Source organism: Phoenix dactylifera, unplaced genomic scaffold, assembly GCF_009389715.1.
Source record: "Phoenix dactylifera cultivar Barhee BC4 unplaced genomic scaffold, palm_55x_up_171113_PBpolish2nd_filt_p 000064F, whole genome shotgun sequence".
In the NCBI taxonomy this organism is placed as follows: Eukaryota; Viridiplantae; Streptophyta; class Magnoliopsida; order Arecales; family Arecaceae; genus Phoenix; species Phoenix dactylifera.
Window position 1 is genome coordinate 523,056 of NW_024067673.1, and position 72,089 is coordinate 595,144.

At 42.1% G+C, this 72,089-nt stretch overlaps 2 protein-coding genes across 11 annotated transcripts; one reads left to right on the forward strand and one right to left on the reverse strand.

The window, feature by feature from the left end:
* The first annotated feature begins 25,670 nt into the window (after nucleotides 1–25,670).
* Nucleotides 25,671–49,779, forward strand: LOC113461419 (VQ motif-containing protein 9-like). Of its 9 annotated transcripts, none has more exons than XM_039116140.1 (4): nucleotides 25,671–27,026; nucleotides 48,007–48,146; nucleotides 48,442–48,506; nucleotides 48,591–49,779. In XM_039116140.1, exon 1 carries the CDS (start codon nucleotides 26,152–26,154, stop codon nucleotides 26,968–26,970), a length of 819 nt encoding a protein of 272 aa, XP_038972068.1. In that variant the 5' UTR covers nucleotides 25,671–26,151; the 3' UTR covers nucleotides 26,971–27,026; nucleotides 48,007–48,146; nucleotides 48,442–48,506; nucleotides 48,591–49,779. The 9 variants fall into 9 exon arrangements, with proteins under 9 accessions (XP_038972068.1, XP_038972071.1, XP_038972066.1 ...); XM_039116143.1 differs by having other exon boundaries at nucleotides 48,669–49,779; XM_039116138.1 differs by having other exon boundaries at nucleotides 48,442–49,779.
* Nucleotides 49,780–68,743: 18,964 nt separating this feature from the next.
* Nucleotides 68,744–71,979, reverse strand: LOC103698019 (14-3-3 protein 6-like). Of its 2 annotated transcripts, XR_602639.4 has the most exons (5): nucleotides 71,439–71,979; nucleotides 71,092–71,214; nucleotides 69,318–69,434; nucleotides 69,013–69,215; nucleotides 68,744–68,914 (listed from the first exon to the last, which is right to left on the reverse strand). XR_602639.4 is itself a non-coding variant. In XM_017840797.3 (4 exons), exons 1-4 carry the CDS (start codon nucleotides 71,928–71,930, stop codon nucleotides 69,159–69,161), a joined length of 789 nt encoding a protein of 262 aa, XP_017696286.1. In that variant the 5' UTR covers nucleotides 71,931–71,979; the 3' UTR covers nucleotides 68,755–69,158. The 2 variants fall into 2 exon arrangements, 1 of the variants encoding a protein (XP_017696286.1); XM_017840797.3 differs by having other exon boundaries at nucleotides 68,755–69,215.
* Between the last annotated feature and the right edge of the window lie 110 nt (nucleotides 71,980–72,089).

A 72,089-nucleotide genomic window follows, 5' to 3' on the forward strand; every position in this document is an offset into this window, starting at 1 on the left:
GCTGCAATCTGTAGATCTAGTCTTCCTATGATGCTGGGCAAGGAGTACAATATGTCGTTGAGTATGTCTCCTTGTGTAAGTGTGAAACCCTCTATGATCCTTTCAATTCTTTGAAGGCCTTGTTCAATTTTTCCTCTCAAAAGAGCTGCTTCCCTAGCAAGATAAGACATATCACTCTGGTCAGTAGCTGTAATCTTCTCAGAGATAAGTGTAACCTCATTAGAGATGATCTTTATGTCCCTCTCAATCAGAGTAATTCTCTCAGACAACTGGGTATTCTCAACCCGGCTTCTAGCATTTGCTTCATCCATAATGAAGCTAGCCAACATCCGTAGTTGATCTTCCTCTAACCTAAGAGTGGATGTAGCTGGCTGGTCTGTGGAGGTAGGGGGTGGAATGGATGCAGCTGGAGCGGGTGAGGAGGATCTGTGTGAGCTTTCCGGCTGAGCTCCACTAGGTTCTCCTTCAGTCAGTGGGTGCTTCCCAAAGTCTCTCTTCTCCCATTTTCCTTCTATTTTTTTAAAACCCATTCTGCATGGTAACTTTCCATTGTAGACATCAGTGTTGTACAAAAGTTTTTTGGGTTCCCCATTAGATATTTCAACCTCAAACTCCCTAAATATCAATGTAAGTGCCATTCCATAGGGTAAGTTAGCCTTGGCCTTACTGGCCGCTTCACTCATATATAGCATCATCATCTTGGGCAAATTTAGAGGTATACCCTCAATTACACAATGCATTACTATAATATCTCTTTCAGTAATAAAGTCAAATCTACCAGTTTTAGAAAATAGGATTCTACCAATAATGTGATGCAGCAGCCTTATTTCCATTGACAGTTGATTGGTAGATATCACCTCTAATGGATTCACCTCGTCTCTTCCTAGGATTGCCTTCAGAGCAGATTCCTTTTCCCCATGCACTATTGGGGCTGGACCATCAGTGGGCATCTTCCAAACTCGGGAGATTAGGTGCTCATCTACTAATATTTGTTTTCCCTTCACTGTGCATACAAAGCCTCCTGAGCCTCTTTTCAGGAAACTACAAAAATCTCTGACTAGATCCGGGTAGGTTGGTAGATCCAAAGAGCAAAGATACCCCACCCAAGATCCTTAAGCTTTGAACATATTTGGAATCCCTCTTGCTCTAAAAACTCAAAATCAATCCTTCTAGCGGTCGTCACTACTTTGCCCGCACAAGATCTTGGTGACGGAGCGAAAGATGGGACTAGAGATGAGGGTGTTGCGGCAACCCTAGGTTTTTCACGGAACGGAGCATCATTCCTATGCTTGGTTCTTCTTTCCTCAGTCGGTGCCTTAGCGGATCTCTTCTTCCTCACGGCGAGTTGTTTTCTTGGACCCATTTCCATGAAATTTAGGAAGAATCAAGAGGACAACTAAGATGGATTTTAGGGTTTTTGCAATGATGAGCTCCGAAGGGTTTGTGGACTAGAGGAGAAGGAGTTGAGAAAAGAAGATGCTTCGAGTCGTTCCGCCTTTATGAATAGGTCGTCCCGATCTCGAGTCGACTTATGCTTTTACCGTGAGTCGGCTCTACCCCGAGTTGACTCGAATAAGTCCCCGAGTCGGCTCGAGCACAGTCTCACCCATAATTTTTCAAAATTAAATTTGACCCCTAGGATCAACAATTTTGATGAGGGAGGTTCAATTTGGATCATTTGAGCATCGTTTAGAATCTCATGAGGAATCTTAGAGATAAGAGAGGTGCCTTATGAACCATTGAACTTTTTCCTAAGCAAAGAGGTCACATACTCCTAATTCTCTTCTAAGCATACAAAATCTATATTCACTTAGAGATTTTGTAAATAAATCTGCTAGTTGTTTCTCAGTGCTGAGATGATTTAGCTTATCCTTGGAATCTAGCAATTAGTTGTGTATACATGTATGTATATATGTATGTATGTATGTATGTATAAATAGCTCTTGAGAGCAAGGTGAAATTTTTGTACATCAAAATAGCTCGGAAATCTCTCTACGTTTACAGCCAGCCAACCACATCTCTTAGCAGTGAGAACAGCAGAAAAGCGATGGGGAAAAATTTTCCTAGTGGGACTTTTTCTTTAAATCTCGATCGGGCATGATGAGGCCAAACTCAGAAGCAGCATTGCAGCTAGAGTTGGGCACTGGGCCGGGCCGCCCACGGCCCAGCACGGCCCGGCACGAAGCGGGCCGTGCCTGGCACGGCCCGCTAGCTACAGTACCGGGCCGTGCCTAGCACGGCCCATGTAAGGGGGCCGTGCTGGGTCACGGGTTTCTGGCCCGCGGGCCGAGCCCGGCACGGCCCGCTTCGGGCCTGGGCCGGCACGGCCCTCTCTTGGCCCGCGGGCCTGGCCCGGTCCGGGCCTGGGCCGGGCCAGGCACGGCCCGTCTCCATAAAAATTAATGCTTCATAAATTTTTTTAATAAATTAATAAATATTGAAAACTAAGGATTTATTAATATAAAGCCACCTTAATGGTGGGGGGTTTGGCATAGACCCCTACCAGTTTTTATTAATTTAAATCAAAATGGTACATGAAGGGAGGTTTGGACCTTGGTCTGACCTCCAGAATACAATAAGAAAGGGCCGAGGTTTGGACCTTGGTCTGACCTCCAGAATACAATAAAAATGTACTATTATAAAAAATTAAGAAATCTTACTAATCATCAGTGATTTAGTGAATCAGTATTCACTCTTCAGTAGTGTTTGTATCATCATCATCAAAGGATGTTGTATTATGTCCACCTTTATCTTGAAGTCTTGCCTCAGCATCCAACCAATCTTTGAAGCAGAGAAGCATCTCCACCGTTTCGTCCGTCATCCTACTTCTCTTTTCGTCAAGAACACGCCGACCTGCACTAAAAGCGGATTCCGATGCTACCGTGGACATCGGCACAGCTAAAATATCGCATGCAATTGCAGACATAACAGGATATTAATTTTTAACACTCTTCCACCAAGTTAATACATCTAGATTGTCTATTTGATTTTCATCATATGCAGACTGAAGATCATTTCGTAAATAAAATTCTAGTTCACTACTTAAAGATGAAGAAGATGAAGATAAACTTGAAGCATGTGTGTGTTTTCTCTGTGCAATGAATGAAAAAATAGATGACGAACGAGAACTACTAGAAGAAGAAATAGAGGTTTGTACGGAAAATCTGGATCCACGAATTTTTTCATCATATATAGCATAAATATCATAAAGAAGTTGTTTTACCTCATTTTTAGCAGGTTCAGGATCTTGATTCATATTTTCACAGTATGCATCAAGTAAAATTAGCACGCCATTTAATTTAACTATAGGATCAAATACAGCAGCTAAGTTATGCATAGGACATATCTTGTCCCAATACTCATTCCATTTAGATTCCATTAGGTCAATAATAGGCATTAAAACATCATCATATCTATGTTCTGCAAATTTTTGACTAATTATATATGCTTGTTGTAAAAATGAACATGAAGTTGGATAATAAATACCAGAAAGAACATTGGTAGCATTATAAAAACTAAGCAAAAAATCTTCCAAAATTTTTCCTTTATTCCAATCAGTTTCAGTCAATGTAAAGCCTAATCCACGATCATTAATATATGCACTTAATAAGTTTTTATATGGGTATGCATCATGTATCATGCTATATGTTGAGTTCCAACGAGTAATTACATCAAGTTTAAATTTTTTAAAACGTTTACCATGATTTATACATAGTTTCTTAAATTCTTGAAGTCTTGATCTTGAAGCATGAATAAAAGAAACTGCATTTCTAATTTTTGAAATCACATCTTGAATCATGCCCATGCCAGCTTGAACAGAAAGATTTAAGATATGACATGCACATCTAATATGCAATAAATTTCCATCTAACATGGGATGCAATGAGTCTTTTAATAATGCAACAGCAGAATTATTATTAGATGCATTATCAAAAGTAATAGACATAATTTTATCATTAATATTATATGAACATGCAGTTTGATAAATGACATTTGAAATTTGTTGCCCAGAATGTGGAAAATCAAAAGCACGAAAAGCAAGAATACGTTTATTTAATTGCCAATCATTATCAATATAATGAGCAGTAATGGCAATAAAACAATTACTACCTACAGATGCTGACCAAATATCAGAAGTTAATGAAATTTTTACATTTAAAGTAGAAAGTGTTTCAATTAAACTTTGTCTCATTGCTAAAAAGTTAGTCATAGCTACTCTTCTAAATGTACGCCTACTATTTTTTTTGTAAGTAGGTTGTAGGTTTAATTGAACATATTCTTCAAAATTAAAAGATTCACATAAACTAAAAGGTAATTCATCCTTAACTATCCATTTTACAAGTGCTTTTCTTTGATTTTCATGATTATATGCAAAATTACCTACAAGTAATCCTCCTTATATATTAAGGGTACTTTGAGTTTGAGCATGAGAATCATGCATCCTATGACTCTCTTGATGTCTTTTTAAATGCCCTGTTCCCCCACTACTACTACAACTATAAAGTTTGGCACATTTTTTACATTTAGCTTTCCAGACTCCATCAACCATAACTCTATCAAATTCATTCCATACAGCACTAGTCCTCTTACGAGAAGAGGTTTGATCTTCACTCGGTTCACTAGTTCTAGAGGAACTAGGAACATGGGGTTGGGGATTAGTTTCTTCTCCCTCAGAAACAGAAGGAATGCCAAACTGACTTTCCTCAAAAGATGACATATCTAAATTGATGAATTCAAAAAATAAAAACTAACCACAAGGAGAAATTGAGTAGAGGGTCGGAGGGCAGAGGCAGAGCCGAGATTCTGAGCTTCCTCTTGTGCTCTCAACAGGAGTGACCTTCTCTTCCTCTTGCTTGGTTTTGGGCGTCGGAGTTTGGTAAGTTTCTCACCCAAGCAAACTGTCAAGAAACACGGTTTCTTGCCCTTCTCTGGATTGTCTCTTAATGTAGTTTATAGATAGGCTATATTTTATTTATTTGTGTTAACCTTTAGAAAACTTATATCATTTTTTTTTTTGAATAAACCACTCAATGAACAAGAACTTTATTTGAACAGCCAATGTTACAGCTCCTAAGACCTTTCTCTATTAAATCTAGAACCATCCAAGCACTACCCATAATTATTTTTTAATAAATTTTTAAAGTAATTTATACTTATTAATTTTTTTCATCATTAAAAAAAAACTTCTCTTAGTATGTGTTGGGAATTGTGTCCCAAAGCCAATTTTTTAATTATAAAAAATTGGATTATGTATATATTTTATTAAAATAAATAAAAATTTATTCTAGCATTTTTCTATTCATCACAAATGATACATATTCAAATTGAACTCCAGTGTATTGTGATGAAGTTCTTAGGACTAATTTAGTGGATAAAAGAGATTTTATCATTTTGTCCTTAAACCAGTTCGCGACCAAATGATGAGCTGTCAATTGGATGATAGCTATGTCAAGCATAGGTCGTTGTATGCCATTTAGTTGGTTGTCCTTTTAAACCAAGGAGTGTGGAGACACTATATGGCATACAGGTGAGATGTAGTAATACATCGTCACGGAACAGTGACTCACCTACGAAGCATTCCACTGTCGGAAGTTAGCTCACGAAGCGTATGGGCATAAGTACCCCTTAGACCTGAGACTATCAGGTGACTTGCAAGCAACTCACAGTACTTAGGCACTGGACGACCTGAATTTCTAATTCATGGATCAGAAAGATGTTGGGTGCAGTCAAGTACGCGTGAAGTCTGTGTATGAGTCAAGATGGGATTGACCACTCCAGATTATAGGAGTTGATGTCTCGTTGTATTTTAATTCAGTAAAACCTTGGCCAGGGTAAACCAAGTGATAGGTCACTTGATTTGATTAATTGAAATACACTATGGATGACCGGACCTGGAGTTCAACAGTCCACTCTGAGGTCATCTTGAGCATCGATGGTTATAGGGATGAATTATGCAATAACCATACGTTTAGGTTCTTGAATGTTGCTTTTCATATTCGATTTATCCGGACGTCGGGTATCATCGCTAGATGGTCACCTCGATTAGTGTATGGAGTAGTCCATATACTATTGGCTTAGTGTTTGAACCTATTGGAGTCACACACATCAGTCAAGCTAAGTAGGAAGGTCTTGACCCAATTTAATTAAGAATTAAATTATAGGTCATTTAGAATTTGGTTCTGTCTATGTTCAGCTAGCACTGAACATGAGGTACATGTTAAATTTCATGGATGAACAACTAATTAAGTCTGTATTTCGGGTCAATCAAGTTTCAATCAATGTAATTGAACTTGATCAGGACTCAATTGTTGAGATTGGGTTTGATTGGATCTTAATTAGTGTAATTGAGTTCGATCACAATTTAATTGGAATTTAATTTTGTATTTGGTCTGATCTAAGTTGGACTTGGATCGAGCCGAAACTGGACCCAATTGAATCTCCCATGAGTCGGACTCATGTGGAATTTTTTCGGGTCAAAAATCATTCAAATGGGGTGTCAATTTGGTTTAGAACCAAATAGGTTTGCTTTATTACAAAATGGGCTAACCCATTTCCTATTTGGCTAATCCCCATATCCCACTTAAATGGTTGACGGCTGACCTGTTTTAAAATCCTGTGGACCATCCATGGACCGTTAACAACCATGGACCCTTAAGAGTTTTTCTCATGAACCGCGATGGGAGAAACACCTATGAGCAAAATAGAGCCTTCTCCACCAATTCTTCAAAGCCATGCCGCACCACCATCTAGCCTCTGGCCGCTCTGCCGTCTGGAACAGAATGTCCGGTTTTGAACCGACTACATTTCAGTTAAATTTGATTTCTGAAATCCGGTTGTTATCGGATGAATTGGACAATTTTCTCTTACGAATCTTACATTTAACTCGATAACGGCAGCTCATAACTCCTCTTAAATCCTCACTGCGTTGGCCTATAGATAGACCAACGTTTTCCTCTTGAAATAGAGAACGAATCAGATAGGAAAAAAGAGAGTGAATCTGTCTATGAAATCTTTGGAAGAAACTTCACAGACAGAGGCTTCGGTTGGAGTTTTCTAAAGGAGAAGAGGAAGAGAGAAGAAGTGGTGCTTCTCTCCCAATCTTCTCTCTAGTGGCAAGCATCCAGATCCGGCTTGCTGGTCTCCTTTCTTCTCCTCTGCGATCGGTCCAGAATCGAAGCTCTCGGGTTGGAAACGGGAGAGAAGGAAGAAGAAGAAGGAGAAGAAAAGAAAAGTGTTTTCTTCTAGGGTCCTTTTTGCAAAAAGTATTTTTTGCAAAATACAGACATCGTCCAACCTTCCTGCGAAGCTCGATGTGCGCGCGAAGTAAAGAGCCTGCATATCCAGGCCTCGTAAAGCAACGTTCAAAGATCTAGATCCAGTCTACCTCGATAATCTTCCGCTGCAGGATCGAGGTATGGTTTACATATTAGTATGTTTAAGGTTTATAATTGTTATAAAAAAAATTAAAACTAATTTTCATGCCTGGCGTCCGATTTTATTGGACAACTCGAGAAATTTTTTCTTCAACTGGTATCAGAGCCAGGTTGGCCGATGGAATTGGCCTATAACATCTAGATTATAGCCTCCCATTAAGGTGAATGATAATGGGTCCAATATTACAGTTGAACATGCAGGACGCTTCCGTCTGGTGTTCCACTGAACTTTGGAATTATCCTTCATTATATGATAGCTTTTTGAGCTATCTAATTGTGATTAGGTTGGCCGAGCCTTCCTCGGGCTTGATCATACATTAGGTAGTGTCATCAAGTTAGTTCATTAATGGTTGGACCTAACCAAGATTTTCAGTGAAGGCCTCCGCCTACTGATTACCACCTGGGGCAAAATAGATTACCAGAAATTGTTTAGAAAAACAATTGGTAATGTACCTACTCTTAGATGCACATGGGTTGGCCGAGCCTTCCTCGGGCCCGTATGCAGTCTATGCGGATTCTAGTACCCACTAGGGAATTAAAGTAATTCCTTGAATTAAAGGTAGAGGCTATTAATTCGATTAAAATAGTGGGAGAAAACTTTAGACTAAAGTCCAAGTCTTTAGGATTAAATAAATCATATACTGATTAGTTGGTTTTTTTTTTATTTTTCAGATATGGCTAACTCATTGTCCCTCCGACCACTATTAGACAATGATAAGCTTAGTGGACCTAAGTTCGATAGCTGGTATCAAAAGTTGAAAATAGTATAAGAGCATGAGCGGATCCTGTATGTGATATGGATCCAGCACCTGAGAAATTTGCAGCTAATGCACCACATGCAATCAGAGACGCTTATCAGAAGTGGCTCAACGATCGCACTACAGTGCGCTGCATCATGAGGGCCTCGATGAATGATGAGTTTAGTCGTAAATTCGAGGAAGCGCAGCCAGTGGAAATCCTTCAAATGTTGAAGGAGTCTTTCGGCACATCTGATGATGTCGAACGACATAAGACCTCCTGCGCTATATTCAATGCCCGCATGAGGGAAGGGGCATCGGTCACTGATAATGTATTGTACATGGTCGAACAAATCGATCGCCTGAGTAAACTTGGCTTTCCTTTGCACGAGCAATTGGGCAAGGACGCCATTTTGAACTTACTTCCCAATTCCTACCTGACCTTCCTTAGTCATTATAGAATAACTAAACCTAAAGTATCCTATCATGGTTTGCTAGGTTTACTGCAGACCTATGAGAAGGATCACCAACTCAAAAAGAAATCGGTGAATGTGGTAGGTGGGACTTCTGCAGGACTTTCTTCCTTTAAGAAAGAAAAGAAGAAGAAGATGCAGAAGCTCGTACTGGGGTCTCTAAGCCCAGCCAGACTAAGAAGCATAAAGCCGATAAGAGCAAGGCAGAGTGTTTCTTCTGTAAGAAGATGGGTCATTGGAAGCGAAACTATCCGGCTTACATAGCGTCCCTTGATCCAAACAGGCCTAAGAAGAAAAAGCAGCAAACAGTTACCGCACAAGGTAATTATATGATAACACCTTGTAATTTTTTTGTTTATGATTCTACTGCTTGAGTATTGGATACCGGAAGTCCAATTAATATTTGCAATTCGTTGCAGAAATTTTAAGTTAGTAGAAGATTCAAGAATGGCGAAAGATTCCTAAACGTTGGAGATGAAAGATCAGTTCCAGTCCTAACTTTAGGAGTCATTGAGCTTGTTTTTGAATCTAGAGTAGTTATATTAGATGATTGTCATTATTGTCCAGCATTTTTGATGAATGTCATCTCTGTAGGCCTTTTGACCAAAAATGGTTATTGTTTATCAATAAAAGAAATTTTTGTGATATCATTCTGAATGGTATTAAAATTTTTCGTGGACAATTGAAACATGACATTTATACTCTATCACTGCTTGTGAATGTAATGTACACTTCTAATAAACGCCTTAAGTTGAATAATGTCAATGAAGCCTATTTGTGGCATTGCCGGCTAGGTCACATAAATAAAAATAGGATAAATAGGTTAGCCCAACAGAGCATTTTAGAAATCAATGATTGTAAATCATTGCCAACTTGTAAATTTTGTCTTCTAGGTAAGATGACCAAGTCACCTTTTTCTGAAAAAGGTGAACGAGCCAACGATGTTCTTGGCCTCATACATACTGATGTATGTGGACCTATGAACGTAAGTGCCAAAGGTGGTTATGCCTACTTCATAACCTTCACAGATGACCTATCCAGGTATGTGTATGTCTATCTGATGAAGCATATGTCGGAATTATTTGAAATGTTCAAACGATTTCGTAATGAAGTAGAAAAACAAACTGAAAAGAGTATTAAGATCCTTCGGTCAGACCGAGGAGGAGAATACATTTTCGGTGATTTCTTGACTTATCTAGAGGAGAATGGGATTCTCTCATAATGGTCCCCTGCAGGAACACCTCAGCACAATGGTGTATCCGAAAGAAAAAATCGAACTCTATTAGACATGGTTTGATCGATGATGGGGTTTACTAGTCTGCCTCTATCTTTTTGGGTTTATGCTTTAGAGTCTGCGTGTATAATACTAAATAAGGCTCCAAGTAAGTCTGTTGAGAAGACTCCATATGTGATATGAACTGGGCGTAAGCCGACACTTTCATACCATAGGGTTTGAGGATGTCCGGCTTATGTTAAACGTTCTCAAACTGACAAACTTGGTCCTAGGTCCGATAAGTGCTATTTTGTAGGGTACCCCAAGGAAACTAGGAGTTATTACTTCTACCTTCCTAATGAACAAAAGGTGTTCGCAGGACTTAAAGCAACCTTTTTGGAAAATGAATTTCCTAGTGAAGGAATTGTTGCCTCTAAGGTTGAACTTAGTGAAGTCCAGCAGGTGGAAGATTTAACACAATCTACTGAACCCACAGAACCGGATTCAATCAGATCAAACCCGGAGCCCAATGTAGAAGCACCATTAAGGCGATCAAGTAGAGTACCGCGTCAAGTGGACAGATACCGTGGTTTTTTGGTTCAAGACGCAGATCCCATTGAGCTCGATGAGAACAATGAGGATCCGATCACCTATATGGATGCTATGCAGAGGTCTGACTCTGAGTTATGGCTTAATGCCATGAGATCCGAAATGGAATCCATGGAAATCAATAGTGTATGGATACTAGTTGATCCACCCGAAGGGATAAAACCCATAGGGTGCAAATGGATTTTCAAAAGAAAGAGAGGCATAGACGGAAAGGTGGAGACCTATAAAGTCCGTCTGGTTGCCAAGGGGTATCGTCAACGTCATGGTATCGACTATGACAAGACTTTTTTTCCTGTGGCAATGCTAAAATCTATTCGGATCATGCTTGCTATAGCAGTATACATGGATTATGAAATCTGACAAATGGATGTGAAAACAGCTTTTCTAAATGGAGAGCTGGAAGAAGAGGTGTATATGATACAACTTAAGGGTTTCACATCCACAGACAAGTCCAGAGTATGCAAGCTGCAAAAGTCCATTTATGGACTTAAGCAAACTTCTCGAAGTTGGAACATACGTTTCGATAAAACTATCAAAACATATGGCTTCATTAAGAATGAAGAAGAACCTTGTATCTACAAATGGGCTAACGGTTCAGCGATCACATTTCTTGTCTTATATGTGGATGACATTCTCTTAATTGGGAATGACATTCCTGCATTACAGAATGTGAAACTCTGGCTGTCATCACAGTTCTCCATGAAGGATTTGAGAGAAGCATCCTACATCCTAGGGATGAAGATCTATAGAAATAGATCTAAGAGGTTGCTTGTATTGTCCCAATCCACATACATCGACACTATGTTGAAGCGGTTCAACATGGAGAATTCCAAGAAGGGCTATCTTCCGATAGGCCAAGAAATTTCTCTCTCTAAGAAAGATTGTCCAACAACTTTCGAGGAGAGAGAGCGTATGAGTAGAATTCCATATGCTTCTATAGTAGGTTCTATCATGTACACCATGACATGTACGAGATCGGATGTTGCTTACTCACTAGCAGTAGCGAGTAGGTATCAGTCTGATCCACATGAGAACCATTGGAAGGTGGTGAAAACCATCCTTAAGTATTTGAGAAATACTAAGGACCAATGGTTAATCTATGGAGAATCTGACTTGAAACTTGTGGGGTTTATAGACTCTAGTTTTCAGTCAGACCATGATGACAGTAAGAGTATGTCAGGATTTGTGTTTACCCTGAATGGAGGAGCAGTCTGCTGGAAAAGTTCCAAGCAGCATTCAGTAGCCGATTCTGTATGCGAAGCAGAATATGTTGCTGCATCAGATGCCGCAAAGGAAGCTGTTTAGATCAAGAAGTTCGCAAATTAACTTGGTGTTGCTTCCTCAATCAACGGTCCAGTTCTTTTGTATTGTGACAATACTGGAGCTATTGCACAAGCAAAGGAGCTAAAGTCTCACCACAGGACCAAGCACATTCTGCATCGCTACCACCTTGTACGAGAGATCGTGGAATGAGGTGACGTCAATCTTCAGAAGATCGATGGAAAGGAGAACCTAGCTGACCCATTCACTAAAGTCCTTTCTGTAAAGAAGTTCGATTATCACAAATCGAAGATGGGTATAAGATACTGTGCAAATTGGCTTTAGTCCAAGTGGAAGTTGTTGAGAATTGTGTCCCAAAGCTAATTTTTTAATTGTAAGAAATTAGATTATGTATATATTTTATTAAAATAAATAAAAATTTATTCTAGCATTTTTCTATTCATCACAAGTGATACATCTTCATATTGAACTCTTGTCTATTATGATGAAGTCCTTAAAACTAATTTAGTGAATAAAGAAGATTTTATCATTTAGTCCTTAAACCAGTTCGTGACCAAATGATGAGCTGTCAATTGGACAATAGCTATGTCACGCATAGGTCGTTGCGTGCCATTTAGTTGGTTGTCCTCTTAAACCAAGGAGTGTGGAGACACTGTATGGCATACAGGTGAGATGTAACAGTACATCGTCACTGAACAGTGACTCACCTATGGAGCACTCCACTGTCAGAAGTTAGCTCGCGAAGCGTATGGGCATAAGTACCCCTTAGACCTGAGACTATCACGGTGACTTGTAAGCAACTCACTGTACTTAGGCACTGGACGACTTGAATTTCTAATTCAGGGATCGAAAAGATGCTGGGTGCAGTCAAGTACTCGCGAAGTCTGTGTATGAGTCAAGATGGGATTGACCACTCTAGATTATAGGAGTTGATGTCTCGCTGTATTTTAATTCAGTAAAACTTTGGCCAGGGTAAACCAAATGATAGGTCACTTGAATTGATTAATTGAAATACACTATGGATGACCGAATCCAGAGTTCGACAGTCCACTCTAAGGTGATTTTGAGCATCGATGGTCATAGGGATGAATTATGCAATAACCATACGTCTAGGTTCTTGAATGTTGCTTTTCATATTCGACCTATCCGGACGTCGGGTATCATTGCTAGATGGTCACCTCGATTAGTGTATGGAGTAGTCCATGTACTACCGGCTTAGTGTTTGAACCTATTGGAGTCACGCACATCAGTCAAGCTAAGTAGGAAGGTCTTCACCCAATTTAATTAAGAATTAAATTGTGGGTCATTTGGAATTTGGTTCTGTCTATGTTCAGCTAGCACTGAACATGAGGTACATGCTAAATTTTATGGATGAACAACTAATTAAGTCTGTATTTTGGGTCAATCAAGTTTCAATCAATGTAATTGAACTTGATCAGGACTCAATTGTTGAGATTGGGTTTGATTGGGTCTCAATTAGTGTAATTGGGCTCGATCACGATTTAATTGGAATTTAATTTCGTATTTGGTCTGATCTAAGTTGGACTTGGATCGAGCCGAAACTGGACCCAATTGAATCTCCCATGAGTCGGACTCATGTGGAATTTTTTCGGGTCAAAAATCATTCAAATGGGGTGTCAATTTGGTTTAGAACCAAATAGGCTTGCTTTATTACAAAATGGGTTAACCCATTTTCTATTTGGCTAATCCCCATATCCCACTTAAATGGTTGACGCCTGACATGTTTTAAAATCCTATGGACCATCCATGGACCGTTAACAATCGTGGACCCTTAAGAGTTTTTCTCATGAACCGCGATGGGAGAAACACCTCGGAGCAAAATATAGCCTTCTCCACCGATGCTTCAAAGCCACGCTGTGCCACCGTTCGGCCTCCGGCCGCTCTGCCATCTAGACTGAAATGTTCGGTTTTGAACCGGCTATATTATGGTTAAATTTGATTTTTGAAATCGGATGAATTGGACGATTTTCTCCAACATTTGTTTTTTCTAAAACAAACGTTACGAATCTTACATTTAACTCGATAACGGCAGCTCATAACTCCTCTTAAATCTGAAGGGTTTTAGCATGTTATAATGCGCAGCGGAAGTTAGGAATTTTAAAAATTTGATAAAGTTCCTTAACATAAAACCCTTATAAGCCAAGATCACCTTAATGGAAGCAATCAAATAATATAATATAAATGCAGAAATAGAAGAATACCTCTAACGCTAATCCAATATGCAGAATTTCCACTAGGTGCCCAAGTGTTCACCCTCCAACGTTGATCCACACGAAAACTTGATTTAAGTCTTAAGCTCCAAAGACTTTGATCCTTAATACAGAATTCTTAAAGAACTCTAATGGCTTGCTTTTCTTTCTTTCTATTTTTCTTTAACCTTCTAAAATCACTTCTAATCCTTTTGTCCTAAAGAAGACCACCTTGTCTTGGCTTAGGACACACTAGAAGCAATGCTAGAAAGAAAAAAACTAATGTAAGAAAGAAAGAAGAGAAGAGTGGGGTGGAGTTGGAATGATGAAACCCATGGAGTGCTTGCCTATTTATAATAGGTGTAGGGATGCATCTTCAAGGGATGCATCCCATCCACACATCCTTTCATGAAAGGACATCATCTAAGGGCCATATCAAATAAGAGGAGGTGCAGATCAAGTGAAGAGGTGTATCAAATGATATGTCCTTTCATGTGGTGCCATATTTTGACCAAGTCAACATCACATGCTAATCACATGTCCATCATGCCTCACCTCTTGATCTTTCATGATGATGATCCAAGGGCTCCAATGCAAGGCGCCATTTACTTGACCCATTATGTCTTCATCCAATGGTGGGATTAAGATCCAATGGTCAATTATGATAGCCATCCTCTAACCCAATCCAATTGGGTTAAACCAACTCTCCATTATGTCTTCATCCAACGGTAGATCAAGATCTAACGGTCTAGATTGAATGATTTATTAAATCTAATCCAATTAGACTCAAACCAAGCCAATTAGGTGCCAACTCTTGGCTAACCCATATTAGAAGATGATCTAATCAAATTAGATCAATTAAGAATCAGATTCGAATCCAATTCGAATCAAGAGCTAAGGGTTTGCAACACCTGCTAGGATGTCTATCTTGCAAACATGATCTAATCCAATTAGACCCTTAATAAGCTTTCTTGTGTGTGACCCATTGGGTTCCATACTTAGCCAGCAATAGGTGTGAGTGCAAGTTGACCCAACTTGATTAGAACTCTTCTAATCGATTTAAGTCCAAACTGCGCGAACCCAAACTTAACAATTAGAATCCTTTCTAATTGGTGATCGAATTAAACTCTTTAATTCGATCAAACCTATAAGACAAGATTGACGTCTAGCAACGTGTCATGTCTATCCGGAAAATATGGAATTTGGTGGAAATACCAAAAATACCCTTCAGTGGCAAGTTACCATGCAATTCAATCCTTTAATCAAACTGCATCCCAAATATGTATATGAGTATGAATATATGTCAAACTCAATTTCATATTCATATTTTTCTCAATCTTTTAATGATAATTCAAATAATGAAACATTAGAAAGTCTTTCTAATTTTCATTCTACTTTGATCAAAGGTTTCCTGAATTATCATATGATTAGAATAAATAGGATGCTATCTTCTCTTACTAGAAGTGATTAATTCCTTGTTGACCTACTCATAATCTTCGTACACAATTCGCCATATCCAGAAGACCTCGTACATAACTTATTGTCATGAATGAGTGTAAACCAAAATATGGGTTCATGTGAACAAGATACCATGGTGATCTCAGGTCAAAGGATCAGTTGCACAACTCCCACTAAGAGAATCATCTTTTGACATGTAAGTAAGACTTCATAAGATTTCTCTTTGTAGGTCAATTCAGTGAACTCATTCTTCTAATGAGCACCCATATCTTTGTATTAGTGTCTCCACACAAATGATTGTGAGATCAATCATCCTCTGCATCGAGCATACATAAGACATGCCAGTCTTTCCGGTAATCATTGATCCCCGACTCAATGTACCAATGACTGGGAATATTTAAGATTAGGATTTTAGGATTTTAAGTCTCACTAGTATGATCTCATCATAGTCTTAAAACCATTGCCCTAATCTAAGGAGTTTATCATAAATATAATCAACAGCATATGATAAAACATAACGCCTTTATTCATATTTAAAAGTCATGTACATGATTTGGACAAATCAAAAGAAAAACCCTTCGCAATACATATTGCGATTGGCTTGTAGGGCATCTACTCTTTCAATCTCCCACTTGCACTAAAGCCAATCGCTCTTATATTTTATCCCCATACAATCGAGGTGGCGATCGAACTGCTGTTGTGGTAGAGCTTTAGTGAACGGGTCTGCTAGGTTGTTCTTGGTGTCTACTCGTTCAATGACTATGTCTTGTCTCTCGACAATCTCTCGAACAAGATGGAAGCGTCTTAGAATGTGCTTGGATTTGTGATGAGACCTTGGTTCCTTCGCTTGAGCAACAGCTCCAGTGTTATCACAATAAACTGGGACTGGTCCAGCAATCTCGGAAACTACTCCTAACTCAGAGATGAACTTCTTCATCCAGATAGCTTCCTTAGCGGCTTCACTTACAGCAATGTATTCTGCCTCAGTAGTTGAGTCAGCTACAGTTTGCTGTTTGGAACTCTTCCAGCTCACTGCACCACCATTTAGGGTAAAGACATACCCTGAAGTGGACTTGCTATCATCTGGGTCTGATTGAAAACTAGAATCAGAAAATCCTTCTAGTTTCAACTCAGATCCTCCATAAACTAGAAAAATATCTTTAGTCCTTCTCAAGTACTTAAGAATATTTTTCACAGCTATCCAATGATCCTCTCCTGGATCAGCCTGGAATCTACTTGTTATGCCTAAGGCATAAGCAACATCAGGCCTAGTACATAGCATAGCATACATAATCGATCCTACTGCCGAAGCATAGGGAATAGAATTCATTCTATTCCTCTCTTCAGATGTCTTAGGAGACATCTTCTTAGAGAGACGTATGCCATGACTCATAGGCAAATAACCTCTTTTATTTTCTTCCATGCTGAATCTTTTCAGCACATGATCTATGTACCTAGACTGGGACAAGCCTAGCATCCTTTTAGATCTATCCCTATAGATCTTTATACCAAGTATATAGGATGCTTCTCCCAAGTCTTTCATGGAAAAGCTTTTTGACAGCCAAGTCTTGACCGATTGTAACATTGGAATATCATTTCCAATGATTAGTATGTCATCTACATACAATATTAAGAAGACAACGGCACTCCCACTAGTCTTCTTGTACACACATGGTTCATCCACATTTTTGATAAAACCAAACTCTTTGACTGTTGTATCAAAACGGATGTTCCAACTCCTCGATGCTTGCTTTAATCCATAAATGGATCTCTTAAGCTTGCATACTTGATTTGCTCTCCCACTTGAGACAAATTCTTCTGGCTGTGTCATGTAAACCTCTTCCTCAAAATAACCATTAAGGAAGGCGGTTTTGACATCCATCTGCCAAATTTCATAATCATAGTATGCAGCTATTGCAAGCAAAATCTGAATAGATTTAAGCATGGCAACTGGTGAAAAAGTTTCATCATAGTCAATTCCTTGCTTTGGCCTGAAACCTTTTGCCACCAATCTAGCCTTGTAGGTTTCTACTTGGCCATCTGCTCCAATCTTCTTCTTATAGACCCATTTGCAACCTATAGGGTTTACACCTTCTGGTGCATCAACCAAAGTCCATACTTGGTTGGTATACATAGAGTCTATTTCGGATTTCATAACTTCTAACCATTTGTTAGAGTCATTACTCATGATAGCTTCCGAATAGGTCAGAGGATCATCATTTTCGACGATGTGGGCTTCATCATTCTCAATGATAAACCCATATCTCTTAGGTGCTCTTCGCACTCTATCTGACCTTCGGAGAGGAGATGTGTGTTGTGGTTGTACCTCATCAATGGGTACATCTGGTTGAAGAATTTCTTGTGTTTCTATTTGTAGGTCTTGAACTTCATTAAGTTCAATTCTTCTTTCACTGCCATTTTCTAAGATAAACTCTTTTTCTAAGAAAGTGGCATGCCTACTAACAAATACCTTTTGTTCAGTAGGGTGATAGAAGAGATATCCAATACTTTCTTTGGAATAACCTATAAATGTACATTTATCTGATCTAGCACTTAGTTTATGTCCAAAATTTCTTTTGACATATGCTTGGCAGCCCCATATTTTAAAATATTTAAGATTGGGCTTTCTACCTCTCCATATCTCATATGGAGTACTAGATACAGATTTTGAAGGTATCCTGTTTAGCACATATGTAGCAGTTTCTAAGGCATAACCCCAGAAGGAAATAGAAAGATCTGTAAAGCACATCATGGACCTTACCATATCTAATAGAGTACGATTCCTTCGTTCAGCTACATCATTTAGTTGTGGCGTATACGGAGGTGTCCATTCAGAGAGAATGCCCTTTTCTTTAAGATGATTTAAAAATTCACTAGAAAGGTATTCACCTCCTCGATCAGATCGAAGGATTTTAATACACTTTCCGGTTTGTTTTTCAACCATACTTTGATACTCTTTAAACTTATCAAAGGCTTCGTATTTATGTTTCATAAGATACACAAATCCGAACCTTGATAAGTCATCAGTGAATGTGATGAAGTAAGAGTATCCACCTCTAGCTGGAGTTGTCATAGGACCACATACATCTGTATGTATAAGTCCTAATAACTCACTTGCCCTTTCTCCATGTCCAGTGAATGGAGACTTGGTCATTTTTCCCATAAGACAAGATTCACAAGTTCCTAATGATTCATAATCATAAGGATCAAAGAACTCTTCTTTGTATAACTTGTTGATTCTTGATTCACTTATGTGACCAAGTTGGCAATGCCAAAGAAAGGTATTATTCACTTCCTCTCTCTTTCTTTTATTGCTTTTATTAATATGAAAGACATTGTCATTAAGTAATAAAACTAGAAGACCATTTTCCATAATGCCATTGCAAATATGCTTATTAGAAAAATAAATAGAGCAACCATTGCCCTTTCCATTAATTTCAAAACCTTTCTTTAACAACAAAGGAATGAAAATTACATTTCTAATAATTTTGGGCATATAATAACAATCTTCTAATTGTAGGAGCTTTTCCGAAGGCAATTCCAAGTTGTAGGTTCCAACAGCTTCAGCCTGGATGGACTCTCCTCCAGCGCCATACAGCTCGAAGTCACCTTTCTTCAAAATTTTAATTTTCTGTAGTCCATGCAAAGATTTGCAAATGTGAAAATCACAGCCGGTATCCAATACCCATGAATTTGAATTTGAAGAACTTAATGACAAGTTGGCATGTAACATAAACATACCTTTTGATGCAACTCTTGCATCGGTCTTCATACTTGCAAGAAAACTCTTGCAATTTCTTTTCCAGTGGCCAGCTTTGCCGCAATGAAAATAGGTACTTGATCCGGAGTTTTTCTTTCCTTTTTTCTTTTTGATGCTACTCTTGGGGTTCAATCGTTTCTTAGAACCCTTATTTCCCGATTTCCTCATAGAGGTGCTATTTATAAGAAGGAGTGGACCTTTATCCTTCTTAATATGCCCTTCAGCTGTTTTGAGCATATTTAACAGCTCGGGCAGGGAGGTGTTCAGCTTGTTCATGTGAAAGTTCACAACAAACTGAGAGAATAAATCAGGCAGTGATTGCAGGATCAAATCCTGACTGAGCTCACTATCCATAGCAAAACCTAATTGACTTAATCTGGTGATCAAGTCTATAACCATAAGAACATGGTTTTGCACTGGAGTTCCTTCATTCATTCTAGCACGGAACAACTGCTTAGATATCTCATACCTAGCAGTCCTGCTTTGTTCTCCATACAACTCTTTTAAATTGAAAAGTATGGATTGAGTGTCCATGCCTTCATGTTGCCTCTGTAATTCATTGTTCATAGAGGCAAGTATGATACATTTGACAGTCACACTGTCATTTTTCCACATCTTATGTGTGGCAACCTCCTCTTCTGTAGCATCATCCCCTAGATCTCCAAGATCAGGGGTTTCAAGTATATAGGAAATTTTCTCCTGAGTGAGTACTATCTTTAAATTCCTCAACCAGTCCACATAGTTTGGTCCGGTCAACTTGTTGGCATCTAAGATGCCTCTTAGTGAAAGTGAAGAAGCCATTTAATAATTCTACATATGCAAGAACAAAACTAATATAAGCAGACCAATCATGATGACATGTTTGCAACTAGATAAGGATTTTAATCTAATTTGTCTCCTACTATTTTTATCGAATATCATAGCCCTCCCCTATGATAAACGTGAAAATATAATTTTTCTTAGTAGGGTTGAGATCCTAATTCATCATAAAAAGTCTTGTGTTTACACAACAAACTCTTATGAGTTCAAAGGTAGGAAACTCTTTCCAATTGCATCTCATGCAATTCTCAACTTTATCTTGTCCTCTTAAAATACTTATTGCCTTGTGTTAGCACAACAAACAATAATATTTTAGTTAAGTCAAACCCTTCATTTCCATATAGTCATATTCGAATAATATTGCCCTTGTGGTTGCACAACAAGGCAATATATTAAAATATGCCATAAGCATCTTAATGCACCAAGACAGTATAACATCAGTCCCCATTGCAAGTCTTGTGTTAGCACAACAAACTAGCATGGATCTTGACATAATAATATCGAGGCATGAAGGAAGGCTATCAATAGTGTTATATCAATATTAAGCTTATCCATAATAGGCAATCAAACAATTGGCCAGGTAAGCAGGTGGGAGGCTCCCCTTACTCAAAGAGTAAGGTCCTAATTAAGTAACCACCTTTAGTGCTTTCCTTAGACACCAATTAGATTAATTGTTCTAGAATGGGTTAGCTCAAAGTTTTTCAACACTATGACTTAATATAATTTTTATTGAGGGCTTACTAGTCTCTAGCACATTCTTTAATTGTAACATACATTTAACATGTCTAAAATAAACTATTATGCATCATGGCTATCTCATAGCATGTATAAATCATAAGCAATTAATTAACATGCTTCAACATATTTTCATATGGAAAATTTCATATCATGATATTTTATTACATAACATATCATATATTAATCATACATTTCAGCATTTCTCTAAGCATATGACATTACTATCTCATAGTAAATTAATAATCATACATCATACATAATTATTTGATTGAACCAATTAAGGATGGCTCTGATACCACTGAAGGGTTTTAGCATGTTATAATGCGCAGCGGAAGTTAGGAATTTTAAAAATTTCTTGATAAAGTTCCTTAACATAAAACCCTTATAAGCTAAGATCACCTTAATGGAAGCAATCAAATAATATAATATAAATGCAGAAATAGAAGAATACCTCTAACGCTAATCCAATATGCAGAATTTCCACTAGGTGCCCAAGTGTTCACCCTCCAACGTTGATCCACACGAAAACTTGATTTAAGTCTTAAGCTCCAAAGACTTTGATCCTTAATGCAGAATTCTTAAAGAACTCTAATGGCTTGCTTTTCTTTCTTTCTATTTTTCTTTAACCTTCTAAAATCACTTCTAATCCTTTTGTCCTAAAGAAGACCACCTTGTCTTGGCTTAGGACACACTAGAAGCAATGCTAGAAAGAAAGAAACTAATGTAAGAAAGAAAGAAGAGAAGAGTGGGGTGGAGTTGGAATGATGAAACCCATGGAGTGCTTGCCTATTTATAATAGGTGTAGGGATGCATCTTCAAGGGATGCATCCCATCCACACATCCTTTCATGAAAGGACATCATCTAAGGGCCATATCAAATAAGAGGAGGTGCAGATCAAGTGAAGAGGTGTATCAAATGATATGTCCTTTCATGTGGTGCCATATTTTGACCAAGTCAACATCACATGCTAATCACATGTCCATCATGCCTCACCTCTTGATCTTTCATGATGATGATCCAAGGGCTCCAATGCAAGGCGCCATTTACTTGACCCATTATGTCTTCATCCAATGGTGGGATTAAGATCCAATGGTCAATTATGATAGCCATCCTCTAACCCAATCCAATTGGGTTAAACCAACTCTCCATTATGTCTTCATCCAACGGTAGATCAAGATCTAACGGTCTAGATTGAATGATTTATTAAATCTAATCCAATTAGACTCAAACCAAGCCAATTAGGTGCCAACTCTTGGCTAACCCATATTAGAAGATGATCTAATCAAATTAGATCAATTAAGAATCAGATTCGAATCCAATTCGAATCAAGAGCTAAGGGTTTGCAACACCTGCTAGGATGTCTATCTTGCAAACATGATCTAATCCAATTAGACCCTTAATAAGCTTTCTTGTGTGTGACCCATTGGGTTCCATACTTAGCCAGCAATAGGTGTGAGTGCAAGTTGACCCAACTTGATTAGAACTCTTCTAATCGATTTAAGTCCAAACTGCGCGAACCCAAACTTAACAATTAGAATCCTTTCTAATTGGTGATCGAATTAAACTCTTTAATTCGATCAAACCTATAAGACAAGATTGACGTCTAGCAACGTGTCATGTCTACCCGGAAAATATGGAATTTGGTGGAAATACCAAAAATACCCTTCAGTGGCAAGTTACCATGCAATTCAATCCTTTAATCAAACTGCATCCCAAATATGTATATGAGTATGAATATATGTCAAACTCAATTTCATATTCATATTTTTCTCAATCTTTTAATGATAATTCAAATAATGAAACATTAGAAAGTCTTTCTAATTTTCATTCTACTTTGATCAAAGGTTTCCTGAATTATCATATGATTAGAATAAATAGGATGTTATCTTCTCTTACTAGAAGTGATTAATTCCTTGTTGACCTACTCATAATCTTCGTACACAATTCACCATATCCAGAAGACCTCGTACATAACTTATTGTCATGAATGAGTATAAACCAAAATATGGGTTCATGTGAACAAGATACCATGGTGATCTCAGGTCAAAGGATTAGTTGCACAACTCCCACTAAGAGAATCATCTTTTGACATGTAAGTAAGACTTCATAAGATTTCTCTTTGTAGGTCAATTCAGTGAACTCATTCTTCTAATGAGCACCCATATCTTTGTATTAGTGTCTCCACACAAATGATTGTGAGATCAATCATCCTCTGCATCGAGCATACATAAGACATGCCAGTCTTTCCGGTAATCATTGATCCCCGACTCAATGTACCAATGACTGGGAATATTTAAGATTAGGATTTTAGGATTTTAAGTCTCACTAGTATGATCTCATCATAGTCTTAAAACCATTGCCCTAATCTAAGGAGTTTATCATAAATATAATCAACAGCATATGATAAAACATAACGCCTTTATTCATATTTAAAAGTCATGTACATGATTTGGACAAATCAAAAGAAAAACCCTTCGCAATACATATTGCGATTGGCTTGTAGGGCATCTACTCTTTCAAAATCCTCACTGCGTTGGCCTATAGATAGACCAACATTTTCCTCTTGAAATAGAGAACGAATCAGAGAGGAAAAAAAAGAGTGAATCTGTCTGTGAAATCTTTGGAAGAAACTTTACAGACAGAGGCTTCGGTGGGAATTTTCTAAAGGAGAAGAGGAAGAGAGAAGAAGTGGTCCTTCTCTCTCAATCTTCTCTCTAGTGGCAAGCATCCAGATCCGGCTTTCTGGTCTCCTTTCTTCTCCTCTGCGATCGGTCCAGAATCGAAGTTCTCGGGTTGGAAACGGGAGAGAAGGAAGAAGAAGAAGGAGAAGAAAAGAAAAGTGTTTTCTTCTAGGGTCCTTTTTGCAAAATGTGTTTTTTGCAAAATATAGACATCGTCCAACCTTCCTGTGAAGCTCGACGTGCGCGCGAAGTAGAGGGCCTGCAGATCCAGGCCTCGCGAAGCAACATTCAAGGATTTAGATCCGGTCTACCTCGACCATCTTCTGCTGCAGGATCGAGGTATGGTTTACATATTAGTATGTTTAAGATTTATAATTGTTATAAAAAAATTTTAAAACTAATTTTCATGCCTGGCGTCCGATTTTATCGGACAACTCAAGAAAATTTTCCTTCAGTAAGTTCCCCCAAATGTATTGGGCTGCCCCCGAATAAATGTACAGCCAAGCCAAGGCAGGTTAGAGTAAGATTGGGAGACGATTTACATCCCACAACAAATTGTTCAATTATAAACTAGTACATAACCAGCCCAATCACCCATATGTATTCTGGCACAAATCAAATTTTGCTGTGCTGCAAAAATTAATTTTTATGCACACCAATATTTTCAGAACCGACTCCATGGCATTGCTTATTTTAAATTAAACATAGCTAAGTGCATCACATGATTTTGAAAGATTGCTAACTAGATAGCTAATTCAAAAGTAGGTGGGCACATAGTGGAAATTAGAGAACCGCACGTCCACTTCAAAATTCGACATTAGAAAATAAATATCTATCCATCCATACATATACACATATACATATACATATATACATACACACACACACACACATATATATATATATATATATATATATATATATATATATATATATATATATATATATATATATATATATATAATTTAACACATGAATACGCAATCTGTCTCATTGAGGGTGGGGAAAAAAGTTGTAACAAACTAGAGGGATCATTTGTTAATCTAATTCGGGACACGTGCAGTGCTATGTGGCTTCTGCCATTGGAATCCGGTAGGACTCATCTTTAGCTGATCTGAATAATGATGCGTCACACCGGATTTTGGCAGCACACGGATTCTTCTGGGCTCGCTGGTGTCACGTCTATGTGGGTCCCTCTCATCCCATGTACCGGACACAGATCAATTGCAGCCACCCAGTTGATGAACGGTCGATCACAGCACCCCTCTCCAACGTTTCCGAAGAGGCACTACACCAAATAAAATTTTACGAGGGAGCCGCACCAAACTCGGTCAAAAAGGCGAGCTTTCAAGTCAAGGCACCTCCTTTTCATGGGGTCCTTTATTTTAATGAAGGATTATAAAATCCACGGGAACCCAAAAACTACAGCCTTCGTCACGTGCCTTTCCACATCGCCTAGACGCCGTCGCCATCCGACGTCTTTAAAACGCATCCTTTTAACGGTCTCCCTCCACGCTCGTCCTCTCCCCAACCTCTCACTTTAACTATTTTCACGTGTTCTTGCCCTTCCTTGCAACCTTATCCGGTGCCTTAGATGACCGCCACGTGTTATGCACGGAGACGATAAATAACATCCCTGTTCCAAATAACAACATATCGACATAAAAAAAAAAATATACAGTTTCACTAAATTTTGCTGAGATATTACATGATTCACAAAATATTTTTTAAATTGAATAAAATGGGCTGTTTAATGCACTCCAAGATATGTTATAATTTTAATTTTTTTTATATCTTTATACTTAATATGTATAAAGTATAAAAAAAAGCTTAGTCATAGGACAGTATTTTTCCGTTATTTATTCATTGGGACCAAAAGTTTTTCTTCCCAAGAATACTGGTCTCTATGGATATCGGCCCAGGATACTTTTTTTTTAAAAAAAAGTGGCGGTAAAGGAGTACTTTCCTTTTGTAGAGTATAAAATTACCAATATAGTATATACCTCATCCATCAGGGAAAAATTATTTCTAATAATTTAAAAAAAAATTGCTAATATTTCTATAACAAAATTGCATTGAATGCTCCATATTACATGTGCTAACATTGTGTTTGACATCAATGACATCATATAATAAGTTTTTAAGAGAAAATGAGGGAGAAGCCAGCAACGGCAGTGTATAATAATTATATTCAGAGTCATTAGCAAGTAAATAGTTTAACATTAACAATCCTGAATATGGATGATATTTCTAGCTTATTATACTCAATAGCAAGCAAGACGATTACAGGACAAAAATAACCAGTCCTTGTAGAACAAGTTTATTCAACAAACATGTAACGCCTCCTCCCAGATAAAAATGCAAATACCGAGCATATATTCTCTGTTACGTTAATAGTCACTCACTACACAACAATCCCATGTAATTTACTCTCACAAGTGACGCCAACAACCCCCCAAGCTCGGTCCTCTCACACCATTCACCAACCCATCAGCACTCTCAAAACCTTCTACTCTTCCTCTCCCGTCTCATCACAACCAGCCGGGCTGAGCTCTGTAAAACTCACGGCCAACCCCCCGCAGACAGCTGTCATATATGTATATTTTTGCTAGGATCCCCCAAGAAAGAAAGAGAGGAGAGTTTGTTGTTGGATTATAATCCTACCCTATCTATCACTCTGATCTCCGTAACATAGATTTCCTCTCTTTATAGGCAGGATTCAGAGGTCCCCAGGTATCATGGAAAAAAGCTGTCATTCCTCCACCACCATCCCCAATCCCGCCGCCGCCACCACCACCACCACCAATACCAGCAGCTCTCTTAGCACCACCACCACCTCCTCCTCCTCCTCCTCCACCACCACCACTAGCTCTCACATCCAAACCTCCCTCAAGTCCCTCAACAAGGCCTCTTATAAGATCTCTAAGCCACTCCCCAAAAATCCAAACCCTAACTCCGCCCGCCCCTCCCTGCCGCCCGCCGCGATAAATAGCGGCGGCGCTCCGCCCCAGCAGTCGCAGCCCCCCGTCTACAACATCGACAAGAACGACTTCCGCGACGTCGTCCAGAAGCTCACCGGATCCCCCACCCACCACCACCCCCGCCCGGCGGCGCCTCCTCCTCCTCCTCCCCCTCCCGCCGCCGCTCCCGCCGCCACCTCCCGCCTCCATCGCATCCGCCCGCCGCCCCTCGCCCATCTGGCACCCCAGCACTCTCCACTTACCCCCGCTCCCCCGCCGCTGGCCGCCTCCGCCGCCGACGTCTGGACGAGGCCCCCCCTCTCCCCGCTCCCCCCCTTCCCCACCGTCAGCGCCGCCGCGGAGTCGCCCATCTCCGCCTACATGCGCCGCCTCCACAGCGGCGGGGGCGGGCAGCCTCCGCTGGTTCCCTCGCCGACGGCGGCGGCGGCGATGCTGCTCCCCCCGCCGACTTCGCCGCTGGGGTTCGGGTGCCTGCCGTCTCCCCGGTCAGCGTACCAGATGATGCTCTCGCCGGGCATGGTGTTCCCGACCTCGCCAGGAGTGCCCTTGCCGAGCCCGAGGTTGGGGGATCCGTGAAGGGGAGGGCTCCGATGCTTCCTTTCTCTGGATCAGCCTACTCTCCAGCTCAGAAGGTAAGCCCTTTCTCTGCCGCAGATCTGCTAGGGTTTATCTTTGATATCCTTCCATGCGTTCGTTATTTTACTATTCCTGTAAATATGTACTCTTAAAGTTTAATCAGCATTTTTGAAGTCATCAGGAGAGATCTGATGCTGGCGAAAGTGGAAAAAAATATGTTCATCTTTGTAAATGGATGATGTGGACGTAGAACCCTTTCAAAAATGTTGTTGTTTGGTGCTTGAAAAGAATGACACCTTTGGTTAGACATCCATATACATATTTTTTGTAAAATGATGGTGGTATGGTGTTGAATTGTATTGTATTTTGGTCTGTTTATGAAGAAGTTAGTGTGCAACAAGTTTTCTTATGGTGAAATGGTTTTGATGCTCCTATTTAGCCCTCTTTTGAGGTGAAATAAGAGATTGGATAAAGAAAAGGTCAAACTGTTTCTCGTTTCTGTCATCCGTGAAATCAAATAGCTACGTATAATAAGCTGGCCTTGTCTTGTGCTTTCTCATAGTTCCGTTCTTTGTTTGTGTAATTTTGAATAAGCCTGCCTTGATCTGCTGCCTGTCCACTAGAGAGTGACCTTTGGAGTTAAAATCACTATTTTTGAGCTGCCTGGGAAACTAGCACGGGACAGCCACCTAAGGGTTACAATCTGGCAATGGAGTTATCTTGAATTGGCTGCTCGATCGATTAGTTCTTCCTTAGTATGAACCAAATGGATTGTTAATTTTGATGATCGTAATGACAATTCTGAAACATCACTTGAGCGTAAAAGCATGCATGCATACTTTGCTTTTGGGATGAGATTGGGCATTGTTTATGGTATCTAACCACATAGGGGTAAGATTATTGTATTGCCCTTTTATGTAATTCCCCAAAATAAAATTTAAATTTTGGAGCGGATGAATGGAGAATAATGAGACTGAGCCTTGATGATTTTTTTGTTTTTGGTCCGTACAATGCCAACGCCGATTTGTCCTTGGTGTGGACACGAGTACTGGATTGATTATTTTGCGGGATCACGGTCGTCGCAGGAGGACGGTCCAGCCACTTTCGTTGTGGTTAGATTGATTTATGTTATTTTTTATTTTATGTGGGTAGGATTAATTTGCATATTGTCATTTGAGGACCTTTTTCGAATTGTTTTCTTCGTAGGAACCTATTTGTTATTTTGTGGTCCTATATATATATGGGGCATGCATTTGTTTAGAATTAATGAACGATGAATGAACATTAATCTTCTTTCTTCTTCCTCTTCTCTCTTCTCCTCTTCTCCTCTTCCCCTCTGCCTCTCCTTCCCTACCTCCGTGCTGCATCAGCTTTGGTATCAGAGCAGGCCCGACTTTGCATCTGTTGCTGAAGTCAAGGGATCCAGTTTATGGATGGACACCCGCGATTCTTTTTCGGCCTTTCTCTCATCTGCATTTTGCTGGAGTATTTGCACCGCAAACGCCGGAACGCACGGAGGATCGCTACACGGCACACATTCCGAAAAAAAGGGTCGTTCCCTTTCTTCTTTGTTCTCTTCCCTCTCCATCATCTCACCCCCTGTGAAGAGAAAAGGGGCAAAGCCCTCCCGTCGGTCGCTTCCCACCCAGCGCCATTCCACCGATCTCCTTCGCAAGACGCTGAAGCCGCCTTCGTCCCCCACCGTCGCTGCCTCCACCGCTGTCTCCCTTCCCTTTCCTTCCTTCTCTCTCGGGTCTCACACAGAGAGGGAAAACCTCGTCGCCGGGTACCCCCACAGCGGCCCGGGAGGCAAGTAAGCCCGCCTGCTCGTCGTTTTCTCCTCCAGTCGTCGTTGTGCATGCACCAACTACCGTCACCGCTTCGCCGCGCCGCCGATTCGCCATCAGACACCATCGTGTCTCCCCGAAAACTTCGGCCGCATCTTGCTGCCACCATCTGTGGCCGGATCCAGGAGAAGGACGCCGCCGCCCCACTCGACGCCGCTCTACTCCACCGGCGCAACGCCTCCCCACAACCACCGCCGCGAAATCAGGCGTGATCCATTGGAATCGTCGAAGGTGGAAGATGGTCTACAGTGCGGGTAAGGCCTAAACCCGTTAGCCCATCATCCATTAGCCCGAACCAATTCAAAAAAAAAAAAAGAATATTGCGGATCGGACTGTCTTCATGGGTTGGGTCTGTTAACCCGACAACCCGAGTCCATTTGAGTTATTTAAAAAAAAACAAAAAATTGAATTGCTGCATATGACGCATAAGTCACGCACGTGCGGGAGTTTTCTTCTTTCCCTTATTTTCCCGACTGTCTCTTCCTCGGTATCTCCAATCACCGCTTCCGCCACCCCACGCCGTCCCCGCTCGGCTGTTACCACTTCCGCCCACTACCACCAAATTTTTCTTTTTTCTTCGCACCACCGCGCCGCCCGCCTCTCCCCTCTGCCGCAGTTGCTGCTACTCCGCTGGACGCTCGCCGGCCCTTCCGTGCCCACCACCACTTCCCACGCCCCTCCCACCACCGCCATACCCTTTGTCTTCCACTGCTATCAGCGCCCCCGCTCTTTCCCCACCGCTGCTGCCACGTCTGCTGCTGCACCACTGCGCCGCGCGCCGCCCCCGCTCTTCCTTGCCGCCGCTCGCCGCTGCTAGTCGCCGCCACGCCGCCGCTTGTAATTGCCGCCGTCGGCTGCCACGCCACCACTGTCATCTCTGACAACCCCCACCACAGACCGCTCCAACCGCAGCCGCCATCAGCTGCTCCGACCGCCTCCACAGAAGCTATCATAGTGACGACCCTACGACGTCGTTGACCACCCTCCCGGTCCTGTTTCAGCTTGATCATCTTTCGCGTGCAGAAGTCTCTCTCTAGACCAGGTCAGCTCTATTTTCCCCTTCCCTGCAGATTCAATTTGTTCATTTAATTTGGCATTAATTTTCATATTTTGTGCGTGGTAATACGTTCCACAAATTCAAAATACACGCGACCACACACATTCACAAGACAAACAGAAACCCTAGTAATCGCACTTCTTTAATATTAACTGTAGAGCTAGATCATATTTGGGAGACCTATGTGGCTCCGTGACACCTTGCATAGTCCGAGAACTTAGTACTACTTGACTGCACTACTTGTTGGCCTGCGCTTCATATTAATTTTCAGTTTGCAATATTTATTTGCAAGGGAGTAGTTTTAGCTTATATTGGGCATATACTTTGCAATTTCGAATTACTTTCATGCATTAGGTCTACTTAGGAACCTTTATAATTGGTAAGAACATACATATCGTCATTCATTTTATGCATCTATGTAGTGGTCGTGTCGTATCTCATCTGAGTCCCACCTAGACATGGATTCCAAAATCGAAGCTCTATTAAAAGCTATCCAAGACACTAATGCTCAAGTCCAAAACACTAATGCCCAAGTCCAAGCAAACAATGCCCAAATTCATGACCTAACCACAATGTCCACCCAGGTTACTGCCCGACTCGATTCAATTGAGGATTCACTTCAGAGGGTTATTGAATTCCAGAAAGCTAGTACCCCCCATTTACCGAGTCTTGAAGGGGACGACACCCTAGAACAAATCCTAGAACAACAAGGCTCGGTTCGGCAGAACAACTTTGATAATAGGTCTGTTCCAGGTCACCATCATGCCTACTGTTGCCCAAGGCGACAAGCCAAGAGGGGGGGTGAATTGGTTTCTTTTAATTTTAACTAACTTACTTAAGTTAAATGAATGATTAGTAAGCTAAAACAAATCACAATACAAACAACACAAAGTATAGTGGTTCGGTGCTCTCCTTAGCACCTACGTCCACTCCCCAAGCGACCCCTTGGGAATTCACTATAATTCCGCGGATTACAGTTGGATTGTTTTCCGGGCTCACAATCCAAAAACCTCTACACTTTGGTTTTTCGGGTTCACCAAAAACCTATGTTGGTTTTACGGGCTCACCAACGAACCTTTGTTGGTTTTACGGGCTCACCAACGAACCTTTACAATTGGTTTTCCGGGTTCACCAATCAACCTATTCCGTTGGTTTTGCGGGCTAACCAACCAACCTTTACAAGTAGTTTAATAAACAAAGAAAGAAGATTTAAACTCCTAAATGAGCAAATGAAACAATATAAACTACAAAGAAGAGTTTAGAAAGTATTTATCGCTTGTAGTGACTTCTCTCTTCTTTGTCAAGGATGCTTCACTCTTCAAGGGAGGATGGAGCTCTAGATGACTCTTTGAATCTGCTCAACCACTTTCTTTTGATTCTTGAATGAAGCACTTGGATGAAGAAGATTAGGGCACTTTCTCTTTCTTGTGTACTCTTTGATATTCTTTGGAAAGGTTGTTCTATCTGATGAATAGTGCCACTTTAAATAGCTTCCTACATCCATTGGACAAGCCCCAATGGTTAGAATTCAAAAACTAGCCGTTACTCCCTTTTGGAAGGACAAAAAGTACATCTGCAGAACTAGCCGTTATGCTTTAGCCCGTGTTTGGGTCGGCTCAACCTGTCCTTGGGTCGACCCAACTTTCACTTGGGTCGACTCAAACATTCCTTGGGTCGACCCTTCCAGAAACACAGAAACTTTATAATTCAGCCTTCCTTCACTTGGGTCGACCCAACCTTTCTTTGGGTCGACTCAAAGTTCACTTGGGTCGACTCAACTTCTTCTTGGGTCGACCCTAACAGGGTTTCCAGAGAACCTTTTCTGTCTTCTTTTCTGTCTTGCCTTTGGGTCGACCCTCTCAGGGTTTGGGTCGACTCAAGCTTGGGTCGACTCAACTACTTCTTGGGTTGACCCTCTCAGTAAATCCAGAGAACCATTTTTCTGTCTTGTTTTGAGGATCTTGATCCTTGGGTCGACTCATGCTTTCCTTGGGTCGACCCAACTCACTGTTCATCTTTGCCATTTTTGCAGAAGTGTGCCAAATGTTTTCTTGATGTGCCGGGGTCGACCCAATCATCCTTTGGGTCGACTCAATCCACACTTTGCTGCATCTCAAGGTTAGATTCATTCAAATGAACAATGAAATGTATCTATATCAATTAATACAAAATATACTGAGAGTAATAAACTTATAAATGAAGTATCGATTTAACTTATAACATACTCTAGATAATTACTTGTTAATCATCAAAATAACACTATCATCCTCAATCTCCCCCTTTTTGATGATTACAAAATAAAGAGTATGAGCCTATTGATACTTATCTTAAATTCAGTTTTTGAAAGGGTTTAACTTGCAGAATTTCAGCTTTTCATATATAAGAGTGAAGTCTCCCCCTATATCATTTAAATGTTGCCAATTTGACTTTTTGTGTTACTCCCCCTTTCATTTATAATTCATTAAAGATGAAACTCCAAAAATTTGAGATAAAACATGAGTTTCAGGTTATGTATCGAGGTGTGAAAGGTGCGTGCCAAATTCTGAATTTATGTGTGCCAAATTCTGAAATTTGATATAAATTGTTGAGTTGAACATTTTCATTGTTGCAAATTGCTCCCCCTTGGATGTATATGCTTTCCTATATGATTTTCAATTTGTTTTACAAATTATTTTACTTTCTTTCTTTACTTCTCCCCCTTTTTGTTACTCTATTTACTTTTATCTTTACTTCTCCCCTATTTACTCTTTCTTTACTTCTCCCCCTTTTTGTTATCATCAAGGAGGTACATGGGAAAAGATGCAATAAATAACAACCATTCAAACTTCATTGATCAAAATAGGAACATTTGAGTACATTCATGTCCAAAAACAAAAACAGATACAATGTTCCTTAATCAAGATTTAAAGATACATGATAAAAACAAGATACATATGAGAACTAGATATCTAGCCTAGGCTCTAAACAGAAATGCTAATATCAGCCTAGGGAGAATCTAATGGCTGGGATCTAGTCCTCATCCTCCTAGTGTACGTGGCGAGGGGAGGTCGAGCCTGGTGAGACTGTGTCTGGCGTGGAGCACGACGAGCTGGATGACTCTGTGCCGAAATCTCTGACTCAGCAGCCTGTGGCACAGATGGTCCATGGGTCTCTCTCTCTCCGGAGTGCTCCTATCTGCTGCCTCAGATCACTGATCTCAGCAGACATGACGTCCAATCGGACGTCCAATCGGCTCATCAGCCCGTCAGTGATAGTCCTCGCCTGAGCTGACATAAGCTCAGTCATCCTGCTCCAGAACTCATCCGTATCTCTCGGAGGAACGGATGACGATGGTCCAGCCTCTGAAGGTGCAGTAGGATGATCCATATGCTCCTCATCCTCAGCCTCTGGTGCATCTCCCTCTGGTGCCTCACCCTGAATGCCTGCTCCAGTGTTAATCCACTGCCCGTTCACTTTCTCATATCCCATGCGTATAAGTGTCCGTGCAGTGTATGTGTCAGTATGAAGCAGACTCTTGGATGCCTCCCCCTCAACAGATATACCATGCTGCCGAAAAATCAAAGTGAGTATCATACCATAAGGTAGTGATACCCTAGAGTTGCAGATCACTTTCCTCATCTGTCTCAGTATCATGGCCGGAAGATTTAGGGGAATCCCCTGAATCATACACTCCATCACTGCTAGATCTCGCTCTGTGATGAGATCGAATCTCCCGGTCTTTGGAAATAAAATTCTGTTTATTATACTGAGCAGTAATCTCATTTCAGCAGAAAGAGAACTAGCTATTACCTTCTCGGAAAAGTTGAAGTTCTCATTTTCCATGATCAACTGTAGGGCTCTCAGTTTATCTTCTGTCCTTTCCGGAGTGGCTCCTACGCAGGGTAGATGAAGTAGCTCACTCAAGCTCTCCTCGGAAACTCGAACTCGAACCCCTCGAACTTCCGAAACAAGCCCTCCCATACCAGTTTTAAAGAAGGCATAGAACTCTTGAACCAATTCGGGGTAGATCAACACATCTAGGGAGCAAAGATACTCCCAACCTTGCCTTTGGATCCATTCCCTCAACCGAAACCCTTCTTGATCAAAGAACTCGGAATGGATCCTTCTCCCCGTTGTAACCGGTCTCCCCGCAAATCTTGCAAGTATAGCAGAGGGGGAAGGAGGAGGAGGTGGCTCCGCACGTGCCTCATGTCGTGGAGACACGGTAGATGGCTCCGTAGGTTGCCTTTCCTCATGTTGGATCCGTGTGACTCTTCCGGATCTCTTGGCTACGGCTCTTTTGGGTCCCATTTCTCAAGATCTTAAGGTAATCTACTGTTTGGAGGAGTTTGGAGGAGTTTGGAGAGTGGAGATTAGAGTATTCAGAAGAGGACAAGGGCAAACAGTGCCCTAACATTGCTCTCAGGTCCCCCTTTTAACAGTGGGGTCCCGACGTTGGGTCGACTCAAGAATTTTCTTGGGTCGACTCAACGTTGGGTCGACCTTATTCTGGGTTGGGTCGACCCAAGTGCAGAATTTTTCTTTTCTCTTCCTTTTTGCGTCTAAAAAAAAAATTTCCTTGCTTCCAATCCTTATAAATTCTTTCTGGGACAATGATACATGAGTAAGGAATCTATAGATAACAAGTTTGACTCATATTTCATGGGTTTTTAGAAATTGGAGGAATGTATCATGAAACTACTAGCTTCCTTTTATATTTCTTCAATAAAAAAGATCATATATGCCTAATTCCCTCCTTAGCATGCAGAATCTATCTTCACTCAATGGTTTTGTAAATATGTCGGCTAATTGTTTTTCAGTGCATATATGCTCAATATATATGTTTCCATTTTGCACATGATCCCTAATAAAATGATACCTTATCTCTATGTGTTTGGCTTTAGAATGCTGAACTGGATTTTTAGTAAGATTGATGGCACTAGTATTATCACATTTAATAGGAATATTATCTAGCTTAACTCCATAGTCCTCTAGTTGTTGCTTAAGCCATAATACTTGAGCACAACAACTACCAGCAGCTATATATTCAGCTTCAGCTGTAGACAGTGCCACTGAATTCTGCTTTTTGCTAAACCATGATACTAAGTTATTTCCTAAGAATTGACATGTGCCACTTGTGCTCTTCCTATCTAATTTGCATCCGGCAAAATCCGCATCTGAATATGCAAGCAAATCTAGATAGGAGTCTCTTGAGTACCATAATCCTATATTGGTAGTTCCTCTTAAATATCTAAGGATTCTTTTAACAGCACTTAAATGTGACTCCTTAGGATCCGATTGGTATCTAGCACATATTCCTACACTAAATACGATGTCGGGTCTACTAGCAGTAAGGTAGAGCAAGGATCCAATTAGTCCTCTATAGAGCTTAATATCAATACTCTTTCCTTTTTCATCTTTGTCTAGCTTACTAGTAGGATTCATTGGAGTGCCTACTCCTTTATGATTTTCCTTCCCAAACTTCTTTAGTATTTCCTTTGTATACTTAGTTTGATGAATGAAAATGCCTTCTTTAGTTTGTTTGATTTGTAATCCTAGAAAGAAGCTTAGTTCTCCCATCAAACTCATTTCAAATTCTCCATGCATTAAATCAGCAAATTCTTTGCAAAGAGTATCATTTGTGGCACCAAAGATTATGTCATCTACATATATTTGTACCATTAATAGATTTTTGTCCTTTCTTTTGAGAAATAGAGTTTTATCTACATTTTCTCTACTAAAGTCATTATTAAGCAGAAATTTGCTCAATCGATCATACCAAGCCCTAGGTGCTTACTTTAATCCATATAAAGCCTTATGTAGTTTAAACACATGATTTGGCAATTCATGATTCTCAAAACCAGGAGGTTGTTCTACATATACTTCCTCCTCAATAAAACCATTTAAGAAAGCACTCTTCACATCCATTTGATATAATTTGAAATCCATGAAACATGCAAATGCTAGAAGTAATCTAATAGCCTCTAATCTAGCTAAAGGAGCAAATGTTTCATCAAAATCTATTCCTTCTTCTTGATTGTATTCCTTAGCTACAAGTCTAGCCTTATTTCTTATGACTAATCCATTTTCATCTAATTTATTTCTAAATATCCATTTTGTTCCAATTACTGAGTTATGCTTTGGTCTTTCAATTAATGTCCATACATTACTTCTTTTAAATTGATTCAATTCTTCTTGCATGGCATTTATCCAATTAGTATCTTTTTCAGCTTCTTCATAAGTCTTAGGTTCTAATTGTGAAACAAAAGCAAGATAATCATTTAAATTTCTAAGAGATGATCGAGTTCTTACCCCTTGAGATGGATCACCAATGATTAAGTCTTTAGGGTGTCCATATGCATACCTCCATTCCTTTGGCAAGTTTTGGGATTGAGGTGGCACGCAATCATCTCCCTTATCTTGATTTGGCACGTCATCAATATTCAACTTTTCAAAGTCGATAATTTCTGTATCATCATCAACAATATTTTCTTTCCTAGCAGACTCACTATCAGACTCATCAAATATAATATTGACTGACTCTTCCACTACTAAAGTTCTTTTATTGAATACTCTGTATGCCCTGCTAGATGTGGAGTATCCTAAGAAGATATCTTCATCTGACTTGGCATCAAATTTACTTAGATCCTCCTTGCCATTGTTTAAGATGAAACATCTACATCCAAAAACTTTAAGATATTTAGCAGTTGGTTTCTTATTCTTCCAAAGTTCATAAGGAGTTTTCTTGGTTATTGGTCGTATTAAAACTCGATTTAGAATATGGCAAGCAGTGCTTATAGCTTCAGCCCAAAAGTACTTTGGAAGATTTGACTCACACAACATTGTGCGTGCCATTTCTGCCAATGTCCTATTTTTCCTTTCAACAACCCCATTTTGTTGAGGCGTTCTAGGTGCTGAAAATTGATGTGATATACCATTTTTAGTACAAAATTCTTCAAAGTGTTGATTTTCAAATTCGGTACCATGATCATTTCGAATTGCTACTAAGGTGAGTTTCTTTTCATTTATGATATTATTATATAGTTTCAAGAATTCTGAAAATGCTTCATTCTTATGTGCCAAAAATGAAACCCATGTATATCTTGAAAAATCATCAACAATAACTAGTCCATACTTCTTCCCTCCTAGACTTGTAGTTCTAGTAGGTCCAAATAAATCCATGTGTATGAGTTCAAATGGTCTAGTTGTTGATACTATATTCTTCGATTTGAAAGATGATTTAGTTTGTTTTCCCAATGAACATGGTCCACATATTTTGTCATTTTCAAAGATCAATTTTGGCACATCTTTTATTAATTCCTTCTTGACTAGTTTTGATATTAATTCCATACTAGCATGTCCTAGTCTTCGATGCCAAAGCCAACTAGTTTCATTTTTCTTTTCTTCATTAGTAATTAAGCATAATCCATTTTTCTTGCCTAACTCATGAAGATCTACTAAGTAAATATTTCTTTGCCTTTGTCCTACAAGTACAATGCTATTATCTTTAGGATTTGTGATTATGCATACAGATGCTTCAAATGTGACTTTAAACCCTTTATCACAAAATTGACTTATGCTAAGCAAATTATGTTTTAAACCCTTAACTAATAAGACATTTTCTATAAAAATAGATGGAGTAATAAAAATTTTACCCTTTCCAATGATATGCCCTTTACCATTGTCTCCATAGGTTACTACTCCACCCTTCTTTGATTCCAAGGTGACAAATTGATTTACGTCACCGGTCATGTGTCTTGAACAGCCGCTATCTAGATACCATCGTTTTTCCACTTTATCAGCTGCAAGACACCCCTGCAATCAAGATCAAGAAAGAGCTTTAGGTACCCAAACTAAGTTGGGCCCTTTAGGGTTAGTACTCTATGTTCCTTTTGGAACCCAAACTTTCTTGAATTTAATCTTTTGATTATTACTTACTTTGTTTTGACTGGACTTTCTATAGTTACATTCATATGCTCTATGTCCTAACTTATTGCAGCAATAACAAGTAATATTTTTACTTTTAGCTTTTACAAAAATGTTCTTTAAGAATTTTTGTTTCTTATTTGTTTTATAACCTAAACCAGCCTTATCATATACAGCTTTTTGACTATCAAGAATCATATTTAATTTGGTAGAACTAAGTGTAAATTTATCTACCAAGGATTTATATTTTTCAGCATCTTCTTTTAGCTTGATATTTTCAGTAATTAGATTCTTGGTTTCATTTGCAAGTTTCCTACTTAATGTTTCACAGTTATGAGACAGTTTTAACTTATCTTTGACAAGAGATTGATTTTCTTCTTTTAGAACTTTATTTTTATTAATTAGTTTCTTATGTTCTTCCATGAGTTCTAAGAATGCATCATGTAATTTATCAACAGTAAAATCACAGTCAAGTTCAGAATCTACCTCATCGTCATTGGCCATATGACACATTTGGGCCGTCTCTTGATGATCTTCCTTTTCCGAACTTGATTCCTCACTTTCACTCCATTCAGCCATGAAGTTCTTCTTTTTCAGTTTTCTTGCCATCCATTTCAAATCTGGGCAATCTATCTTATAATGCCCGGGTTTGTTACACTTATAGCAAATGGGAGTTTCTTTTTCCTTTTCTTTGTCCTTACCCTTTTCTTTGCTTGAGTTACCTTTGATGAAGGGTTTCTTTCTATGGAATCTATTCTTACCTCTCATAAATTTTCTGAATTTTCTTCCAAGCATAGCCATCCCTTCTTCATCAATTTCTTCATCATCATCTGAATCTTCCGATTCAGTTTGTTGTTTAGGGGTGGTAGTCTTTAGGGCAATGGGCTTTCTTCTCTTGACCTCATCTTCTGAATTTTGCCTCATTGTCAACTCATGGGTCATGAGTGATCCTAGAAGCTCCTCTAATTGCAGTGTGTTGAGGTCCTTAGCTTCTTGAATTGCGGTTACCTTGGCCTCCCAAATTCTTGGTAGAGACCTGAGAATTTTTCGCACCAAATCAGAGTTAGAGTAAGACTTTCCTAAACTCTTAAGCCCATTTATAATGTCAGTAAAACGAGTAAACATATCAGTTATGGACTCAGTAGATTCCATTTTAAACAATTCATACTTGTGTACTAATATGTTTATCTTTGACTCTTTAACTTGATTGGTCCCTTCATGGATGACCTCAAGTTTGTCCCAAATTTCTTTGGCAGTAGTGCAAGTAGATATTCTATTAAATTCACTTACATCTAATGAGCAGTAAAGTACATTTATAGCTTTTGCATTTAACTGTGCTAATCTTCTATCACTTTCATTCCAATCCATTTCTGGTTTGGGTATGATAGTGCCCTCTATATTAAGTGTGGGTGTGTGAGGTCCTCTAATGATGATGTACCATAGTTCATAGTTGGAAGCTTGAATGAATATCCTCATCCTAGCTTTCCAATATGTGTAGTTTGTGCCATTAAATAGAGGTGGTCTATTTATGGATTGCCCCTCACTCATAGAACATCCCACTTGGGTTGTCATGATCTTTAACTCTTGATTGTGAGATCAATGAGTACTATTAGAGCACCTTGCTCTGATACCACTTGTTGCCCAAGGTGACAAGCCAAGAGGGGGGGTGAATTGGTTTCTTTTAATTTTAACTAACTTAAGTTAAATGAATGATTAGTAAGCTAAAACAAATCACAATACAAACAACACAAAGTATAGTGGTTCGGTGCTCTCCTTAGCACCTACGTCCACTCCCCAAGCGACCCCTTGGGAATTCACTATAATTCCGCGGATTACAGTTGGATTGTTTTCCGGGCTCACAATCCAAAAACCTTTACACTTTGGTTTTTCGGATTCACCAAAAACCTATGTTGGTTTTACGGGCTCACCAACGAAACTTTGTTGGTTTTACGGGCTCACCAACGAACCTTTACAATTGGTTTTCCGGGTTCACCAATCAACCTATTCCGTTGGTTTTGCGGGCTAACCAACCAACCTTTACAAGTAGTTTAATAAACAAAGAAAGAAGATTTAAACTCCTAAATGAGCAAATGAAATAATATAAACTACAAAGAAGAGTTTAGAAAGTATTTATCGCTTGTAGTGACTTCTCTCTTCTTTGTCAAGAATGCTTCACTCTTCAAGGGAGGATGGAGCTCTAGATGACTCTTTGAATCTGCTCAACCACTTTCTTTTGATTCTTGAATGAAGCACTTGGATGAAGAAGATTAGGGCACTTTCTCTTTCTTGTGTACTCTTTGATATTCTTTGGAAAGGTTGTTCTATCTGATGAATAGTGCCACTTTAAATAGCTTCCTACATCCATTGGACAAGCCCCAATGGTTAGAATTCAAAAACTAGCCGTTACTCCCTTTTGGAAGGACAAAAAGTACATCTGCAGAACTAGCCGTTATGCTTTAGCCCGTGTTTGGGTCGGCTCAACCTGTCCTTGGGTCGACCCAACTTTCACTTGGGTCGACTCAAACATTCCTTGGGTCGACCCTTCCAGAAACACAGAAACTTTATAATTCAGCCTTCCTTCACTTGGGTCGACCCAACCTTTCTTTGGGTCGACTCAAAGTTCACTTGGGTCGACTCAACTTCTTCTTGGGTCGACCCTAACAGGGTTTCCAGAGAACCTTTTCTGTCTTCTTTTCTGTCTTGCCTTTGGGTCGACCCTCTCAGGGTTTGGGTCGACTCAAGCTTGGGTCGTCTCAACTACTTCTTGGGTCGACCCTCTCAGTAAATCCAGAGAACCATTTTTCTGTCTTGTTTTGAGGATCTTGATCCTTGGGTCGACCCACCCAACTCACTGTTCATCTTTGCCATTTTTGCAGAAGTGTGCCAAATGTTTTTTTGATGTGCCGGGGTCGACCCAATCATCCTTTGGGTCGACTCAATCCACACTTTGCTGCATCTCAAGGTTAGATTCATTCAAATGAACAATGAAATGTATCTATATCAATTAATACAAAATATACTGAGAGTAATAAACTTATAAATGAAGTATCGATTTAACTTATAACATACTCTAGATAATTACTTGTTAATCATCAAAATAACACTATCATCCTCACCTACCCTCGCCCTAGAGGACCTGGTCCCTTTCCTAATGTTGATAGAGGTTATCGACATAACGTAGAACCCAGAGAACTTCATGACCTTGATGAAGATGTAATGCGAGGCATTAGGGTTGAAGCTCCCACTTTTGACGGTCGTCTTGACCCGAAAGTCTTCTCAAATTGGTTACGCGAAATGAACCACTTCTTTGAGTGGTACAATCTGTCTGAGAAAAAAAAATCCGATTCGCTAGAATGAAACTCCTTGGTCGAGCTAAGCTGTTTTGGCAAAACACTGAACAATTGTTAGCTAGGAGACATCAACCTGCTATTACAGATTGGGTGGCAATGAAAGAAAAATTAAAAGAAAAATACCTTCCATTAAGCTATCAAGCTGACCTCCTAGATCGATGGAACAATTTAAGACAAGGTAGCTGCACAGCTACTGATTACATCGCTCAATTTGATGAATTTATGATGCGAAGTAATGTAGCTGAAGATGAACGTATGATCCTGAGCCGGTTTCGACGAGGCCTAAATGATGAGCTTAGGAAAGAATTTATCCTTCGTGAAGTGGCCACTTTAGACCAAGCCTATACATTTGTGCAAAACCATGAGCAATTCTCCAAATCCATGTTTGCTAGGCGCCCTGACACCAGGCGGGTTCCCACTAGTGCCCAACCATCTGGACCCAGACCCCCAACCGGTTCTGTCCCACCTAAACCCTTTTCTTCTACAACTATCCAAAACCAAGATATTAAAGGCAAAGGAGTTTTAGGTGAACCTCCAAAGACAAACTCAAGAATTCAGTGTTTTAAATGCCAAAGGTTTGGTAATGTTGCCTCCTAATGTGTAAATCAGACCTTTGTTATTGATACACAAGAACAGGAGGATGACATAGATAATTTGGAGGAACAAATTTATGAGCCCAGTTTAGAGGATATTTAAGATGTCGAAGACGAACTTGAAGAAAAATCACACACTTTAGGTTGTATCCGAACTACTCTCCAGATAATTGCCCACGAATCTGACCAACCCACTATGAATGTAGTAAGGTGTGCAATTACCCAGCCTAAGGAGACTGATGACTGGAGACGAACCTTAATTTTTCACACTTACATTAGGTGCGGAGAAAAAGATTGTAAAGTTATCATTAATAGCGGGAGCTGCATTAATGCGATATCTTCCAGCATTGTCTCCCGCTTGGGTCTGACTCCTATGTCCCAACCTCAACCATATAAGGTCTCCTAGATCGACACATCATCCATTCACATTAAGGAAAGGTGTCTTGTACCCATTCAAATCCTTTCTTATAAAGACACTGTCTGGTGTGACGTACTTCCAATGGACATAGGTCATCTGATATTAGGAAGACCTTGGTTGTTCGACCTCGATGTCACCATTTAAGGTCGAACTAACTCTTGCTCTTTTGTATTCCAGGGCAAAAAGATTAAGCTTAATCCTTTACGGCCCAAAACACTAGATAAGAGTACGAACAAGAGTAAATCAAAGGGAAAGGAACTCCATATCCTTAGCCCCGCGGAATTTGAGAGGAACGTATTTAATGACTCTCCCCTCTTTGCCTTGCTAGTTAGAGAACTTCACCCACATCTTCAAAGCACATTACCGGCTGAAGTCCTCGCTATCCTTGAGGAGTTCAAAGAAGTTTTTCCTGAGGATCTTTCGGATCATTTGCCCCCTTTGCGTGATATTCAGCACGTTGATCTAGTCCCGGGAGCAACTCTTCCTAACTTGCCCCATTATCGGATGAACCCTTTTGAGCATGCAGAGCTCCTAAGGCAAATTAAAGAGCTCCTACAAAATGGATTTATTCGGAAGAGTCTAAGTCCTTGTGCCGTACCTGCCCTTCTTACTCCAAAGAAAGATGGAACTTGGAGAATGTGTGTAGACAGTCGGGCCATTAACAGAATCACGGTCAAGTACCATTTTCCTATTCTCCGGCTCGATGACATGTTAGATATGATGGTAGGTGCCACGATTTTCTCCAAGATTGACTTAAAAAGTGGCTACCATCAAATCCGGATTCGCCTAGGAGATGAATGGAAGACAGTCTTTAAGACAAAAGATGGCCTCTATGAATGGCTGGTAATGCATTTTGGCCTCTCAAACGCTCCTAGTACCTTTATGCGAGTGATGACTCAAGTACTACGACCTTTCATGGGCAAATTTTTAGTCGTGTACTTTGACGATATCCTTATTTATAACCAATCTAAGGAGCAACATTAAATCCATTTAAGGCAAGTTTGTACGACTTTACGCAACGAGAGCCTCTATGCTAACCTTAAGAAGTGTTCATTTTTCTCTCCTCACGTAAACTTCTTAGGGTATATAGTCTCATCTGAGAGCTTATCTGCTGACCCTGCGAAATTCACTGCAATTGTTGAATGGCCTGAACCTAAGAATATTACTGACATCCGTAGTTTTCACGGCCTGGCCATATTTTACCGTCGTTTCATAAAGGGGTTCAGTACACTTATGTCACTTATCACAAATTGCCTTAAATGAGGTGACTTTCAGTGGACACGCGCTGCTGCTAAAGCATTTAGTGACATTAAGAAACGAATGACGGAAGCGCCAGTTATGCGACTCTCTGATTTTACCAAAGTTTTTGAGGTGGAATGTGATGCATCTGGCTTAGGTATGGGTGGTGTGCTTAGCCAAGAACGTCATCCTATAGCCTATTTTAGTGAAAAACTGAATGAGGCTAGACAGAGATATTCCACCTATGACAAAAAAAATTTATGCAATAATCTAGCCCTACGGTATTGGTGACATTATCTCCTTCCAAATGAATTTGTTCTCTATTCTGACCATGAAGCACTTCGTTTTCTTAATTCCTAGAAAAAACTTAATCATCGTCATGCTAGGTGGGTTCAATTCCTCCAGGATTACACTTTTATCCTCAAGCATATGTCAGGTGCAGCGAACAAAGCTGTTGATGCGCTAAGTCGACGAGTAACTCTGTTGTCCGCCATGTCTGTTTCCATCACCGGTTTTGACAGACTTAAGCACGATTACTTGTCTTGCCCCGATTTTGGTCAACTCTATAATGCCCTTGCTGATGGACAAGGACCTTTGATTGATGGTATTTATCTTCAAGATGGGTACTTGTTCAAAGCTTCCAAGCTCTGTATTCCGCGAACTTCCGTACGCGATTTCTTGATATGGGAAGTGCATGCCTGTGGTCTCGCTGGACATTTTGGGCGTGATAAGACCATAGAAGAAGTTAAACGTCAATTTTTTTGGCCAAGTTTGAAACGGGACGTTGCTAAAATTGTGGGACAGTGTCGCACGTGTCAACTAGATAAGCACAAAAAACAAAATACAGGCCTCTACACTTTCTTACCTGTCCCAGATCGTCTTTGGCTTGACCTTAGTCTCGACTTCGTGCTCGGCCTTCCTCGTACCTTTCGGAAACATGATTCCATTTTTGTGGTTGTGGATCGTTTTTCTAAAATGGCCCACTTCCTCCTTTGTTCCAAAACTTCTGATGCCTCTCGAGTAGCCAAGATTTTCTTTGATGAGATTGTTAAGTTATACGGTTTACCAAAAACCATTGTCTCCCATAGGGATGTCCGCTTCATGAGCTATTTTTGGAAAACCTTGTGGCATATGGTTGGCACCAAACTTAAATTTTCTACTACTTATCATCCTCAAACCGATGGCCAAACCGAAGTCGTCAACCGAAGTCTAGGTACCCTTTTGCGAAGTCTAGTAGGGGAACACAATCGTAACTGGGATTCTATTCTGCCTGTTGCCCAATTTGCATATAATTCATCGATCAATATATCTATCGGGATGAGTCCATTTGAGGTAGTTCATGGTTATAAAGCTCGCAAACCTGTAGATCTCCTACCTATGTCCCCACATATTTGCATTTCTGAGTCTGCACATGCATTTGCACAACACATTCATACTCTGCATCAGGAAATTAGCAAGCGCATTCATATGAGTAATGCTCAATATAAGCTACAGGCTGATTCTCATAAGCAAAATAAACAATTTTAAACTGGGAATTATGTTATGATACGTATTCGGCCTGAGCGGTTTCCATCTGGAACCGTTAGGAAACTGCAGGCTCGTAGTGCTGGGCCCTTTCGGGTATTGCAACGAGTGGGCACTAATGCTTATGTCCTTGATCTTCCCTCTGATTTTGGTGTTAGCTCCACTTTTAATATTGAGGATTTGGTTGCTTACAAGGGTCCCCCTTCCATTCCTACTAACCCTTTCACTGAGCCATCCCTTGAGCTTGATGATACTCCTATTCTTGATTCCATACCATGTCCGACCCATCTACTCTTACCACCAGCACAAAAAGAACATATTGATGCCATTTTAGATGAGCAGACTGTTTCTACCAGTGATGGGGGTGTTCAACGTTTCTTGGTTCGCTGGCGAGGATGCCCGGAGTCTGATGCTACATGGATTACACGTGAGGAGTTCCAGCGCATTGATCCAGATCTCTTGGAGTACTATTAGAGTCATTCGTCGAGGTCGACTTCTTCTTACCCGGGGGGAGTTGGTGCGGACACGAGTACTGGACTGATTATTTTGCGGGATCACGATCATCGCAGGAGGACGGTCCAGCCACTTTCGTTGTAGTTGGATTGATTTATGTTATTTTTTATTTTATGTGGGTAGGATTAATTTGCATATTGTCATTTGAGGATCTTTTTCGAATTGTTTTCTTCGTAGGGACCTATTTGTTATTTTGTGGCCCTATATATATATATGGGGCATGCATTTGTTTAGAATTAATGAACGATGAATGAACATTAATCTTCTTTCTTCTTCCTCTTCTCTCTCCTCCTCTTCTCCTCTTCCCCTCTGCCTCTCCTTCCCTACCTCCGTCCTGCATCAGTCCTTGAGACTGAACCCCCTAACATGATGTGTATGAAATTATGCTAGGTTTGCACCTACCTAGCATGGTCCAAATCTAGGTTATTTTGGTTTCGATATGCCATTTAAACCTAAACACAACCCATTTATTGGATGTGGCTGTGTCACCTTGGAAGTTGGATCTAATCTTGATGGAATTAACTCGAAGTTATGATTGTTTTTTCATCAACTTCAAAGTTGGTCTTCTTGGGGTTATTGGGTTCAGTTTGCAAGAGACTTCCCAGTTAGGTTGGAAAATCAGGTCTAGGTTTGGGATCCAAAACTAACTCGTAAATTCGGATATCTAGACCATAGTATTATTGAGTTGGGTTTAAGCTGAATTTAGGCCTATTTAACCCACTGAGATTCTATTTATCATACACCTCGAATGTCAGTCTTGTCGTTTTGCATCTAAGATGCAATACATGAGCCTGGTTTCTCTTTGCTATTGGACTGGGTTGCTTTTGCTTTAATCTACTAATCGTTCAATCTCATTTACCTATAATTCATCTATTTTTTGACTTCAGCCTCTGAAACAATCCTTGGCAGCTTGATGAGTGCAAGAGCAAAAATGATGCCTAAGAAATTAAAAAGCATGAGCACTTAAAAAGATGTTATATAACACAGTAATAAAATATTTATAATCTTTTACAGATAGTGCTAGAAATGGGCTCAGGCCGACTTGAGGTCCATCGGGCTGGGCCGGGCTTTGGGCCAGACCTAAAAAAGTTTAGACCTGGTTTGGGCTTACATGTAGAGCCCATTTGTTTGTCGGGCCGAGCTCAAGTATATCATTAGCCCCGTCCAAGCCCGAGCGCGAATAAAGCTTGAAACGGAGTCTGAATTCAGGCCCGAATTCAAGCTTGAATGAATTTTTTTTTGTATGTTGTTATTTGGAGAGAATAACGAGAAAGTAAAGGACAAAGTAAAATGGGTTTAGCTGAAAATAATGTATCACATATCATTTAGAGAAAGCCCAATTTTTAGCTAGCTCATTTACTTGTGAAGCAATATTACGAAATATTAAACTTCAATCAAGTTCGTGCTAGACTTATTATTGTCCCAAACAACTAATTTGGGCCAGCCCAATTAGGTTTGGGTTAGGCTCGAGCTTGGATTATCGAAAAAATTTTGGTTCTAAGTTCGGCCCGAAACCCAAAAAAAAGTTTCAGGCCGGGTTTGGGTAGGGACATTGCTTCGCCGAGCCAAGCCCACTTCCAGCCCTATTTACGGTTGGATTTGGTTCCTGCATTTCAAAACACGTGATGATGTACTACAGCAACATTCTAGGAGGCAACTAGCATGCAAGTGTTTAAAGTTCCAAGAGAAATTGATCTGAAACTGCCAGAGTTTTTTCAGTAGTTTCGTCGGTATAGGTTCAGTTTCAATTAGCTTACATCCTTCAATCAAAATGACCAAATTCAGTATAAAATTTAATATATACCAGAAAAAAACTTTTTATTTCAACATGAATGCATATCATGTATAGTGATCTGCCCAAATGGCAAATGGGATGTAATATATTTTCTCTAAATTTATGATTTTCTACTCCTCTTCTTTCAATTTTTATATCTTATTGTTTCTCTTATTTTTAGTATTTCATAACAATGTTTACAATCTGTTAGATCACTGAAGATATGTAACACAGCCAAAGATTTCAACCAACACAATCAACCGTAAAATGGTACCAAATTGCTTTTTTTGGGATGATTTTTTGGTGACTTTTATTGTCTCATTTTCCCTATTATTTTTGGCAATCTGAAATCAAACATCAAATAGAAATTGCTGAAGCCAAAACTAATTTTGCCCCACCAGAATCACAAGCGAAGCCGAGTTTGTAAATCTTGGGTTAAAGTATATTATGTTAAATTATAGTACATATACGTGCATATATCCATACATGCATATGTATGCCTAAATGCGTATATATACTTAGACATACATATATACGTGCAGACATATGTAAGGGCTTGAATACTTTCGAGGGGGAAAAAAAGAACAGGGTAATCTATGGATATGCTTGTGCATTTATTTGGAGAACCATTTAATTGCAGCATGATAATATTTTCCTGCAAATTCCGCAACATCATTCATTGATCTTCTAAAGTTAAAGCGCAATAATTCATCTAAAATAATGAAACAAGCCATACTACAGGTAATTTGATACCAAATTAGTTATAAAAAGAAAAACACCAACTAATAGTTTGTGAAACTTATGATTTGTAATTAGGTTAAAGTGTTTGGCAACCGACAATAGTGCGAGGGTTATTGCCTAGTTGCTCTGCTCTCCTTTCATCGGCTTCATCTTATACTCAACCCACCCTGAAGGATAGCCCACAGCTCTCCAACTTAAGGGCCAAGTAGGCTCAGGTAGGTCAATCAAGCATGATATATGGCATCAAGAGTACCAGATACTGATACGAAACTACATGTTGGCTGAATTGAAACAATGCTTGCATCTACAAGTTGCATCTGTTTTGCAGTTGAGCCTCCTTTTCACAGCCTTTGCTTGCAGGCGGTGTTGCTGCTCTTTTACTTTTTTCACATGTTTAGCTTCTTGCTATCCACTTTGTATTTTTTTACCAAATTCTTCCACATATAGTTTTGCATTGTAAATATTGTATAAAACTATCAGTTTACTTCGACTGTTTTACTGCTGCCTCAGGGTTTCCTTTAGAGGTTGGATCAAAATCATAGTAACCTGATCAAGTGGCCTTCATCCCTGCTGTGGTATGCTCTGTTACCGAGATTGCGAACGTTGATCTCTACTCATTATTTCTTTGGATAAACCTCATGCTTTCTTTAACTTTTTAGGATACCTGGCTTGGCACGCTTGCTATTGGATTTGTTTTGCCATCAACATCATAACCTTCATGGTTTCTCTTTTCGGAGCCACTTTGTTGCTTCCTGTCACTCTAACATCATTTTGCTTTAAGCATCATGTCAGTCATATTCTGCAACTGACTTGCTGACCATTGGGTGACCGACCTATCTCAAACCTCTTTTGTTACATTAATCTCTTAAGGTCCTCCCTGTTCCATTGTTGGACCCACCGTTCACATTAGGTTGATTAGTGTACCTGGCGGGAGACGTTATGGATTATGATCCAGGTATAATCCACATAGAGGATGGACATTTTCTTAATCTACTATAATTTGTATGCATTATTTTTTGTTTTTATCTAATTGTTTTATAATGGAGACGTGGTTCATATGCATACACTGTTTTGTGATATCCTAATCTACCTGTGTCATATCTGACTGTATCTAGTTTCCATAAATTTATCCATATCAGACTTAGACGGCCCTTTGGCCTCTTCAGTTGCTTATTGAGGTTAGTTCCATCTTAATTCTGCAAACAGGGTTGTTTAGCCATCTCTCCGAGGTACATAGAAACAGGTATTTATCTGAATTTTGAGGTTGGACCCGTCCCTAATTTGTTTTACTGGCAAAAAACATCTGCTGCTCTGTTTAATGCAAGAGGTTATCCAAGAAAGTTCTTTTAATGGATGGTTCAGGGAGCTTTGCCCATGGTTTTGTTGCTGCAATAGCATTTGAGGTATATGCTGGAATACCTTAGGCTATATGCTGGAGTACCTTATGCCGGAATGTTGACGGTCCACAGCTAAAACAAAGTTGGCCTTATAATACTTTGAGCTGCTATGCAGTTGAAGTGATCTCGCCCAAGCTAGAACTCAATTAGATGTTCCCCATTCAATCTTCATGGAGCCTGCAAATGATGGAATCGTTCCTTCGGGGGAAAGGAATTGTTATGGCCGATAAGCCTTAGGATTGGGCTGGCAGATGCAATTCTATATCGATTGTTTCATCAAAGAATGCTATATCGGTTGATACCAATCCATATCGATCATACTATATCATATAGGTACCAAATTGGTACGGCATATGTACCGGACAAATTGATATGGTAACAGATTGGTAGCGGTACGGAGTCTGGTACTATGATGGCTTATCTTGGTTTTTCATCAGTAAAAATTCAGTTTGATTTAATCATATTTGTATCTCATTGATATTTTAGGTAGAGATTTTTGTTGCCGGTTATCCAACTCAGTTTTCACATTTTGCAAACTTAGCCATTTCATCAGGCGAGTTTTAGAATCAGAATGGTCATATTCTCTATCACATTTGGTTTATGATTGAAATCAGAATCGTAATAGAATTTAAATACCAGAAAAGAGTCAAAATTGAGTTTTGGAGGGATTGAGCATTCTTATTCCTTCTAGAATTGGAATGAGAATGGAGTTTCTTCTAACCAAATAGCTGTAATGGGAGTTATGTATTCCTATTACCATTTTAGTGCTCTAGAATGTTGAAAGATTTATAGAATAAGGATCTAATGATCATACTAAAATATTTCTCTTTTCTTTAGTTATTTATTACCACCACAGTAAATTAAAAAAAAAATTGTATCCAGGTATTTACTAACTTTTAGACATAGGAAATTATATTATTAGCTGAAACATCTGCAGATCGAGTCTCACCTATTGTTAAAGCAGCCATTAGCGGCTGGCTCTATCCGGAAGATGTGGTTGCGGATAAAGGTATTTTCTATACAACTTTATGATGATGATGAGAGGGTCTTCTTAATAGAAGAGATATTTGCCGGTACATTATAAATTATTAAAATATATAAATCATGCTACTTAAAATATATAATTCCATTGCCCGTGACCTTTAGGCGGTCCTCCAGTGCGGTCATCATTTAAACCTGAGTGGATAAAACACGATCTAATGAAATCTGTGGGCCTGAAATCAAGTGGCAAAAGCCACCTTCCAGACAAAAATATTATACTGCAAAATCTCCTGTGATGGATAATCCCGATAAGCATGCCGATTTGTAATGTGGGATACTTTTTTTTAATTTTTTAATTTTTTAAATTTTTATTTTATTTTAAACAACGAAGACTCATACACTACGTACGTGAGTGTGGCACATGAAATCAGCAAAAAGTACAGAGTACAAGAAAGAAGAAACAAAAGTGTGGTTCTTCTAAATAAAATTTTTGAGGTGATGGACCTAATTTTTTTTCAAAATAATATATATATATATATATATATATACACACACTACGTTATTGAGAACTAGTGGTGCATATGAAGTACAAATTTAGTGGGCCCTGCAAGAGGGGTGAAATCTGATGCGAAGTGTGATGATCGTTCAAGGTGTGAGGAAGCGGATCCTGCGGTAGCTGCCTCACGCTGAGTATATCCACCACTACTAGATTGGATTGGCATTTATATAGTTGCTTCAATCCATGATAGGGAAGTTCATTGCTGATATGGGTATCATGATGGTGAACCCTTTCAGCGTTCAAGAATCGATGGTGTCGTTGGTTGAGTTATTGGTTGTCAAGGATGGTTTCTTGCGTTTCTCTTTGAAAAAAAAATAAATAAAAAGATTATTCTGGACCAAGATACAAGGTATCCACAAACATCAAAGAGTGAATTGGGGCTTATTCTATTAGTCCACATACTAGATGCTGACCCTTCCCCAAATATCTGGACCTAGGTCATTATAAAGTGGGTGGATTTCTCTCTCATACATGCAGAGTATGGATGGAAACCTGCACCATGATCACTAAGAAGTTTCTTAATGATAATTAACGTTGAGTAACCAAATGGCTGGTGAATGTCACTCATGAAAGTCAGCAATGACGTGTTGCAGATAGGGCAAGATGATTCCCTTCAATTATCTAAGTTGCCGCTAGGCCACACATCTCCATCTAGTAGTAAAAGATTCTAGCTTTAATTATTGGATGGTGCATTCTTAAAAATATTAACACATCTAATTATAGTACAGTAGGTTATTTTTTAAAAACTAGCCTAAATTTTTGGGTTAAAAAAAAGATAAAAAAAGAATGCAATGATAAAATAAAGCAAGGAAGATTACCAAATCTATTGGACAGGCTACAATTTTGTAGAGGCAAACATAAAAAGATTATATCCTGTACAGCGTGCACCACATTGTTGTGTATGCCGTATATGTCGTGGATCACCACTGTTCGTTTCTGTAGGCCTCATTCGTTAAGGGGTTATCTCACTGCATCATCGCAACATGAACGGCTGTCGTTGGCGGCAACAAACGGGCAGCGTGCCATTGTAGGATAAAGGCTACCGTAAAGAGGAATTTATTATTATTTTTTTTTATACAACGGCAGCTCACACAGGAGAAACTTAATTGTTTCACAATTGGAAAATTGAGTTCGGTACCTGGTCAATTTGGAATCAAATCAATGAATCGACGGTGACTACCAACCAAGCATTCTGATTCTAACCTGGAGTGATTTGACATGAAGCAGAACGCCCGCAAACTCATTTCGACGCGTCACGCTGGATGCTACGTAGTCAAATGGTTCGACGGCCTTTTCCTAGCTTGTAGCGGTGGGTTTTGTCCGTGGGCTTGTAAATGTTTTGGTTCCTTCTTCATTCATTGTACTTTGTTGTCAAGTTTTTTGACTTGCTAGACTTATACAGCAAATTCTATCAAAAAGCAAGAAAATAAATATTCTTTTTATAAAACTCATTCATTTTAGAATTTCTAACTTCTTGTTGTAAAACCTAACAATCGAAAAGGTCAATGAATTTATTTTCTAGGTGCAATTCTGGTTTTATCAGAGATAAAGTAGATTCTTCACCAACAATAATTTGGACTTGAAGGTGATCTTATTAGAGAGTTTTCTTTTCCATTTTTTTCTCTTTTTTTTTCTTTTATTGTGTGTACGGAGGACATTGATGAGAAATGAGCTTGAACGAAGGTTCTCTAATTTAAATATCTCTTTTAAATTCCACTATCCCAAACTTGCTTAGTGAAAGTACTTAAAAAATCGTTTGTTGATAAGAAGAGTAATCAAAAATCAAAATTATTATGTTTTTGACCATTTTTTTTTTTTTTGATAATAAAGGATGCTAGTAAAGCAGCCATCGTAATTACGGAAGAAGAAGGAAAGAGTTACGGAGAGCTAACAGTGATTAGATTACAGAAAAATGATATAACAAAGAAAATCAAAAAACAACGATGCAACTGCATATCATACTTATTCCAAAAAACATTAGTTATACTGTAATAATAGGTAATGACTAAATGGAGATAGAAAAACTGATTCCAAAAGTAAAATTGCATATTTCCCACTTATCTCTATTTTCTTCTGAAATTAAGTATGGCTTTTGCATGACAACAGTTATTCCCGAGATGCTTATTTTGGTTCCAAACTGGGTCCTAGAGACACCAGCTCCGGTAGGCTGGCTCCCTTAGCCCTTCATGGCATTACACCACAGGCATTGGTGGGTTTTGCTGGCAAGTAAGGTATCAATGGTTTTGTTGGGGAGAAAATGGATTGCCCACAACACATAGGACGGTTCGTCGGCATGTGATGACGAGCACAACGGCAGCAACCCCCAAGGCGCCGACCTTAAGGCGCACGACCTCAGCGCGCCCGACCTCAGAGCTCACAGCCTTGCGGCCTTAATCTCGGCCAAGCTGAGCCAGATCGACCTCAAGTCTGAAGAAGATCCAGTTAAAGGATGAAGCAGACCTCTCCACTCCACCGGAAATCAAGTCCCTCTCCTCATCCGGGATACAATCCCGCGATCTCCGTCTGAGCGATTGTCAACAATTAAATGCGCATAATCTCAACGGACCTCCAGTCAGCCTAAAATTTCAGGCCATCCACAGCAACTCGTTGACTCGCTCAATCCAATCCAGTCATCCACGACAACTCATTAATTCACATGATCATGCCCAATCATGACGGTAATCCATTAATTCGCCCAGTCACATCACAGGTAATCCTGGCACCCCTCATATAAAAAAAAAAACTTCTTCCTCTAAAAGGAGAATTTTTCGGACATATACATGCAATCTCTCTCTTTCTCCACAAAAGCCCCCCTCTGACTTAAGCATTGGAGGGTCGGCGCCGGAAACCCCGGCCACTGGCCTCTTGTAGGTTCTCCGAAGGACGCAGCTCGCCGCCGCACCACCTGCCGGAGCTCCTCCTTCTCAGCCAGTGGTCACCCCCGGGTCCAATTTTCAGCAATAGTTGGTGCTAGAGAAAGAGCCCCGAGTTGTGACCATGAAGCTAAGAAGTAAAGGAGCCTCTAACACCTCCCGGCGTCCTGCACCAAGCTCCGGACACTCAGTCCAAAACTCACCACCAAGGCCTCCGGCGGATCCAGTCCCCCAAGTCCAGCCAGAACAGCTCAACACCCTAGTGCAGCAAGTTCAAGCCTTGGCCGCGGCAGTCCAAGGCCTGCAACGTGTGAAGACCCTTCCTATGCCGCCTCCACAGGTTCAGGTCCAATCGGTGCTTCCTCCAAACAGACTGGTGCCCCAAGGCCAAAATCTTCATGACTCCTCGAGGGTCAACAATGAAGAATGGTGCTGCTACCAGGGTTCGACCCGAGCATCTCCCCGGAGAGAGCCGCTGGGGAAGAACCAGGACAAAAGGCTACAGCTTTCGGAGGCCGAGTCGGCCCCAGGTCACTCAGTCCTGAAGCAAACCACCGTGGCCATCCCCCACGGTGGGAAACTCGACAAGAAGGTCGAGAAACTCGAGCGACAGATTGAGGCGCTCCACAGCCAGAAGGCAAGGTACGAGGATGACTTTGAGTTCACCACCAAGTCACCTTTCTTTTGCCAGATCGAGGATGAACCGGTCCCGCCAAAATTCAAAATGCCCCAAGTGGAGCCCTACAACGAGACTACCGACCCCCTTGACCACTTGAAGAGCTACCGAGCCCTCATGGCACTGCAAGGGTCCTCGGAGGTCGTGCTCTGCAAGGCCTTCCCTACAACACTCCGAGGAACGGCTCGGCTTTGGTTCTTCGAACTGAAGCCGAGCACCATATCCTCCTTCGAATAGCTTGGCAAGCAGTTCGCCACCAACTTTGCTGCCAGCCGACGCCAGAACGTCGGACTCCCTTCTCGACATCAAGCAAAATGAGGGAGAGTCCCTTAAAGACTACATCGACCATTTCACCGCTGCAAACTGGAAGGTTCGCGAGCTCGATCAGTCGATCGTTATGTCCACGTTAAAGACAGGAGCTCGGTCCTACAGGTTCCTCTTCTCTATTGAGAAGAATTTTTTCGCCGACTTCACCGAGATGCTGGTCCCAGCTCGGAAGTATACAAAGGCCGAGGAGGCGATCGCCTCCAGAAGGGGCGCGGCCGAGCAGACCTCAAAAAGGCAGAAAAGGCGCCGCAAGTAGCGCGGCCGCTCGAGAAGTCGGTCTCCCCGTCAAGAGAAGAACCTGCCTCAGTTGAGGAGTCCACCTCGATAGCGGGCGCAGCCTCGACTGAGATCCCCGCCTCGGCCACGAATGCCCTCGGAGAGGTACGAGAACTACACTCCCCTCAATGCACCTCGGGTAGAAATCCTTATGGAGATAGAAGGCCGAGACTATCTCCGACCTCCACCCTCTATGCGAGAGTCACGAACCCAGCGCTACTCCAAGAAGTATTGCCACTTCCACCGAGACCATGGCCACAAGACAGAGGAGTGCTTCCAGCTCCGAGATGAGATCGAGGCACTAATTCGCCGTGGGGTGCTCAACCGGTTCGTGCAGAGCCGGCGTGATGAAAGAAGGCCGGTAGAGATGCTGCACCGCCCAAAGATCCAAATGACAATAGGCCCATCGTTGGCACCATTAACACTATAGGAAGAGGCCTAGCTGAAGGGAGCTCGACTTGAGAACTGACTGAGAGAAGGACCCCTCCGAAGCGTCAACACACCTCTGAAACCATCTCATTCTCAGACGATGACTCAAAAGGAGTTGAGACTCCTCATGATGATGTTGTGGTCATCTCCATGGTCATAAATAAGTTTAATGTAAAGCATGTTTTGGTTGATAATGGAAGCTCGGCGAATATTTTGTATTATGATGCCTTCCAAAAAATAGGGATGACAGAAGGCCAGCTTCGGAGAATGAATGCTCCGCTGGTTGGATTCACCGGAGACTCCGTCTCAGTTGAAGGTGCGATCAGCCTGCTTGTCATGGTCGAGGTCGCCCCTCGGGAGAGCACTATGAGGATGGATTTTCTTGTGGTCCGCTTGCCTTCGGTCTACAACGCCATCCTTGGGCAACCAGGGCTCAATACTCTCCGAGTAGTAGTCTCGACGTACCACCTGCTCATGCGGTTCCCTACCGAACAAGGAGTAGGCGAAGTTCGTGGGGACTAGATGACAGCCAAGCAATGCTACATGACGACCCTCAAAGCAAAGCAACTGGTCAAAATGCCAAACTAAGCAGAACAATCAACCAATGAATCGACGCAAACTTCGGATCAGGCGCTGCCTATCGAGACCCTGGAGGTCCGGGATGAGCTTAGGAGGGAACGAACAAAACCTGGTGAGCTCCTCATCCAAATTCCCTTGAGAAGAGACTGTCCGGAGCTGATCGTGCAGATCGGCTCCGGCCTGAGCCCTCTTGAACGGGACCGATTGATCCAGTTCCTCTAGTCCAACATGGATGTCTTCGCCTGGTCGCCCACGGATATGCCAGGAAAAGATCCCGAGGTCATGGTTCACCGACTCCAGGTGAAACCAACCTGCAAGCCCGTAAGGCAGAAGAAACGGATTTCCGCACCGAAGCGACAGCGAGCAGCAGCCGAGGAGGTGGACAAACTCCTCGAGGCTGGCTTCATCCGAGAAGTCTCCTACCCAGATTAGCTCGCCAATGTAGTCCTCGTGAAGAAAGCTAATGGAAAATGGCGCATGTGCGTAGACCACATCGACCTGAACAAGGCCTGCCCAAAGAATAGTTTTTTCCTTTTCGAGATCGACCAGCTTGTCGACTCCACCTCGGGACATCAGCTGCTGACCTTCATGGATGCTTTCTCGGGGTACAATCAGATCCGAATGGCACCTGAGGACGAGAAAAAGATAGCCTTCATCACTGACAAGGGCCTCTACTACTACAAAGTGATGCCCTTTGGGTTGAAGAATGCCGAGCGACATATCAGAGGCTAGTCAGCCAAGTCTTTAAAGACCAAATAAGTCAAAACATGGAGGTTTATGTAGACGACATGCTAGTGAAGAGCCGGACGGTGGAGCATCACGTAGCTGATCTTGACGAAGCATTCTCCATCCTCAATAAGTACCAAATGAAGCTCAACCCCACCAAGTGCGCCTTCGGAGTTACCTCGAGCAAGTTTCTCGATTTCGTGGTAATCCAGCGCGGAATCGAAGCGAATCCTGAGAAGATCCGAGCACTGCAAGAAATGGTGCCGCCAAAGATGGTTAAGGAGGTACAATGGCTCACTGGACGAGTTGCGGCCCTGGAAAGGTTCGTCTCCAAGTCGGCAGAATGATGCCTCCCATTTTTCAATATCCTCAAGCGGCCGAAGGATTTTCTATGGTCAGAAGAATGTCAACAAGCCTTTGAAGAGCTCAAACGCCATCTTGCCTCCCCTCCATTACTCACGAAGCTTCAGCAAGGCGAGCTCCTTTATCTTTATCTGGGCGTCTCCCCGGTGGCGGTAAGCTCGGTCCTGGTCCGAGAAGAAGATAAGTCTCAAAGACCAGTATATTACACCAACCGGGTTCTGAGGGATGCCGAAACCCAATACTCCAAGTTGGAGAAAATGATCTACGCACTGGTCATCTCAGTCCGAAGACTCCGACCCTACTTTCAGGCCCACACTATCGCCATATTGACCGACCAGCCTATAAAGCAAGTCCTGCAACAGTCAGATCGTGCGGGGAGGATTGCAAAGTGGGCGGTCGAGCTCGAGAAATTCGACCTTGAGTATCGCCCGAGACCGGCAGTCAAGGCTCAAGTGCTCGTTGACTTTATTGTAGAATGCACTCTGCCGGATGATCCCGAGCCCGAGCTCACACCAACGGAGGAGACCCCATGGCAGCCATGGGTTCTACATGTAGACGGCTCCTCGACCTTAGGGGGTAGCAGAGCAGGCCTCATCCTCACTAGCCCGGACGGGGTAGTTGCAGAGCATGCCCTACGCTTTGAGTTCCCCGCCTCGAACAATGAAGTGGACTACGAGGCACTTATTGCCGGGCTGAAGCTGGCAAAGGAGCTGAAGGTCGAGAACTTAAAGGTCTTCGGTGACTCCCAACTGGTCGTGAGCCAGATTTTGAGAGATTTCGAAGCAAGAAAGCCGTCAATGCAGAGGTATCTCCAAAAGGTGTAAGACATCACCTCCGCACTAGGCTCCTTCGACATCCAGCACATGCCTAGAGCGGAGAATGCGAAGGCGGACCAACTATCAAAACTGGCGACTTTCCGCATGAGCGAGCTTCCGAAGACCACAACACTTGAGTATCTCCAATAACCCAGAACTGAGGAGCCTGAACCAGCTCTCTGCATCGAGACCGAACCGAGCTGGATGGATGCGCTCGTTAGCTACCTGCAGAACGAAGTCCTACCCAATGACGAGCTCGAAGCCCACCGAATTAAACGTCAGGCTTTCCAATACCTCTTGTACGAAGGCAAGCTCTACCGCCGGTCATTCACCTCTCCCCTCTTCAGATGCCTCCGTCCATCAAAGGCGGATTATGTCATGCGAGAGGTTCATGAAGGAATCTGCAGAAACCACCTAGGAGGTCGAGCCTTGGCCCACAAAATCCTACGCCAAGGATATTACTAGCCTACACTCCAAAAGGACGCCGTGGACTTCGTCCAAAGATGCAATCGGTGTTATCGAAATGCCAACATTCAATGCCGACCCTCAGTCCCACTGACCTCGATCAGCGCCCCCTGGCCATTTGCCCAATGGGGGATTGATATCTTGGGTCCATTCCCCCAAGCCACCTGACAAAAAATGTTCTTCATTGTCTCCATCGACTATTTCACCAAGTGGGTTGAAACTGAATCGGTGGCCCAGATCTTCGAGTCAAAGATGCGAGACTTCGTCTGAAAATCAATAATCTGCAGATTCGGGCTTCCCTACATCCTCATATCCGACAACGGTTGTCAGATCGACAACGTCTGCTTCAAGAAGTTCTGCTCCGAGCTCGGCATCGACCATCGTTTCACCTCAGTAACCCATCCACAGACAAATGAAGAAACTGAGATAACAAATCGCACGATTCTTCAGGCACTCAAAGCCAGACTTGACCGATCCAAAGGGCAATGGGTCGAAGATCTCTACAATGTCCTCTAGGCCTACAGAACAACGTTCCGACTTTCCACCGGCGAAACTTCCTTCAATCTAGCTTACGAAACAGAGGCGGTCATCCCCTTGGAAATTAGGGTCTCGTCACTAAGGGTGGAGAACTACGATGCTACCTCCAATTCGTCCCAGCTCAGAAGCAACTTGGATCTCCTTGAAGAGATAAGAGAGACTGCTCAAGTCCACATAGCGAGATATCAACAGAAAGCGGCGCAATACTATAACTCCAGGATAAAGGTCAAGCTCTTCAAGATGGGAGATCTCGTCCTAAGGAAAGCTGAAGATTCTCAACCTACCAAGCAAGGAAAGCTTGCCCCAAACTGGGAGGGGCCATACCGAGTTGCTCGAGTCCAGCGGCCCGGAGCATACAAGTTGAAGTCCCTTGAGGGGACCCCCATCCTCCAAAGCTGGAACTCCGAAAATCTCTGGATATATTATCAGTAAAGTTCCCAGGAGTCTTCGATGTTTGAGAACACAATTGACACTCCTCCTTATGTTAATCTACTTAAGGCTCTCTCTTAATTATTTGATACTTCTCCTGATGTAAATCTACTTGTGAACTTCAGGATTTCCGGCCAAACTCGGATGCCTGGCCAAGTTCGGATGCCCCAACCAAGTTCGGAATGCTCCACCACGACAACTTCAAGCTCGGTCTCGATCTCCAACAAGACCTCGACCAAGTTCGAAATGCCCCGGCCAAGCTCGGGATGCCCGACCAAGCTCGGATGCCTGGCCAAGTTCGGATGCTCCGACAACGCTCGGGATGCCCCGCTGAGTCGACCACGAGCCAAGTCTCCCTCGACCTCGGAAAGCATCGCAGAGTCGACCGCAAGCCCAAGCTCCCTCGACCTCGCGCATGATCCTCTGACCAAGGTCGTGATGCCCCGCTAAGTCGACCGCGAGCTAAGTCTCCCTCGATCTCGGAAAGCATCGCAGAGTCGACCGCGAGCCCAAGCTTCCTCGACCTCACGTATGATCCCCCGGCCAAGGTCGGGATGCCCCGCTGAGTCGACCGCGAGCCAAGCCTCCCTCGACCTCGAAAATCATCGCAGAGTCGATCGTGAGCCCAAGCTCTCTCGACCTTACGCATGATCCCCCGACCAAGGTTGAGATGCTCCACAGAGTCGACAGTGAGCCAAGTCTCCCTCAACCTCGGAAAGCACCGTGGAGTCGACCGCGAGCCAAGTCTCTCTCGACCTCAGAAAGCATCACGGAGTCGACCGCAAGCCCAAGCTCCCTCGACCTCGGGCACGATCCTCCGACTAAGTTCAGGATGCCTCGACCAAGCTCGGGATGCTCTGTAGCGCCAACCTCCAGCTCGATCTCCATCAACTTCAAATCTCTCCATCAACAGAGGCCCGGCCAAGTTCGGACCCCTGAATTTAGTTCGAGATGACCTGCTACGACGACTTCAAGCTCTACCTAATGATGTCCCGGCCAAGCTTAGGGACACCCAGTCGCATTGGCCATGAACTCAACCTCAGGTCCCGCCTAACAATGCCTCAACCAAATTCGAGGTCAAGAGGCATGCAAGCTCCGATGGCAGCTCAACCTCGATCTACACTGACATTGAGCCCGAGCTCAAAGACTTAGAGGAATTCTTTTGAAGTCTAAGCCCAAAGACTTGGCGGATTTTTCTGGAAGCTGAACCTAAAGACTTGGCGGATTTTTCCGAAAGCTGAGCCCAGAGACCTAGCGGTTGGAATAAGGATTCGCTAACTGCACAAATAAAAACAAGTCCGAACACACAAAGGAATTTGAAAAGGAAGGTATTTCATTGATTGAAAGCCCAAAGGCTAAGTACAAAGTGTGATTTTGAGGCCAACCCACCTAGCCGCACAGTGGCTGCAGTGGTCAACCTCATTTACAAAAAGAAGAAAAGGAAGAAAAGCTAAGTCCTAAGGCATCTCTGGAGCAGCAGTAGCCTCGCGTCAGCCTTGAGGTTGTCCACGACGATCATGTCGGGATTCTCAGCGGGAGCTGCCCCGGGGTCCTCCGCTGCTCTGTCCCTACGAGCATCCGCAGCGGCCTCGGACGGGGCTTCGCCAGTGGCCTCGGGAGCAGCTTTAGATGCTCCTTCAGGAGCACCTCCGGCGACTTCTCCAAACGAAGCTTCTCAAGCAGTCTGCTCGGCCGCCTCGGCCTCAGCCTCGACGGTCTCTCGTTCGGCCTCAGGGCTTGAGGGCGTGGTGCTGATCGCACCGTCAGAGCTCCCGAGCTCGCTTTCGTTCTCGACGATCCCCATATTAGGCCGAAGACCACTACGGTCGAACTAGGGGCAAATCCGTGGCATTTGCCTCCGAAAGTCCTTGAAGCTGCGGATGAGCCCGTCCACAGCTTCCTCCTCCATTATTTCGCAAAACTCTTCCAACTCCCGAAAGATTTGTACCGCATTTTGGGCTTGCTCCAATGCCCTTTTTTCTCGAGCCTCGAGTTGCTCGATCTTCAGTCGAATGACCCCCGCCTCATACTTGAGGCCGGTGGTCTCGGAGCAGACGTCGGCCAGGCGCACCTCGGAGGCGCGGAGCTCCGACCTGGCCAGAGCATGCGAGGCCTTCTCCTCGTCGAGGCGCTCGACCGCGGATCGCAGCTCGGCCTTGGCAGCCTCCATTCTCGCAGTGGCCTCCCTCCGTGCGACTTCGGCTTCGCCGAGCTTTCTCTCGGCCTCCTCCTGCGCCCTCTGGCTCCTCCGAACCTTATTCCGACACTCCGACGCCACGAGGACCAACATGTCGACTTCATGAAGGTGCTATAGAGAAAGAAAGTGAAGGTGAGCAAAGGTCAAGAGTTCAAAAGGATGCAAAAATTAAAGCAAGGAGATAAAAGCAATGAGATAACTTACTCGGATGGCGGAGCAGTAGGTCTGATCAACAAGACCGTCGAGATCGGCGGCCTCGAACTCGGCCGGGTCAGCTGGGAGCAATGCACGACGAAATACTTCGCGTGCGATGTTGCTGTCATGGAGGGCCTAATCGCCCTTGCAGACCAACCATTCCGGACAGTAGGGCCTCCTCTCAAAGAGGCTCTCAGCCCCTGAAGAGCTCAGGAGGTCGGGCCTTGTTGAGCTCGGCTGAGACGAGCTCGGGACCCCAAGATGCCTGGCTCGGGACCCGAATGTCGTAGGCGGACGACCTGGTGACTTGGTCGCTGAGAAATGGAGGCCGGGCAAGCCGGGGGCGCAGGATTCCTCGCGCCCCTAGAAGAGCTCGAGCTCGCACGCTCGGTGGGGGGAGCTTCCTTCCGGATGAAGTCAGAAGTTCCAACCTCAGGGTCCCTCCCCTCGGCAGGAGCAAGAGCCGAGGCTGTCCTCACCTTCTTCCGAGGCACGGGTTGAGCCCCGCCGGCCTCGGCTACCCACTTCTTATATCGGGCAAGGAGGGCTGCGTTGCTGGTCACCATTTGTGCAATGTCTGAAAGGAAGGAAAAGCTCAAGTGTCAGGTCGGCACCAAAAAATGACGAAATGATGATAAAAAAGAAACAAGTAAAACAAAGGACAATGAGACAGAGGAGGAGTACTGCAACCGTCCTTATCCTGGGGGCGTACCGAGCTCAGGCCGACGTTCACCAAAGCCTCCTTGCTCAAGAGGTCGTTCAGAAGAATATTCTCCTCGAGGCTGCGAAGAGCATCGAGAATCCTCTGCTCGTCCGCCGAAAGCTTGGGGGGCTTGTTGATGGCCTTGAACCGGGGCTGCCCCCACCTTGGGTCAAACTCCCACGTGCGCTCGGAGGAGAGAAAGAAAAATTTCTCCTTCCACCTACGAATGGAGGAAGGAGCACCTCGGAAGAACGGCCTACCGCCTCGAAGGGCGAGGTAGAGCCATTCCCCATCTGCCGGGTTGGACTTCAACATGAAGCACCGGCGAAAGATGTTCACCGAGGTTGGTATCCTGTGCGCAAGGCAAAGGGATAAGAAACCAATGATGGTCCTCCACGAGTTTGGAGCGAGCTGCGCTGGGATGAGCTAATATGCCGCCAGGAGTTCATTCACGAACCCGTGTAGGAGGAATCGTAGGCCAGCCTAGAGTGTCTCTATGTACACCCCGATCTGACCTAGAGGAGGTCTCGTCACCCGGTCTTCCGACCTCGCGGGCTCAAGGCGAAACCCGCGCTGAGGGAAAATCGGGCGCGGATCAACTCCAACTCCTCCTCGGTCAAGCTGGACCCGACTCCGTCTGGGACATGACCAGTCTCCGACACGACCTCTCTGCGAGACAGGTCCCTACCGGAGGACGAGGCACCGCTTGACATTACTGTGCTCACCGGATAGAGGAAGACGAAGGAGGAAGAAAAAAAGAAGCAGAGAGGCAAAAATCCTCCGAGCAAACGAGGGAGAGAGACCTACTGTGGGTTTCACCGGAAATGCCGCCGACCGAACGTGAGGGATCAAGACGATCACCAGAAATCACCTTGGAGCACCGCTGGAAAAAACTGAGCAACAACTAGAAGAAAAAGGGGGAAGAAGATGGAAGAAGAAGAAAGCAACAGCTGCGGTGGCCAAATGAGAGCTTTTAGGGCCAGGCCAGAATTTATATAGACCCCCCCGACGGCCTCGATCGACAAAACCAGATCCCGCTCTCCGTCCAGATCGCGCCACGTGTTGGCCTCGAAAACCGAAGGGGCGTATCAACCTGGATCGATGCTTTAAAAGTAGAATCGAAGCGGCGTCTTGTCGGATTCCGAAGCCTCATCATGGGCCCGCAGCTCGAAACTGCCTCGAAAAGCAGATTGGCGTCGCCTCTCATTAAAGATGCCTCGAAGCGCACGGGATGGCGGGACAATTTGAAGCTGCCCGACCCCACTGGCGTGATGAAGGTAATTACTTCCTTCGCCCGAGCTCGCAAACGGCTCGAACTCGGAAGTCGGAGGGTAGTGTTAGGAGAAAAATGGATTGCCCAAAACACGTGGACGGTTTGCCGGCACGTGATGACGAGCGCAACAGCAACAACCCCCAAGGCTCCCGATCTCAAAGCGCCCGACCTCAAGGTGCCCGACCTTGAGACGCCCGACCTCAGCACGCCCGACCTCAGAGCTCACAGCCTTGCGGCCTTGATCTCGGCCAAGCTAAGCTAGATCGACCTCAAGTCCGAAGAAAACCCAGTTAAAGGATGAAGCAGACCTCTCCACTCCACCGAAAATCAAGTCCCTCTCCTTCTCATCCGGGATACAATCCCGCGATCTCCGCCTGAGCTACTGTCAACAATTAATTGCACACAATCTCCACGGACCTCCAGTCAGCCTAAAATCTCAGGCCATCCACGGCAACTTATTGACTCACTCAATTCCATCCAGTCATCCACGACAACTCATTAATTCACACGATCACTTCCAATCATGACGGTAACCCATTAATTCATCCAGTCACATCACAGGTAATCCAGGCACCCCTCCTATAAAAAGAGAAACTTCTTCCTCTAAAAGAGAAATTTTTCGAACATATACATGCAATATCTCTCTTTCTCTACAAAAGCCTCCCTCTGACTTAAGCATCGGAGGGCCGGTGCTGGAAACCCTGGCCACCAGTCTCTTGCAGGTTCTCCGGAGGACGCAGCCCGCCGCTGCACCACCTACCGGAGCTCCTCCTTCTCAGCCAGTGGTCACCCCCGGGTCCAATTTCCAGCAACAGGTTTGAATTCAGGCTATGAGATTGGTGCATCTTGGACGTGAGATGAGTCCAGGCTATGAGATTGGTGGCTAGTGTGAAATCATATCCATTTTTAAAACTTGAGTGAAATCCCCCCGTGGTTCAACAGGATGGAGAACAAGTTTGTTCAAGGTAGGCACAAGATGGTGCGGTGCATGCATGGTTTGACATAGTTTGACGCACCTTGCCATTGGTTTGGGTAAGAAAGCTTCGGTCAAGTATGGCTGTGCTTGGTAAGCAATCCTATGTTTTTTTGCATCCAGGTTAATCTCGTGGCATTTCTAGCGAGGGCGAGCTCGATCTGGTTTGCTCTGCACTGATGGGTTTAGCTAATCAAGCGGGAGATTTACTTTCTGAATAACACCATCTTGTCGAAAATTTTGCTTTTGAAGTTTGAGCAGATATTCATGAGCTTCCTGTAGGGCTTGCGTAGGTGGGAGTGGGGATGCACCTGGTGGCCTTGGGGACAATCTGCCAGCCACTTCGCAAGGAAGGCTTAGGTATTCAACCATTGCTGGTTAGGAGAGAGGCCATGATAGTCAAACATGCCAAGAGATTTCTGCTAGAGCTGGGGGGTTTCTAGAGCTCACTGATGAGGGCCAAGTATTGCTCGTGGACCCTTGGTGCTGATATCTAGGCTAACCAAAGCTGCTACTTCATGTAGAAAGAAATTTATGCCCATGCTCCGGATGTGATGTCTAATATCGGATGGTTGATAGAGGATGGCCAATTAGTGGACATGATAGAGAATGGTTGGCTCTCTGACCTACCCTTGTGTGAGGATCCGTGCAGACGTATGTTTAGTCCGACATCGGTTATTTACTGGATAGATCTTGGATACTTATACAGGATCAAGAAATCCAAATAATACCTTCTGGCTAGCCATTTTGGGTGAGCTCCTGAGTTGTTTAAATGGTATCAGAGCAGACCTGACCCATAACCTATATGAACTAGGGGACAATACATCATGGTTCTATTAGGGCTGACCATGGACCGATCGTGGTGTTTGTGATTAGATTTAAATGAATTTGAACCCTTAACCTGATGAGAACATCAGAGCTTAAATGGATGGAGTATGTGAGGACCTGTGCGGGCGTGTGTTTAATTCAACATCGGTTATTCACGAAGTAGATCTTTGATATTTATACAAGATCAAGGAACTCATATAATATCTTTCGACTAGCCATTTTGAGGGAGGTTCTGGATTGTTGCAAATGGTATCAGAGCGAGCTCGGCTCATAGTCTATGTGGACTAGGGAACACTACAGTCGGGTTCATGAAGGCTGACCATGGGCCTATCGTGCTGTTTGTAATTAGATTTGAATGAATTTGAACATTTAACCTAATGAGGACGTCAGGGCTTAAATGGAGGGAGAATATGAGGATCCGTGCGGGCGTGTGTTTAGTCTTATATCGGTTATTTGCCGAAGAGATCTTGGGTACTTATATAAGATCAAGAAATCCAAATAATAACCTTCTGACTAGCCATTTTGGGTGAGATTCTGGGTTGTTACACCTTGAGGCGGTGGCCAACTATGGTCCGCATGGAGGCCAGGTCAAGCATGTGTGTCTGTGACCTATTCCTTCCTGACGAGAGGAGGTGTAACACTAATCTAGTTGTCCGTCTCTACGACGATCAGCTAGCCGTGGTGGTCCTTTCTCTCGCGATTCTCCTTTTCAATGGTCATCATATGTGGGTCTGGAGGTCTTCCTACAGTCCAAAAGTAAGGGCGAAGGATCTCTATGATTTGTATAGAGGAAGCCGCCTGGAGGCTAGATGGTACTTGGATTTGGAGGCTCGGGATCCACCCTGGAGTTAGCTTTTTTATCTGGAAGGTGGCTTGAGGTAGCCTTCCCAACAAGAGCATGTTGAGTGTCTCGAGGATTAACATCCCTCCGACCTTCCCTTGCTATGATATGGATGATGCGACTGTTGGACATGTCTTGTTCCAGTGCTAGAGGGCAATGCATGTATGGAGGCTCACCACTTCAACCTCGGTGATCCTTCAGTCGAAGATGCATGTCCAGGCCTTTTTTGAGTTCCTGTGGGGTAGTATTAATAGTGTCATCCAAACTTTGGAGTATCCGAGTTGCTTCCATCACCTATCACATTTAGCAAGGCAAGAATGATTTCATCTTCGAGGGGACCAGCCAGGCTGTGAGGTTCATTCTAGAGAGAGCTCTAATTCAGGCTGCTGAGATCACTAACCCATCTTCTATTCGAGAGACTGTGATAGCTCGGGATACCTGAGACTCCTATTCTGCTCCTATAGCGACCTTATTGATTTTCATCACCTAAGAGCCCCCACCTTCGAGCTTCCTCAAAGTGAATTTCGACAGTAGTGTAATTGGTGGCGGCAGTAGAGCAAAAGCAAGGTTCGTGATCCGATGCCCAGACTCCAAGTTAATGATTGCAGGCAAGTGACCGATCTTCGATATCTCAATTTTTGGAGCAAAGCTGAGTGACTTGGACAGGTATCACTTATGTGAGATAGATCTTGAGGGTTGACATCATTGTCGTTGAGGATGATTCTGCCGCAATAGTCGGGTGGATTCAATGCCACATGAGGTTGGCTAACACTTATTTGCTCCTAGATGATATTTGGAGGATTGGGAGAGCATGTATTCCAAGATGCCAGGCATATCTTCTAGAAGGCAACTCTATTGATATTTTATTTTCTAATTTTGTTAGATATATATTCATGCATAACTATCTATCTTATGTGAGAGAGAGAGAGAGAGAGAGAGAGAGAGAGAGAGAGAGAAGTATGAGGTTTTTGAAGTCGTGCTTGGTGCACGAGATGTCAACCACGAACGTCCCTTTCATAAATTTATAAAAAATAAAAAATAAAAATCGAATCCCAAGCCCATGCGGTCCAATTGGGTGCACGCCTCAGTCCACAACCAACAGACTTGATGTGACCGAGATAGATGAATATGGATCAACTGGTTCTGCAACAAACTCCGCACCTATAGAAAGCATAAAAAAGAGACGTTGGCCAACGTGGCTTGTCGTCACTTTGACTGGTCTTGCAGCTCACCCTGCAAAACATTTATCCTAGTGGCGACGCTATCATGTTTTAGTGTCGGCAGTTGATGTCAATGATGGAACCTGGTGTGGCTTTCTTTTTCGATGACAGAACCTACAGTGGCTTTCTCCCCATGTGGCCCTCCCAATGGTCTAACTCCGGTTGCATACGAGGGTAAGCCCTCTTACGCCCCGGTTCTGGGAAGTTTCAGTCCATGCAAATATGCAATCAGAACATTGAAGGGAGAAGCCAGTTAAGTGTCGGTTTTATTAACACACCTATAGCTTCTCTGCTTCTGTGGTCTCAAGTGGCGCCGGTTCTGCTAAAGTTTCCATCCCGTCGGGCCCACCTGCCCACTTGGTCCTTTATTATCAATTTTGGGGCAAAGAAGTGCAATTTTTTTTATTTTTTTTATTTTTTTTTTTTGTTGTTGAAATGGGTATTTCACACATCACATGCAAAGAAGTGCAATTCACCGCCCAAAACACTACTTTTTAACAAATTATAAACCAACAAAAAAGCGTGGTGGCAAAATTTAAAAAAGAATATAGTTGATTTGCAATTACAATATAAACCATCCATTCCCGCTCCAAAATCCCACTTCCCTCGAACCAAACATATCCTCTCTCTTTTTTTTCCGAACAACCTGATTTTCTGATCGTTTATTTGAATATAGAAAACTAGTGAATTCGAACAAGTTTATATAACTAATCTTCCAGAAGTTCTCTCCATTTCGAGAAGTTCCCTCCATTTCCAAAAGATCTCTCCATAAAAATAATTTATTTCTTATTTTTTCCAAGATTTTCGTGAAACCAAATTATCCCCTGCGACGACATGATGGTCCTACCATATCGACAAAAAATGGACTTCTTACTCTCCATCCTTACTTGGAGGTTACGTTTCACTCGAGGGCAGTACTGGGGCCTCGTTTCAGTTGGACAAGGTCAAACGATAAGCCGCGCTTTCCACCCCAGGAAACAAGTGATATCAGAGGGAGTATTGGGCCATTTCCACAAACAAGCAGAACCCAGTTCCATGTAAAAACGTAATAGTTTTCAGCCAAGAAGAGCCGGATACCTGGGATTGTCAGAAAAACAGCCTGTCGAGATTTTCTTTTGAATGAGCTCATCGAGCATAATACTATAACGAATAACAAAAGCAGGCACATAATTGTACATAAGCTATTTCTGTAAATAACATTAGATGAAGTCTGTCATTACATATCATCCAGGAAAGCCATTGTATACCATAAAAGAGGGGGCTTTGACGGCCAGCATATCAGAGTCTGGCATTTTCAAATTCAAACCCAACAGCAGCAAACCTAATGATGATAAAAGGAACAGGCAAAAGCAAAAGATTCAAATTTAAGAGGAAAAGCAGAGAGAGCAAGATAAACTAAAAACACAAACAGAATGATACTTGGAACTTCACGGGGCAGTAGATAGGTGACGAATGGAATGCCAAGACATCAAGCGGCCAGATGAGATCAAGTAATATCTATATCTCTAATGGGGCAAATCAGCGGGGGACCCTTGATCAGCTATGAGGAACCAATGAAATACCAGCTACCGCTGTTCATCCTCATGCTTGGGTGCTTCTTTGATCTCATCTACCCCATCATCCTGGAAACAACAGATACTAATTAATTGGATTCTTGAAGTGAATGTGATCACACATTAAAGATAAAAAAAAATATAGGCTACTTATTTTAAACTTTCAAAGACCTGCATGTCTGAGGTCCACAGGGTAAGATTATCTCGGAGGAGCTGCATGATAAGAGTGCTGTCTTTGTACGATTCCTCACCAAGCGTATCCAGCTCTGCAATCGCTTCATCAAATGCCTAACAGCACCAATCGAAAGGTAAGATTAATATCTTGATAATACATCAAGAGTCGCATGAAATTCCCATTCAAGGATCTAAAGAAGTGCCTGATAGCACAAGATGAAGAAATACTGGGCTTAAATGATCCTTTACATGTTTTTCGGATGGAAGAAAAAGCTCGACCAAAAAAGGGAAAATAATACTGAAACTTTAACCTAAAGGGACCAACAAAATTTTAAGAAGTCTTCATAAACTAAAAACATCCATTAAAGCTTGTCCCAAATGAATTAATAGAATAAGGTGATTTAAAATTTAAGTATAACCCTAACAAAAGATCTTTTTTTTTTTTAGAGGGAGCAGAGAGAGAGAGAGAGAGAGAGGCTAACCCTCCTTGAATCAAATAATACCAGCATTCAACTAACATGAAGGACATATCAGATTGTCAGAAGATCAGATTGTATCCATGTCAGCTTGTTAAACATAATTGTTCCGAAGTACTTGACAAAAGCAATAACATATGCTATATGCCCAATTTTATAGTACATATTCAAACAAGCGATTTACTTCAGGCATTCTGATTACATGCTGATGGAGTTATTCAGCATTGAATAAACACAATGAGAAGAGAGGCACTATAACTCTGATCGACCACAAAAGGAAAAGAAAATATCCTAACTATAAATGCGGTCGTGAATGAGATAGAGATCCTAAACAAATAAAGGATCCTCCAATATTTGAATTGAAGTACTAAATAAAGGAAATCACCTTCGATCAAAATAGCAACAACTTCAAATTTTGAACCCAAATACTAATAAAGGGCATTCACCTAAGTATAAAAAGAGTAAGGCCAAAAATTTTAGTTGCGAAGAAACTAATAACCTTCCAACCCAATAGAATTCTTGACTATTATAGCCTAATCAAAGAACATGAGGTGCCCAATTTCATTCAATCATGCCACAGCTACTAAAACAAATATCCTGCGGTTGAAAAGAAATTGCCCTTTTTCTTAAAGGAAGAAATTGCCCCCTGAGCAAAACACAGCAGAGTCAAAGAAAAGAAAACAAAAATCAAATCAATGATATCATAAAAAGAAAGGGGAATTTTCATAAAAATAATCAATATTTTAACATCTACCTACAAAATATACATATAGACATGAGCTTGTGAGCTCAGATAAAAGACTACCTTGCCGCCCTTCCTTTATTTGATTTAGTGCATTCCAAACCACCTTAAGTAGGCGCATGCATTCACATTTGTCGCATACATCATTTAAAAACACACATCGACCATCAAATCACATCACATAAGTCCATTGCCATTTTAAAGGAGTACAATCCACGAACAGCATCGCTCAAGATTTGTTATTCATCACATCATGCATACATGTTTATATCTTATAATTACAAGGGAATGAGGGAACAATGTGGTCTCAGGTCATCTACTCAGTTGTTGAATTGTCTACCTTGTGTATCTTCTAGGTGCAGAGCTATTTTTCCAAATGTGTATCATTGATTGGCAAATTATGGATCTAAAATATGAATCGAATTTATATATATGAAATATATTCTGGAATTCAAAAACCAACGTTCTAATAATAGCAAGAGAACTATAAACTAAAAGAACAAAAAAAATCAAAATACCAGAAACTGAAAATTCCAAGATCCATTCAGCTCACCTGCTTCGCGAGAGTGCAAGCCCGGTCCGGCGAGTTCAAGATCTCGTAGTAAAACACCGAGAAGTTGAGGGACAGCCCCAACCGGATCGGGTGCGTAGGTGCCAGCTCCGCCGCCGCAATATCCTATCGCATCACATCAGATTAATCATCCCAACAAATCATCACCACCCGTCCATATCAAAACAAATCAAATTAATAACCTAACCCTAACCCTAGCATTGCATGAGATCAAACAACTGGATCTCCGAGTCAGTTCCGAACCCCTAATCCTACAAGCAGATCGGAGCACCGGATCGAATCGGAGCCCTAAACCGAGGGGAGACGAGAACTAGAGAAAGACTGGAAACCTGGGCGGACTTGTAGGCAGCGAGAGTGCTCTCCGCGGCGTCCTTGCGGTCGGAGCCAGTCTTAAACTCGGCGAGGTAGCGGTGGTAGTCGCCCTTCATCTTGAGGTAGAAGACCTTGGAGTCGGAGACGGAGGCGGAGGGGATGAGGCTTGCGTCCAGGAGCTTGAGGAACCCGGAACAGATGCTGGTGAGCTCGGCCTCGATCTTGGCACGGTAGTCGCGGATGGCCGCGACGTGGTCCTCGTTGCCGCGGCTTTCCTCCTTCTGTTCGATCGACGACACGATCCGCCACGAAGCCCGTCGGGCGCCGATGACGTTCTTGTAGGCCACCGAGAGGAGGTTGCGCTCCTCCACGGTGAGCTCCTCCCCCTCCGCCGCCGCCGCCGCCGCCGCCGCGGTCACCTTCTCCATGAACTCCACCATCTCCTCATAGCGCTCCGCCTGCTCGGCGAGCTTCGCCAGGTACACGTTCTCCTCCCTCTCTCCCGCCATCGCTGCCCACCGATCAGAGAAGAAGAACACGGAAAAAAAGTGTTTCTTTTCGTTTTTCTATTTTATTATCAATTATTGTCGATCAAATAAAGAATCAGAAAAAGAATTTGTGCGGTCGTCCGCAAGAAGAGGAGAAGCTGAACGTGAGTCGTTTGGGAA

Excerpts from the sequence above, each read along its gene's own strand:
- LOC113461419 (XM_039116138.1), top strand. The coding sequence starts at position 26,152 with ATGGAAAAAAGCTGTCATTCCTCCACCACCATCCCCAATCCCGCCGCC.
- LOC103698019 (XM_017840797.3), bottom strand. The coding sequence starts at position 71,930 with ATGGCGGGAGAGAGGGAGGAGAACGTGTACCTGGCGAAGCTCGCCGAG. Across the intron at positions 71,215-71,438 it reads CTGCCTACAAGTCCGCCCAG|GATATTGCGGCGGCGGAGCT; the intron begins GTTTCCAGTCTT and ends GTGATGCGATAG. Across the intron at positions 69,435-71,091 it reads CTTGCACTCTCGCGAAGCAG|GCATTTGATGAAGCGATTGC; the intron begins GTGAGCTGAATG and ends TGGTGCTGTTAG.